Consider the following 69,608-nt stretch of genomic DNA (forward strand, 5'->3'; position numbering starts at 1 on the left):
CCCAGGACCACAGCTCCATCCGTCCCCAGTCCCCCCACCCCCAAGGCCACAGGCCCCTCTGTCCCAGTCCTTCCCCCTCTTCCCCCACCCAGGACCACAGCTCCGTCCGTCCCCAGTCCCCCCACCCCCAAGACCACAGGCCCCTCTGTCCCGGTCCCTCCCCCTCTCCCTCCGCCTAGGACCACAGCTCCATCCGTCCCCAGTCCCCCCACCCCCAAGGCCACAGGCCCCTCTGTCCCAGTCCTTCCCCCTCTTCCCCCGCCCAGGACCACAGCTCCGTCCGTCCCCAGTCCCCCCACCCCCAAGACCACAGGCCCCTCTGTCCCAGTCCCTCCCCCTCTCCCCCCCACCAGGATCACAGCTCCGTCTGTCCCCAGTCCCCCCACCCCCAAGACCACAGCCCCTCTGTCCCGAGTCCCTCCCCAGGACCACAGCTCCTTCCGTCCCCAGTCCCCCCACCCCCAAGACCACAGGCCCCTCTGTCCCCAGTCCCTCCCCCTCTCCCCCACCCCCCCCACCACAGCTTCGTCTGTCCCCAGTCCCCCCACCCCCAAGGCCACAGGCCCCTCTGTCCCAGTCCTTCCCCCTCTCCCCCCGCCCAGGACCACAGCTCCGTCTGTCCCCAGTCCCCCCACCCCCAAGACCACAGGCCCCTCTGTCCCAGTCCCTCCCCCTCTCCCCCCCACCAGGATCACAGCTTCGTCTGTCCCCAGTCCCCCCACCCCCAAGACCACAGGCCCCTCTGCCCCAGTCCCTCCCCCTCTCCCCCACCCCCCCCACCACAGCTTCGTCTGTCCCCAGTCCCCCCACCCCCAAGACCACAGGCCCCTCTGCCCCAGTCCCTCCCCCTCTCCCCCACCCCCCCCACCACAGCTCCGTCTGTCCCCAGTCCCCCCACCCCCAAGACCACAGGCCCCTCTGCCCCAGTCCCTCCCCCTCTCCCCCACCCCCCCCACCACAGCTCCGTCTGTCCCCAGTCCCCCCACCCCCAAGACCACAGGCCCCTCTGTCCCCAGTCCCTCCCCAGGACCACAGCTCCTTCCGTCCCCAGGTCCCCCCACCAGGAAGCCACGGCCGCACGCTTTCTAACAATTCAGAGTCTCCTTTTTTATTTCTGAGGAATGTACAACGTGAGTCACTGTTACCGAGGGACACATAAGAGCAGAACCGCAGCCACGGCCACACCAAGCCTGAGCTTGGGCTCTTCCCACCCAGCGCCTGGGGTCACACCAGGACCCAAACCCACAGAGCCTCTCCACGTGAGTACAGGAAATAGCTTCAGCGGTGACACGTTTCACAAGCGATAACCGGAGGGGGCACGACAGCCATGGTCCGGACGAACCAACTACAAAGATCATTTAAAAAAAAAAGGAAGAGGGCGTCCTGGTTACTAAAAACAAACACCGGACAAGAAAGTAGAGCAGGGCAGGAGGGAGCTCTGCCCCGTCCAGCCCTGCGGGGGTGGCGGGGGTGCAGGGGCACGTGTGTGTGTGTGTGGGGGGGGGGGGCATGTCCCCGCACAGCAGCATCTCCGGCAGACATCTCTTCCTACAGCAGAAACCGAAGGCGACAAGTTTACGACGGCTCCTCTGACCTCAGGGCGCGGGGCTGGGGTTCTGAGGGCCGCGGGCTGCCAGCTAAAGAGGAGGCAGCCGGGTCGAGCTGGGGTGCTAGCACCCAAGGTGGAGCGGGGCCCGCAGGTCCCGAGGCGCCTCCGCCCGGCGACGGGCACCGGTTCCCTGCCGGTTCCTCGGGACGCTTGGCTGTTCCGCAAAGACATCTTCGGTATGCTTTAAAACCTTGGGTTTTTTTTTTATCTTGGTCAGTTTTTGGTCAAAAGCACGGAAGAAACAGGAGCCACGAGAACAGGAGTGTGAAGGGGGGCGTATCTACCGCTGAAGCGGTGGGGGCGGACGGGGCCGCCTCGGCAGTAGTGCGGGGGTGCGGGGGGCGGGGGACAGGCTCCTCGGGGCGCTGGCGTGGAGCACTCTCGGACACACACGGCCACCACCCGGAGGCGGGCTCGGGTCTGGAGGGGCGGGTCTGGAGCGCGTCCGGCCGACTCGGGCCCAGGGCTGGGCTCCGGGGAGACGGAAGGCTGGGACCACGGGAGTCAACGCCGGCCGGAGGTGCGGACGGGGTCCCGCCTCACGGGGCTTTAGGACGAGCTGCTGTTTCATCTACAACCGCTGCCGGGTGTCAGCCTCTAAAGGTTCCCTGACGGGCAAGGAGACCTCAGGCCTGTGACCGGCCCTCCTGAAGCGACCTCGCAGACAAAAGCACTTGGATAAATGGAAAATTAAGTCTGACTTTTACATCTGTGCGATCACAGGTTATCTGTGGCAGTTAAGAATCGACATTTATGACATTTTTAAAAACTCTTGATTTACCCACGACTTCGTCAAGTCCCACTGGCGTCACGGTCACGAGAAACACGCGGGCGGTACAGTGATCCGACCCAAGGCGACACCGTGCCCTTGTTCTAAGTCCTGATTATCTGAGCGGGGAGGACCTGTTTCGGAGGACTTCTCCCACCAGGGGGTTGGGGTCTGTGGCCGTGCCGTCCCCTGCCGGCAGGACAAATCCCTAGGAATGCTCCAGGAGGGCAGCTGTGGCCTGGCGGCTGGGCGAGGCGGGTCTGTGCCCCCTGGGCGGTCGGCGTCACCCCACAGGGCCCTCTGCTATCGCCGGGGGACCCCCAGGCCGCGCCAGCCCTCCCGGCCGCCCCGCCCCCTGTGCCGGCTAAAGTGCGAGGCCCGAAGGTCGCTGACCCCACGGCCCCGGGACTGACGGACTCCTAGATGTCTCGCCCGCTTAAGTTCGCCTCTCGCCCTCTGGGAGGAAAAGGAGAGACTCCGTGATCAGAAGGAGGGGATCGCAAAAGGGCCGCGGGGAGCCGGCGGGGAGGGGGTGGGAGGGGCGGACGGAGTCCGCCGCTGAAGCCCCCAGCCCCGCCAGGACTCAGAGCTGACGGGGCCCCGGCCGAGATGGCAAGAGGTCGATGGCAAACACAGGGAGGGGCAGCGGGAGCCAAGTGGGGCTGGGCGGGTCGTGGGCGAGGACCCTCGTGCTTGCGTGGCGGGAAGAGAAGGCGCGCCTCCCCCCGCCCCCGCAGGCAGGGCGGGGGTGAGCACCCCCCCAGAGGCCGGGCACGCAGGAACCCAGTTCCCGGTGTCCCCAGCATGCCCCCGCCCCCCGCCCCCACCCCCACAGGACAGCACAGCCCGCCTCGCGCCCACCCTGCGGCGGCCGGCCCGCTACACGGGGCAGAGGTAAAAGTTCTTCTCCTCCTGGGGCTTGCTGACCCAGTTCCCGTAACCCATGTCCCTCAGACCCTTCTTGAAGTAGTTCTTGGCCACCTCATAGTCGCGGGCCGCCTTCTTGGCCTCCCCGTAGGAGAGTCTGAGCAGGTCCCTGCGGTACCGGAAGGAGCACAGCTTCTTAAACAGGAGGAAAATGTTCTTTTTGGAGACCCGGGACAGCTCGTTCCGCGGCCTGGAGGAACAAGAGAGCTCAGCACTGCCCGGGGACAGAGAGGGAGGGGAGCCCGGCGGGGGAGGTACAGGGGGCAGCCGCTAAGCAGCCGCTAAGCTCTGGGGAACGCAGACGGGGCGGCCCCGCGGCTCCTCACCCGTCCACGGTGCCTCTGGTCCCATCCAGGATCTCCAGGTCGTAGCCGTCAGCCAGGCACCAGTTGACGCTGGTCTCCTTCGTCTTCCCGGATTGCCTCTTGGAGTCGTACACGCTGACGCGGCCAACCTGGGATAGATCCCGGGAGCGACGGGAAAGATGGAGACTTCCAGGAGAAGGTCCTGTGGCAGGGACTGGGGACTCCCAAGACACGGGGCTGGGGGGGGGGGGGGCTCGGGATCCCTCCCCGTATCTAGGGTTCTGTCTGAAGACTAGACTCACTGAGCCCTGCTCGACTCAAACGGGCTGCAGACAAAAGCAAGCCCTCAGCATCCAAGGGGACAGAGGGACTAGCCCCCGGGACATCCCCTGCCCACAGCGGACACAGGGGTGCCACGGGCAGGCTCACGTGGACGGGAGAAAACATCAAGAGGAAGTGGATGGGGCCACACACCTTGGGGTGGTTGACGATAAAGGGGGGCCGCAGTCCGTCCTCGAAGGCACTCCCGTCCCTGGTCACACGGCAGCAGATGGCCCGAGTCAGATGCCCTTGGCTGAACAGGTAACCTGGGTGCAAAGAGGAAACCATGCCCGTCTGTGCAGGGAGCGTGAAGAAGGTCCCGGTGGGGCCGTGAGGACAGAGGTGGCGCCCCGCACCCGCAGGCACTTCGGGCTCCGGGCGATCCTGTGGCTGGAGCCTGCTTTCCGTGAGCCACTGTGAGACCCGCCCGGTGAGCGCCTGCGCTGAGCCCGCCCCCCCCCCGCCCGCCCCTGCAGCCGGGTGGCCACCGGACACGGCATAGCGCAGATGCCACGTCAGCACCCAGCCACGATGCGTGCGGCCCGACGGGACCCTTACCCAGGGTGACAGACTTGAGGTACACAGGCTGCAGGAAGTGCGTCAGCAGCGCCCCCTGCAGGCCCAACACGTTCCAGCGCAGGATCTTGTCACTGCAGGACATGGTTCGGAGTCGCTCCCCCAGCCGAATGCCGTCCCACGTAGGCACGATGTCACTGGATTCCACTGGGATGGTGCCTTCCCCTGTGGAGGGACTTGGGTCAGAGCCACGGGGGCCCCTGGGCCAGGCCACTCCTGCCGTGGGGCTTCTACGCCTCACGCTTGGGCCAAGGCACTGGTGGGCTCATTCTGGCCGCACCAACACCGTGCTCGGTGCTGGGAACAACGGCGAGCGAACCCAGAAGACCTCTGTGCCCCTGGAGCGTGTGCGCGGGTGAGGGGGCAGGAGGGGGCAGACAGACAGCAAGCGAGCAAATGCTCCACACACACACAAACTCTGAACGGCGACAGGGCCCGGAGACTGGGAGGGTGGCGCGGCCGCCCGGGACGGACGTGCAGGCAAAGCAAGAGACGTGGAGAAGCCACGGCTGAATAACGGTTTCAGACACAGAGAACAGCACAAGCAAAGGCCCTGAGGCAGCAAGAGGTTTGGTTGTCCAGGTTGCCGACGAAGAGCCAGTGGGCCCGAGCCCTCGGCAGGTGCGCAGGTTTGGCTTTTATGTGCGGTGCACTGGGAAGCCGCCACGGGGCGCTGCTGCTGTGTTTACACCCAACGTGGGGCTCGAACTCGTGACCCCGAGATTATGAGTCACGTGCTCTCCCGACTGAGTCTGCCAGGCGCCCCTTGCTTTCGTCGTAACAGCTTTGCTGAGATAGAACTCACCCACATAAAGCACACGGTTCTGTGGCTTTTACTGCGTTCGCAGAGGCGTGCGACCCTCACCCCAGTCAGAACTTTCACGGCCCTCGGGAGAAACCCTGTGGGCCGGCCCCTCCCACCCCAGGCCCCAGGCGACGCTGGTCCACCCTCTGTCTCCACAGAGTCGCCCCCTTTGTACTCCGGACGCGTTGTATAAACGGAGCCACGGGGCATGTGACCCTTCCACTTCGTGTGTCCTCAGGGTCCAGCGAGGTGCCAGCACCGCCCCCTTTCGCGGCACCACGTGGACAGAGCCACTTTGTTCACCAGTGGGCAGACCCTGGGGCGGCTCCCACCTTCTGGGGACACAGCCAGGGGCCAGCTGCTGGGTCCCGGTCCCGGGCAGGGAGGTGACCCGGCCCGAGGGCGTGGGGGCAGCCGTGAGTGGACAGCCCAGGGCGCGTGCGCTTCGTTTCCCGTCTCTCCTGTTTTCCCCGCCCTCCCCGTGGCGGCAAGATCACCTCCCGGGAACCTGTGTTTCTGGCCAGGCTGTCCCCTCAGCTCCGGGTGGGCCCTAGGGCTCCCACATGACCCGCAGACTCAGAGCGGAGCCCCGCCCCCCCCGCGGTCCACGCCTGTCCCCGGGCCCCCCGCCCGGCAAAGCAGCCCTTGAGCTCTGGCAACAGACGCCGAGAGCGTGGCAGCCGTGCCTTGTCCTGGCGGTGGACCCGGGCTCGGCAGTCTTCCTGTCCCCACAGGGGGACAGGTGCCACTCACCGTTCTCCACCTTGGTGCGCAGCTTGCCCTGTTTGGGGTTCTCGAAGACGGGGTAGTGGCGGGACTCGGTGCTCTCCACGGCACGGTCGCTGCAGGACTTGTCGAAGAGGGCGCCGTCCCCACACGGGGCCGTGCTGCGGGGCGGGAGCGGCCGTCAGGGCCTGTGCCGTGGCCCCGTCCAGAGCCCAGGGGCTCGGGAAGCGCGGGACGTGGAGGCGGCGAGGGGCTTCCCCTGCAGCCCCCGGGAGGGGGCGGCCGGGCACGTGGGCCACGCTGCGTCCACACGCCCCCAAGCGCAGGCCTCACCTCCGGGCCAGGACGCCCCCGGGAACCGACCGTGGAGCCTGGCGGGGCTTTGGGCGGGGACCGCGCGCGCCTGGCATCCAGGTGGATACGGGGACCACACACCTGATGTACAGGTGGAAGGACACAGTCTTCTTGATCTGGAGCTTCTCGCCTCCCTTCGCGGGCTCGAAGATGCTGTCCTTCGCGGTCTGCGGGTTGTACTTCATCAGCTCGCTGTAGAGGAACCTGCGGGGACGGCGCCGTGAGGACGGCCGCCCTGGTGCAAAGGGCGGGGGCCCGAGTCGCGGAGGGACGGGCGGAGGCTCACCTGATGAAGCCTCGCCGGGAGATGATCTCCGCGTGGCAGTCGTTGACCGTCTCCCCCTTCAGGCTGAGAGAGTCGCCCTTCACGCAGCGGTTCCCTGCAAGCAGGGGCGGGGGGAGAAGGTGACCTCTCCGCAGGGCACGGCCGGCCTCCCGCGCTCGTCCAGGTGGACCGCAGCCGCTAAGAACCGCACGGCAGTCCGCTCCCGCCGCCGGGGGGGCCCCACCGACCTGTCCCCAAGCTGACCACGACCCCCAGGTCGTCCGAGGCCTTCTTCATGATGACGGCGGCCAGGATCTTACGTCCGAGCAGGGAGGGCTGGAAGCTGTTAGTGAGGGCGTTGAAACAGCGGTGGCTGAGCATGGCTATCTGGTCGTGGAAGGTGCTGCCCGTCAGGGGGAGCTGTGGGCACAAGGCTGCGTCAGGCCCGCGGCGCGCCCACCCCCCCGCCCGCCCGTGCTGTCCCCGCTGTGCGTGCTACTGAGGCGCGGAGTAAAAGCCCAGGAGTGCGTCACAGGACAGCAAGGTAAGACCCCAAGAGAAGACGGCAGAAAGAGTAGACGTCTTAACTGTCTTTGGCTGTGCTTCTGGGGACCTCGAGAGGAGGAGCATAGTTCTTCTGAGAGTGGCCCCTGTCACTGGGGTTACCTCTGTGAAACCCATGCGCTCGGCCTTCTCGTCCTCCCCAATCAGGACGCGGAGCGCCGCATCGGCCGCCTCCTGCTTGCCTTGCTTCTTGCTGTGGGCGCACACGGCCGGGAACCAGCGACCCCCGACTTTGGCCTGGTACACGAACCTTCGGGACGAGAAGCAGGATAAAGACACGCGCCCGGCTGCGACCGCGTCGCCGCGAGGGGCCCGCGTGAGGCGCGGGGCACCGGGGACTCACAACGTCACGTCCACCAGATCCAGAGGTCGCCTGGACTGTTACTTACTGGTTTTGTCTACGCCGACTCTTCTTCAGTGTAGACGCGTTTATAAGGGAGACTTCGTATACACGGAAAACCGGGCTCACTTGTCACGAACTGAAAGTGGCCCCAGAACTGGATGACAACATCGTGTCACCAAATCTGAGGGGATGCGGCTGCCCGCGAGGACTCTGGGCCCGCATCACGAAGTTCAGCAGGTCGGGGATGGGGCGTAAGGAAACACGGCAGGGGTACTTTTGTCCAGAACTTAGGCAGAAACGGCAGCGGCGCTCTCCCTCGAGGTTCAGCACTCTACTTCGGAGCACCTGATTGCGTTTCCTAATTTCCCGGTTGGCCCAAGAGGACCCTGAGCTTGGCGTGGCCGGACGTGGAGACGTGCCTTAGGCAAGGGGCTCAGCTCTCACGAGGGGGCCCTGGGAGGGGCGCGCCTGGGCACGTGAGCCGGTCGGCCGGCCGTCCAGGCAGGGGCGGGAGAGCGTGACGGGGCGTCTCCCGCCAGGGTGTCAAGAATCCTAGCTTCAGCCCCGTCCCAAACTGCTCAGGCGGGAAACAGAGCCGGTCCCCCTACGCTCAGTCACGCCGAGCAGCCTGTCCGGTGCAGGGGACGCCCTGACTCCCTCCTCCACCACCCGGGGCGTGCGGGCCGGGGGGGGGGGGGGGGAACAGGAGGAGGACAGGGACATGGCGTGACAGATGCCAGAAAGCAGCGGGGGCCAAACCGGGCCTCTGAGAGACTCCGCAGAATCTCACGCCTGTTCCGCGTGCTTGAAAAGTATGAATTCTTAGCACGAAGACAGATACGCGTGCAGGACCTCAGACAGCTGCAGACCACAGCCGTCAAGTGAGCATCGCGGTAAAGCGAGTCAGAATACATTTTCTGGTTTCCCAGTGCACGTGGAAATACGTTGGCGCCATACTGCAGTCTCTTAGCGTGCCAGCGCTGGGTCTAAAAACCCCACACGTACCTTAACTAAAACATTCTTTATTCCGAAAGAACGCTAACCATCACCTGAGCTGCCAGCGACTTGCGATCACGGGTCACAGATCACCAAACGTAGTGACGCAAAGGCTTAGATACCGTGACCATCACCACAACGTGGCGCAGAGACAGGAAGTGAGCGGAACAGCTGGAAAAACGGCGCCGACAGACGCGCTCGACGCAGGTTCCCGCAAACCTTCCGTGTGCAGCACCCGGTCCGTGGGAGCGCCAACGGGGTGTGCCTGTCCCGTCAGGGCCTGTATGTGTGGGACACGGGGACCTGTCGCTTGAAAGCTACACACAGAAGCCACCAGCCACGGTCCAAGCGCTCCGTAAGCACGGGTCTGGGGGGAGGGGGGCGGCGGGCAGGGGGGATGCGTGCAGCCGGGGGGCCTGCTGGGAGGCTGGTGAGACGCAGGGCCGAGGGTGGGAGGTGGTGAGCGGCACAGGGAGGGCGGAGGGGCGTCCTGCACAGTGCAATGCGGGTAGGGGGGTGCCCGTCACAGGACTGCGGCTAGTACCAAACGCAGCGAGCTCCCCTCCCAGCGCCGACCTGGGCCGAGTTCGCTCCCTCCCGAAGCGCCGTCCTCCTCTTAAGCAGCCTGAGGCCACCGCGTGGGCGCCTCTCCCTACTGAGTCGGGCCGCCGAGCAGACCCGCAACCCAGCACACAACCTGAGCTCTTGGTGACACGCACGAGATAGGAGACCTCACACTTGTCCCTATCAAGGATCCCTGATCCGTATCTGGCGCCCGTCCACACAAATACAAATGTGGCCCCTCAACATTCCTGAATGAACGAACAAAGCTGGGAGAGCAGGAGGCCACCGACTGGTTTCGGCGCTGGAGGCGGGTGGAGGTTTGCGCCGAACCATATGCACAACACACGGGCCGGGGGACGGTCTGCTTGAAGGACGTGCAGGGGAGGGAAGCTGGCCCGCCCCTACGGCTGTGGCTGTGGAGCAGAGGGCGGGCGGTGGGGTCACCGACTGACACGGGAAGGACCAGGGGAAACGGCCACGGGGCGACACCCAAGAGCTCTCTGGGCAGGTGGGACCAGAGGGTCAGGCGGAAGCGACAGGAGACGGGACACGGCGGTCCAGAGCTCTGGGAAGGTCTGTGTTTGGCGGGCACATTCGGTGGTTTCCAAGGAGGCCAGAGAGGAGGCAAAACACAGGGCACAATGTGTCACCCCGACAGCAGGGCAGGTACTGCGGCCCCAGCCCCTCCCCAAGTGCGTGGGCGCTGCCGTGGCCAGGGGTCTGCCGCGCGCTCCGTGTGGGTCACAGTAATTTCTGAAATTCTGCGTGAGTCACTCAAAGTCCTAGGGGGGGTTCTGTGCAAGGAGAAGACGAGAGGCCAGAACGCAGGCACGAAGAACAAGGCTGAAGCCAGGGAGGGCGGCTGGGCGCAAAGGGCAGGCGGAGGCCAGGAGCGCAACGGCCTCTCCCCGTTCCTCCCGCCCTGTTCTTACCTAGTCAAGTAAAAAAGGATGGACTAGGGCAAGAGCTACAAGGAGTTCACGTAACAGGAAACACAAGTAACACATAGATATGAAGACATCAACAACGTTACTTATTATTAAAAGAAAACTTAAAGTAAGATGCCATTTTTGTGAGCTCTTCTCCTTTAAGGACCTTTTAAAATTGAATAGTTGGGTACCCCACAAAAATTCAAACAGTTAAGAATATATCATGAAAGTCGGGGCGCCTGGGTGGCTCAGTCGACTGGGCGTCCGACTTCAGCTCAGGTCGTGATCTCACAGCTTGTGAGTTCGAGCCCCATGTCGGGCTCTGTGCTGTGACAGCCCGGAGCCCGGAGCCTGCTTCGGATTCTGTGTCCCCCCCTCTCTCTGCCCCTCCCCTGCGCGAGCTCTGTCTCTCTCTGTCTCTGTGTCTCTCTCTCTCAGAAATAAGACATTAAAAAATTAAAGAAAGAAAAGAACATACAGCGAGAGTCAGGTATCTCTCATTCCGCAGAAGCAAACGCCGCCAGTATCTCATCCCGCGAGAAGGGACCCTAGGTGGCCGTCCGCAAGCTCGCGCTCACATCCCTCCCTCCTGCACCCCAGACGGCCCACCCGCACGGGCGGACTCTGGCTCAGGGCTGCGAGGTGCTCCGTGGTGCGGGTACACCTCAGTTTCCTTCACCGGCCTGCGGAGGACACGGGCACAGACCGCCTGTCCCCGTCCCTCGTGGGTGTGGACTCCCAGGGGCGGCCCCACCTCGCCGTAACTACCGCACGCTGAGATGCACCACGGACGCCACGGGGTCGCCAACCGTGTGTATGTGTATTTACAGAGGGAGTCGAGCACCTTCTATTGGTACTTCCTGATGCTCTTCTGGGGACAGTTCACCGTCTTTGTTTTCCTATTAGACTGGAAAAGAATCCCTCATTTTAAAAATTTTTTTTACATTGATTTCTTTTTGAGAAACAGAGTGAGACCAAGCGTGAGCGGGGGAGGGGCAGAGAGAGGAGGAGACAGAGAATCTGAAGCAGGTTCCAGGCTCTGAGCAAGCGGTCAGCGCAGAGCCTGACGTGGGGCTCGAACTCACAAAGCCTGAGATCACGACCTGAGGAGCCGAAGTCGGACGCTCAACCGACTGAGCCGCCCAGGCGTCCCAAGAATCCCTCATTTTTAAAGAAACTGGCCCTGAGTGTTTTTCCCTCAGGTGATCCTTTTAAGAAACACCACTTGTCCTGATAACCCGTCTCCATCTTTTCCCTCTGGGACTTCATCTGCTGTGTCTTGTTGGAGGCTTTGCCAGTCCAAGATGCTCGAACAGAAATCCACACTTTCATCTAGTGCTTTTGGGATTTTACCTATTTCTCTGTGAATACACGTTATACACGTATACGTATTATGGACGTTTTAAGATTTTATCTTTAAGCCCTCTCTACACCCAACGTGGGGCCCCAACTCACAACCCCAATATCAAGAGTCACATGCTCCAGCGACTGAGCCGGCCGGGCGCCCCGATTTCCTATTTCAGTCCCGGACACGGCGATTCGATGCGACCGAGGACACGGACACCGGGGGTGAGACGTGGTGGGCAGCCTTCTCCCTGCCGCCCAGTCACTCCCGTCCCCCCGACCTGCAGCCCTGTGTCCACCACAGAGCCCGTCTGCGTCCACCTGCCGTGCGACCTGCCTTCCCCGCTCACAGGCCAATGCGCCACCGGGCACGGGGGGTTCCTCCCGCTCTCCATCTCCTAGCTCTTCCCCCACGTGGGTTTTTCATATAAAACGGGAATCACGTTTTCCAGGTGGAAAATCAATTCTACCAGTGTTCTATTGGGATCGCGCTAAATGTAAGTAATCTGGGGGCAGCTGCTCTCATCACGTGGGACTTTTCTACCTAATCAGAGTCTCGGAGCCCGTGTGTTTCCCGCTCAGAACGCGCCAAGGTCTTTTACGCGTTTAGCACCTGCTGCAGACAGGCTTTCTTCCACTATGACTTCGAACTGCCTGTTGCTGCAGAGAAGCTCTTGATGTTTCCAGGTGATTTTCCGCTGTCCTGCTCTCCTGAATTCCCGTTTCTGTCCCGAATACTTCAGCGATGCGATCACATCACCTGCGAACCCTCACCTCCTACCTCCCTCTCTTCATCCTTCTCCGTCTTAACGGATGGCATTAGCTTGTGATGCTGGAGCACCACGGAGTAATGAGGACGCGACGCCCACGTGTCCCCTGACTTTACTGGGAGCAGCTCCAGGTTCGACGTGAAGGAGGCTGCGGGCTGCTGACTTCACACTTACTCTGTCACGCTAAGGAAGCACTCGACAGTTCGTGCTTTATCAACAGCTTGGCTTTTTAAATGGAACGGACGCTGAATTTTAACTAAATGCCCTTTTGGAATCTCTGGAGATGACCTGTGGGTTTTCTCCTTCCGTCTATTGGTAACGGTAACGATAACAATAAATATCTTAACACAGGCTGATCTTTGTGCCGCATTGAGTTCACTGCTCGCGTTTTACAACAGCAAAGAGAAGCATTTTGATACACGTTTCCAAAGTCCGTGTCAAGCCACTTCCCCTCTAGGACAGACCCACACGAGTGACTGTGCCCATTAACCAAAAGAAATCCCAAGAGGACTTTTGCTTTTATGCAAAAAGGCAGAGCGGCGTTCCGCGTGGCAGGGGCAGCGTGCCCGCGCCCCCGCCCTCGCGGCTCAGATCCAGCCTCGGTAGCTCCAAAGCGGGTCTGAGCGCCCGGGCTTTATCTGGATGTATTCTGTGCATCTGTTAGCAAGACGCGTCCTAAGGAATCAGAAATGCCTGAGAGAGGGGACTTTTTGGGGTCTGGGAATGCTAAAAAAATCTGCATTTACTTAAACGAATGGCAAATGCTTTTTGCCTTACGCCACTTGGCTCTGGAAAGACTTCTGAGGAACGGTTTACTCCCGGGGAAGCCCGTGATTCTGTACTGGTCACGGCAAAGAGGGAAGGACTGTTCTGTACTTACTGGTGCCAGAGCATAAGCATCGTCTCCTTGGAGGAAAACACAGCGATACTTATCAAAATTTTGAGCGCACGGAAGTTATTCACTGCAGCGCTCTCTATAGCGGCAAAGTTTGGAGACAATCTGCCTACTGGTGCCCAGGGGGCTGGCGAGACGGGGGGTGAGCCCGAGCCCTGGGCACCGCAGGGACGCCTCTGGACACAGAACGGGACGGGAGACGCAAAACTCCACGGTTACACTGTCGTGTGGAAGCAGCAGGCTAGACGCCAAAGCGCGTCTGCGCTTCTGCGTGACACAAGGGACACGCGGCAGCTCGGCTCGCGTCGTCACGCAGAGGCTCTGGAAGGACGCGTGGTATAAAGTGATGACACGCCGGGGTGAGGTGTGTGGGGAGGCGGGCACGGGGCCAAGGGGAGCAGTCAGGACGAGGCTGTTGGGTCTCATTGTGAGTCGTCTATCACCTACACGGAAACCCAAACCCTTCGAAACCGTGTGTGACTTCTAGCCCAGAAACCCCCTCCTGAAAACGGACGGCACAGACACACGGCACCAAGACTGCCTCTAGGAGCAAGAGCGAGTCCGACCCCGTCGTCACTGAAGTCGGTGAGCTCAGTGACGCAAAGTGAGGGCTTCAACATCGACAGCAACGTTCTCTTTCTTAAGCCAGGTGCTAGGTGTCCCCTACCAGGTGTCCCCCAGGTTGGGGGGTGTCCATTTTCGGAAAAGACCTTTTATATCTCTTGCCCGATAAAACAACTGTGAAACCATAAGCATCTATTCGAGGAAGCTGTGGGTGGCGCCAGTCGATGGAGCACGTGGCTCTTGATCTCAGGGTCGTGAGTTCGAGCCCCACACTGGGTTCAGAGATTATGTTAAAAAAAAAAGATTGGGGCGCCTGGGTGGCTCAGTCAGTTAAGCGTCCGACTTCAGCCTAGGTCACGATCTCACGATTCATGAGTTTGAGCCCCGCGCTGGGCTCTGTGCTGACAGCTTGGAGCCTGGAGATTGCTTCCAGATTCTGTGTCTCCCTCTCTCTCTCTCTGCCCCTCCCCTGCTCATACCCCGTCTCTGTCTCTCAAAAATAAATAAATGTTTAAAAAAAAAAAAAAAAAGATTTAAGGGCTCCTGGGTGGCTCAGCCAGTTAAGCACCTGATCTTTGGTTCTGGATCAGGTCATGATCTCATGGTTTGTGGAACTGAGCCCTGCATGGGGCTCCAAGGATTCTCTGTCCCTCTCTCTCTGCCCCTCTCCCGACAAATAAATAAATTTTTAAAAGATGTAGAAAAACTACAGAAATATGTGGAAAAGAGTCTGATAGATGTGTGTACCTGAGTTATATATGACCTCTAAGACACGCTGCTAAGCAGCCAGCGTAGAGCAGAAGATATAACTTACGCCTATTTTTGTTCAAAAAGCAGAATGAGGGGCACCTGGGGGGCTCAGCTGGTTAAGCGTCCAACTCTTGCTATCGGCTCCGGTCGTGATCTCACGGTTCTGAGATTGAGTCCCGTGTAGGGTTCTGCATTGAGCCTGGAGCCTGCTTGGGATTCTTCCCCTCTCTCTGCACCTCCCCCTGACCTCTCTCTCTCTCTCCTCACCCTCTCTCAAAATAAGTAAATAAACTTACCAAAAAAAAAGCAAAATGGAAAGAAGACGCACTAATACAAGCATGGAAGTTTCTAGAAGTATTGTGGAAACTGGTAACGAGTCAGAAGGAAACCAGCAGAGAAAGGAGCCTTTCCCCCGCATACTCCTTCAACTGCCGGAATGATTTTTTGCACGTTCCTTTAAAATTTGAAACCAGGGGCGCCTGGCTGGCTCGGTCGGTTAAGGGTCCAACTTCGGTTCAGGTCACGATCCCGTGGTTTATGGGTTCGAGCCCTGCACTGGGTTCTGTGCTGACAGCTCGGAGCCTGGAGCCTGTTTCATATCCAGTGTCCCCCTCTCTCTCTGACCCTCCCCGGCTCACACTCTGTCTCTCTCTCTCAAAAATAAATAGACGTTAAAAAAAAATTAAAACTTGAAATCAGTTAAAAGCAAGAGGAGCCTGCTCACGCGAACCCTCTGGGTGGCCCCTGAGCGTCCTGCAGGTGACAACACAGCCAGGACGGACCCCCCCCCCCCCCCCCCCCCCCCCCCCCCCCGCCCACTGCAGCCTGCACGGCCCTCCTCCCCGAGGCCACGGCGGGGCCGGCACACTCACTTGGGCTCGTGCGGGGGGCCGGACTGGTCGACCAGCTTGAACTCGGCCGCGAAGCCGTGGGAGCGGGCGTACTCCAGCAGGCCGCCCACGGGGTTGGTGTTCAGGTATCTGACGAGCTCGCCCACCCTCCTGACCTTGCTGGGCATCCCGGACTCCAGGTTCTCAAACGATTCCACGCTGGCGCCTCCGGGCTGAAGGAGAAGCGGCCACGCAAAGAGGAGCCGTAAGCGCCTGTGGAAAGCTGAGGGGCGACCCCGAGCCCCTGGGCGGCGATGGCGGCCCACCTGTGTGTCGCAAGGCGCCGAGCTGGTGGCCTCCCCGTGCAGGGCCTTCATGGCCTCCTCTGCGGCCATCTGCTTCGCCGCCTTCTTGCTGGGGGCACTCGCGGTGGGGAAGGTGTGGGCTCCCATAGCGACGCAGTACTGGAACCTGGCGGGAGGGGTGGAAACGGCGCTGACGGGACGCGGCCCGGCCCCCGCCGGGGCGACCTCTCGGGGCCGGCGAGCCCTCACACACGTCGCCTCTGTGCCTCGGCCCCCGCGGCCCCGCCCCCGGCCCCCTCAGCCTGGCTGACCCCCGTGCCACGCATGGGCCTCAAGCCAGGTACACCTCCTCCAGGGACCCTCCTCTCGAGCGTGTCGTGCGGGGCCGCGGGCACGCGGGTGGCACCTCTCGGAGACGCACCGCCAGTACCCTCCGAGCCGAGGGTCTCCCTACCGCCCGGTCCCCGCTTTGCCCCGAGTCCCCCCCATCCCAGACTGTCTGCTCCACAGCTGCAACCCTGCCCTCGAGGCCCCCGTCTTGCACAGCGAGGACAGGTGTGCCCGCTCAGTGAGACAGTCTGCCGTCCCTCAGGAGGCCAGCAGGGGGCTCCCTTTGGAGGAAGCCTCGGCAGAGACACAGGACACAGCGATGTACTTGGGGTCGTGGGCAGGGCCTTCTCTGGACAGGAGGCGGAATTCACAGGAGCTCCCCAGCTTGTGCACGCACTCTAGCAAGGTCGTGACGGGGTTCTTCCCGGAGAAGAAGGGCGTTGCCGACGTGGTGCTGGGCTGGGACTCCGTGGTCTGGAGAGAACGAGACAAGAAAACACCTGAGAAACCACTGGCTTGTCCATCGTGGTGCAGGGAACGGGTCGGCCACAGGGTGGGGGGCTGACCTCCAAAGGAAGGGGGTTCGGGGGTTCTGGGCCTGTGCCACAGGGAAGGGGGAGTTCTTTAAACGTCCCGGGTCTCAGGGGCGCCTGGGTGGCTCAGTAGGGTAACCGTCTGACTTCGGCTCAGGTCATGATCTCACGGTTCGTGAGTTCGGGCCCCGCGTCGGGCTCTGTGCTGACAGCTCAGGGTCTGGAACCTGCTTCGAATTCTGTGTCTCCCTCCCCTCAGCTCCTCCCCTGCTCACACTCGGTCTCTCTCTCAAAAATAAATAAAGATTAAACGTTCCAGGTCTCATTTCTTATCTGCCAAGAACGGGGCTTGGCCTCGGTCATCTTTAAGGTCCCTTTCCAGTCTGGAGGTCTGTAACTCCAGGTAGGCCGGGGACGTGGGCAGGCAGGGGGGTTGGGCCTGAGGGGAGGAGGCACGGGGAGGTATAGTGGGGGCAGGAGAGGGCACGGACCCATTATTTGCGTTGAGGCGGCGTGCAGAGGCGGGTTAAGATGTGGGTATGCTGGTGATGTGGGGACAGGACGCCTACCTTCTCCGACCCCTTCTCTACGGAGCAGTCGTAGGGCTCTTCTGCCCGCCCGCTGTCCCGGGCTTTAGCCTCCTCCAGCAGGATGGTCATGGCTTTGAGGGCTGCGTCCTGCTTGGCCACCTTCTTGCTGCCAGCTTCTGCTGGGGGAAACTCTCGGCCACCAATGATGACTTGGAATTTAAATCTTGATGGAAAGTGAGACGTGTGAGTGCTGGCCCGGCCGTCCCTGCCACCCTCTCCACAGGGCCCAGGACCCTGAAGCCTCTGCCCCACCAAGGCGGAAGGGCCCTGCCTTGCGGAAACAAAGCGGCCAGGGCCTGCGTCCCCAGAGCTCGTTAGAGTGAGCACTTGGGGGACGCCTGTGGCCTGCTGACACTAAGTTAAGACAGAGCCTGTGCAAACAATGACGAGCCACAGCCACCACCACCGCCACGTCTGTGGTCGGCCGGCCGCCTCTGGGGGGCTCCTCACTGCCCAGCCTCACGCGCCCTGACACCCACGGGGTCAGGTACCTGCCACTTCTGGGGCCTGCCTCTGTCCCCAGCCTCCCTCAGAGACACAGAGCTCTCTGCTTTTGAGTCCTTCTACAGCTCTGTGTGTGAAGCTGGAGAAGAAAGGACTCCCCCTTGTTATGCAGAAAACCAAAAAGCCTTTGTTCTAGGCCTCAGGACTTCGCTTGGACCTCCTGCATTCAAGTTTTCAAATTTGTTCCGCTCTTTGCTCAACCTGGGATTTCATTTAGGAAAGTAGGTCAAGTTTCTGGTTCCCCAGGTCTTCTGATGTACCTGATGCTGTCTTACAGCTGGAGTTACAGGCAGGCTGGCCACAGAACCCGCTGCCCCCCAGTGTGGGGGGAGGGGAGAGCCTGCCAGCCACCGGCCTCCAGCCCAGAGAGAAACAGGTCCTGGCCTCGCAGCTTTAGGACATGCCCCCCCCCCCCCGCCCGCCCACACCCACCCTGCAAGGGACAGGGTCAGCCGCGGCTGGGAAGGCAGCCCGTGGCGAACGCAGAGGTCAGTGGAACCCTCTCCCACCCCAGCTCTCCACCAGGCCCTTCGGCAGCCCCTCTGGGCCCACCCGCCTCCCTCAGTCTGTCCAGGGGCCTGCAGGGACCTTTGGGGCCGGGCCCGGCCGGCTGCCTGAGTGAGGAAGTTTCTGAGTTCACAGCTCAGGAGCCACAGCCGGGGCTCGCCCATCCACGTGTGCAGAGGCGGCGGGTGAGATTAGAACCGCCACCTTCAATGGGCAGGTAGCCGTGAACTCGGAAGCCACCCTCTCCCGGCAGGAGCGGGGGTGGGGGGGTGGGGGGGGTCGGGACCTGAAGCTACTGCCTGGCCCAGCTCACCCGTCCCGTGCCTCTCTGGAAAGGGGGGGAAGGCACACGGAAGGGGCGGGGAGTCGTCTCCATCACCTGTAGCCCGCGGGGATGCGGGCACCACACTGAGGCACGAGAGCCGGCCCTGTCCCGAGAGGCTGCGTCCCAGCCAAAGGCCCAGCCCGCCCCTCGCTCGGCCGGGACTCTGGCTGACTCCCTGCTCTACATCTGCAGGAGGGGCCGACGCGGGCGGTTTAGCCCAAAGGCAGAGACACCGAGGGGGGAGGGGGGGCCAGGCGAGGCAGGCGGCGCGGCCGCGGGCGGGCTCTTACCGGGGCTCGTGGGGCGGCCCGCTCTGCTCCAGCAGGTGGAACTCGCAGGGCTGAGCGGCGAACTGGGCGTACTCCAGCAGCCCGCTGACGGGGTTCTTCAGCTGGCACTCCGCCAGCTTCTTGTAGGGCGAGCACCGCGGCCAGCCGTGACTGTAGAAGGAGGGCATCTCCATGATGGCTCGAAACTCACCTGGGGCTGCGTGGATGCTGTTCAAGTCATCTGGGATGTCGTCCGTGGCCCACTGGCCGTTTTCAAAGTCCACGTACCCTGTCTTCGAGGGGCCGTTGTCCTGAGCGGGCGGCTTTGGCTTCGCCGGCTCCGGCGCGGCCTCCCGCCTGCCCTCCAGCTTTGCGGCAGGTTCCCGGCCATTCTCCGCGTCTTCTATGGCCACCGCGTCGTCCGCGGCGTGGGGCACGGCCGCGTCGCGGGGCGGGAGCGCCACGTCTCCCTTGGCCTCAGGGACGGCAGCCGGACCGGCCTCGGGCGCGCCGTCCGGGTCTCTCTTTATCTGCATCCGCTCGCGCTTCCTGTCAGTCAGGTACCACACCGGGGGGGTCGTCCCCTGCCGGCACACGTCCCCCTGCCGTTCCAAGTCGATCAGCACGGCACTGACGTCTCGGGCCTTGCTGAGGCCGATGTTTTTGGCCAAGTTCAGGGCAGAGGCGTTGCACACGTTGAACAGGTAGCTGCAGATCTTCTCTTTGATCTCAGCCATGTCCGAAGGCTCAGGAGCGGCTTCCGACTCAGACTCGGAGCTCCGGTCTTCAGGGTCCAAACCCGGGTCCGGGTTCCCAGCGTCCTGGCGAGCACGGTCTGCGTCGGCTACTTGGCTACGCGGGTTCCAGGCCTGAACCGCGGGGGCGATTCTCCACAAGGGGGGCGTTCCCGCCTCCTGATGGAGCTTACCCTTCTTTGCCAGGGAATATAAGACTCGATTGACTTCCTTCTTTGGGACTCCGAGCTTCCCAGCCAGATCATGTGCTGTGGCCGCCTTCCCTTCCCCCAGCTCCCGCAAAAGCTCTAAGACCGTCCGTTCCTGGCCCTGGCTGATACCCAGGTCCTGGAAACGTGAGGAAAGCCTGTCGACGCCTCTCCTCGGCAAAGCCCTGCCACGTGGGGCAGGACACCAGGACCCTCTCTGGAGCACCTGACTTCTGGGAGGCACGCCCCTGGGGAGACCCCAGGCCTCCAGTCCCCTGCTTCTGGCAGGTGGCCCTGGAAGCCGCGGCCAGAGCGCAGGGGCGAACGGTGGCAGCGAAGGGGTCTGCTTTCCAGTGAGGGGCACGGCAGGGAGCCGCCCCCTGAGAAACTCTATTTGCTGGAGCTGGAAACTATTCGGGTAAGATCTCGGCCCTGGCTGCTGGTGTCTAAGCTTGCCGGGCTCACAGCCTTGAACTGGGTGGGAGTGGTGCCTGTGGAGGGAGAACCCCTGCAGAAGAAGACGGAGAAGAAAGCGCGTTAGCAGGGCATTGGTGAGCCCGCCCCCCAGGTCGGTACTGCCTGGGGCGCTGCCCCTGACTCTGGAGGGGCGGGGTGAGGGACGAGTGGGCATGTGACCCAGCAAGGGCGGCCCCCCCCCCCCAGCACTGCCTGGGGACCGCCAGAGGGAAGCATGAGGGAGCACGCGAGGGCTCTCGGGCCGCAGCTGAGCCTCTCCAGCAACCTAGCGCCCTCCTTCCCCTTTGGCAGGATTATGGGGAGTCGAGAGGGAATCCTTCCACCTTCTGAAATCACTACCCTTCTGAGATTAAAACAAACACACAAACAAATGTTACTTTGTTTTAAAAACAAAAGCAGAACAATAACCTCAAAACGCCCAGGGAGTCAAGGGACCAGGAAGCAGCCTCGGCAGGGCCCCAGCGTCTCTCCGCGGGGTCCCGTTTGGACCGGGGAAGAGAGGGAAACGCGCACGGGGACTGATGAGTCGGAGGCCCTCACGGGCGCCCAGGATCTGGTTTTGGGGGGCTGGACGGTTTCCTTGGGAAAAAAAGGCCACTCCGTCCTCACACTTCAGCGTGGTGCCCACGTACGGAAGAGATGCCGGGCACTTTGACCCAAAGCCTCCGAGGCTGGACGTGTACAGCTGGCAGAATCCTGTTCCCCGGCACGGCGGCCCCGGGCTCCCTCAGGCTGCCACACCTTTACCAGAACACCGGCACCCGCGAGCCCGTCCCGCCCCGGCACGGACCAGGCTCACCCCCTGCCCCGCCCCGGCTCCCCGGAGGACAGCGGTGGCCAGAGGTGCTCAGGGACCCGGGGGTCAACATACACCCACAGTGCTCCTCGCGTTCGTCCCCTTGTCTGAACTTCCGGGAGGCTCCAGGGACCTGCTGGCAGCTGTGCCTTCAGTGACCCTCACCCTCTGCCCCCCGCGTCTCTGGTCACAACGAGGGGACTCTGGCACTTGGCTGGCCACGCTCCGGCACCCTCACGTGGGCTCCTCAACGGCTGCCACACGAGGGGCCCGTCCACTCCTCACTCACTCCCCCGTTACTCTAGCCGAGGCTGCCACACCTCAGACCTGCACCTCGCCCCAGGGTCGGGAAGCTTCCGAACGGGACCAGACGGGTCTTCGACCGAGCGGCCAAGGCAACCACACACAGCACGGAGAACAAAAACACGCGGTCTGAGGGCTGCAGTTTGCAGATTCCTGCCCCTGCCCGAGGGCGACCCCCACCCCCGGTCTGTACACCTCCCACCGTGCTCCCGCGGGGCTCCCGTGGGTCCACGGCTCCTGAGGCTTCCTGCCCTCCACTCGGGGCCTCGGGGCTGGTCCCTCTTCTGCCCGAGGCCCCTGCCCCTCCTCCTGCTCCAAGGCTTCCACGGACACGCAGAACCCCTGCTCCTGAACTTGGGTCAGGTGTCCCCCTGCGGTTGGCTTTGGTGGCCGTGCACTGGCAGCTCTTCACCATCGGTCCTCCTGCCGCCTCCCGGGGAGGACGGCACCAAAGGGCTCCTGCCACCTGTCCGTCCGCGTCCCTTTCTCCCACCCTTACGTATAACCAGTCCCAAGATTTTGTCCAAGGGCCGCTCTGCCTTCCCCTTGATCTCCTCCACGCCACCCCCCCTCTTTCAGAAACAGTGTTCAAATCTAGTCTCCGCAGCCACCGCCTCGTGCTGAAGCTCAGACGACCCGCCCGCTCACGTTCCGCCACAACCTCAGACGCCACACACTCTGGACCAAACTAACCTCCTCCCCCCGCCCCCCGAGCCCCTCTGCCGTTCTTGCCCCTGTGGACTGTGGACAGCCGCGTTCTCCCTGTGGTTATGAAAGGTAGAAACCCGAGCCAGCCCGGCTGCCTGCCTCCCTCCCTCGTCCCCATCTGCTGGCTGGTTGCAGAGTGCTATCCCCCCCCCCCCGCCCCCACCCCGCTTCTCACAAAGGTGGCTTTTTCCAGCACCAGCCTATTACCTCTCGCCCGGGCTGCCACAAAGCCTGCACTCGATCCCCTGTCCCTGCGCTCTCTGCCGCCCCCATCACAACCCTGACCCAGTCCCTGGACAGCTCCTTAATGCCACCTTCCCTGGAGACCTCGGACTCCCAGCCCTCTGGAGTTTCCTCTGCTTGAACCCCTCCCTCTCAGCTTTACCTTTCAGCATACTACTGCTTTTCTTGTTAATGGCACAGACTGGTAGGTGCTCTAGAAATTACTCAAGCCTCCGCTCCCGATATTCCGCTCCCAATATTCCGCAGGTAGTACCGATGGAGGAGGGGCACAGTCCACTTCACAGGGAGCTCCGGAGGGAGGAGGACCTCCCTCGTCCGTTATCGCTGCACTCCTAGCGCTAAGACAGCTCCAGCCACAAAGCCGATCCTGAGCCAACGCTGGTTGAAGTGTCTGCCGAACAAGACGACCCCAGGAGCGCGAGCCCATCTCTGTTCCTCCTGCTGCACCACCCCCCCCCCCCCCCCCCCCGCAACATAGTGCTGTGCCCAAGCGAACGAGGGCACAGAGGGAGCTGCGCCCCCACAGGGCTGTTATAGGGACTTTAGGGATTTTCCCGTTAGCTGTCGCAGTGACGCGGGTAAAAGAATTTTTTTTTGCAGAGCGGCTGAAGTCAGTTTCTAGCTAGCTGCTTTCTAGATTTGAACTGCTACTACTTGGCAACACTTGCAAAATATCTGAATGTCCCCCTACAGATGAGGGGCTGAGCTAGTGAGGCTATGGGACAGCAGGGCTTTGTGGATTTTTTTTAAACAGTGTGTTGTAATCTACCTGTATTCACCTGGAAAATTTTAGGAATGACAAAATTACAGTTAATTAAATTAAATTAAAAGTTAAGTCAAATTACAAAAAGGCAACTTGAAGAACATTATGATCTATAATCTCATTTTGGAAACAGAAAACCCCCCAAGGATATACGCATGCACATATATACGTGTGCAGACAGTGAACACGGAGAAAAGGGAAGGTATACCGTGTTTGTTCATAGCGCTTATTTTGAGGAAATCTACAGGGAGGTTATTTTGTCTTTACGCCCCCTTAAGTCTCCTGAAAGCCAAGCCCAGCCAAAGCGTGGCTTGGGGACAGCCCTTGGGAGCCACTGAACGGGAACGAGAGCAGGACAGCGGCAGCCAGCTGACGGGGACCCTTCCAATGTCTCAACATCTCCCAGCCGGTCCGCATTCACCGGCCTGTAAATTCGCTTTCGTGTAGTTGCAGGAATCTCGGCTCAAGAGCTGAGCCCCCACCTTTACCACACGGGCTCCACCGGGCAATAGACTGCTCTGGGAGAAGGGATGCTTTCCTTTCAGACCGGGAATCCCTAGCCCTTTGACAGAGGGGAACGAAAAGCACGCGTCTTTGAAAAACGGAGGCATAATTTACACAAAGCGCATCCTCTGGCGTACATCCTATGCGTTCTGATCGCACAGAGTCCGAGCACGCGCGGCCCTATACTGTGGCCACAACCACGACCCGAGCGCCGCCTGTCCCCACACCCCGCCCCCACAGCCGCTCCTCGGCCCATCTGTTTCCTGTCCCCCCAGCGCAGGGCGTCCCAAAGTGTCATGTAAATGGACTCGTGGCGTGTAGTCCTTTGAGGCTCGCTTCCGCTTAGCAAAGTGAGCCTGAGGTTCGCCCGTTGTACCAGGGCTGTACCAGGCTCCGTCCTCTGGCTGTTGCCTAGCGGTACAGCACTGTCCCGATCCCCCGGGGCGCTGGGCCAACCACCTGTTGAGGGACGTGTGGGTTTTCCAGTTTGGGGCAGCGATGAATAAAGCTGCTGTGTACAAACTTTCTCCCACAGGTGGTAAGGGCTGGTTTTCATTCCCCAGGAGCCTCAGGGAAGTGGAAGGCGTGCAGAGAGGGTACGCCTATCAGTGAGGCACACTGCCCAAGAGGCGCCAGCGCTGGGCGGCTTCAGAAAGGCAGGGGGCCGCCCGCACCGGGGCTCAGGCCGGGCGCCCTTGCCCGCTGCTCGGCTCTGCGCAATCGAGGGGCACGACGCAGACGCCCAGAATGCGGCGCGCGCACGCCCACCCACGCTCACACCAGCGCGCACACGCCCACCCACACGCACACACGCAAACGTGCGGGCCGAGGCCCGTCCGGGCGCGACCGGCTCACCTGCCTGGGGTCCATGGCGCCCCCGACGCATGACCTGGAGCGGTGCTGGCGACCCTCCCCCTCCGGGCGCTCCCCTCCCCAGGTGGGCCGCCCCCCCCCTCCTCCGGGCGGACGCACTCGCCCCCGGGGACAGCGAAGTAGGCAGCCTGGGCGCGCGGCCGGCCTGGCTGCGGCGAAGTGGCCCGGCTCAATTTCACTTTCGTTTCCTCCGAAGGACCGCCTCTTTGGGAAGTTTAGCGGGAGGAGGGGTTTGAGCGGAGCCAACAGACGCCGATCTAACCGATCTAACCCTCGGCTTGCAGGACCACTGGAGTCACTCCTTCAGGAAGGCGGCTACGCCCCACATGCCCTGCCCCGCCCGGGACCCCCGGGGCACAACTCCCGCCCCCCCCCAGCCCAGTTCTGTGGAAACAGCCCGAGGCTGGGCCTCTGCCTCAGCCGCCGTCCCCCCGCCCCCCACCACTTACCCTCCCAGCAGGTTGTGAGCGATTTAAACCCACCACCGCTGGGGCACCATTTAGGGTCTAATGGTGACGCCATCCCAGCACGCCTTCACAGCTCTGCCAGGTAGGCAGGCTTGACTCCCAAATTACGTGCAAACTGAGGCCTGAGGCGGGCTGCTGATAAACCCAGGCCTCACTCTGCACCCCCACTGTGCGCTCACTGCAGTTATGACTCCCCCAAAGATAACTTCTGTTGTCTGCTGGGGGAAATTCAACTGATCTCACGTAGGCTTGTCCAAGAGGTCAATCCTATGGTCAGCAGTCCACATTCCTCCCCAGTGAGAAACTGATTTCCTGTTTCATCGCCATTTCGTCCCCACGGCCTGTGAGGTCAGGATGCCCGGCTGGTGCCCTTTCCCTCCGGTCTCCCTGGAGCACCCAACCTCCAACTCCCCATGGGCAGTGGGCTGGGCTCCCCCTCCTGTGCGTCTGTGCGTGTCCTCCGAGGCTTAGAATGTACCTGTGGCGCTGCTTCTGACCAAAGGCTCTCAGGGGCTGCCTCAAATATCCTCTCCCCAGGAAGCGTCACCCAGCTCTGGGTTGGGGAGTGGGTGCCTCTGCAGCCCCTCATTTTGTGCTTCTCCGTTACTCCGCGCTTACCCTACAGAGCACTTTATCTGTGCTCTGAAAATGCCTGCCTGGGTCCTTGAACGCAGCTTCCCACACGCCTCCCACGTGCCTCCCACTTGCCAGGGAAGGGCAGGTGTCCTTGGGGAAGGGCAGGTGCCCTTAGCCAACAGTCTGCTGGGGAGGACCAGCACTCCCGACAAGGATCACAGTGCCGTGCCTCCTGACATTCCGCACTTAGTGACTGACCCATAATCCACTGTGTGGAAAGAATAATCGATGGGTAGAATGTAGCACAGAACTCGATGAAGCTGGAAAGATCAACAAACCTATGAAACCGCGCTCGATGTCCTCACATTGGGGAAATGCACGGGAAGGCCACAGAGTTACTGCCCACCCCCAGACCGGCCGCTCGACCACGTGGGCAGCAGCTCCCACTCCCTACTGGAAACCAGTTCACGATACGCGGGACAGGCGGGAATATACACGCCCTACAAGTGCGCAGTCCCACTTCTACACCTGGACGCACGTACACAGAGTGGCCTTACTGGGAACAGACAACCCGGAAACAGCCCAAACGTCCAGGAAAAGTACAACGGATAGATGGCGGCACATACTGGCGACAGAACGTTCCACGGCGTCAAACACCACAGAGCTGGAACCACACGCAGCACAGTGGGTCATCATCTAAACAGGACACCGAGCAAAGACACACTACCTGTCCACTTACATCATGTCCCAAACCAGGCAAAACTACAGCGGGCACCTCACAGAAGCCGGGACGGGGTCACCTTTAGGGAGGAAGAAGGGTGTTCCGACTGGGAAGCAACGTTCTGGGTGCTGGGCTGCAGCTCATGAAGTCACATACTTGGGCTTTATGTACATTTCTGCGTGGATGTGCTACACTTCACAATGGTAAAAGGTTAAAAACGAGAAACTCTCCGTACCTGACCCCGGCCAGTCTTCCTATGTTCTGTTTTCCATTTAAGTAAAATGCGTTAGGTCTTACCTCTGTTTTCCTGCCTTCGGGCTAAACAATCCCATGGCCTTTGACCCTTCTACCAGAATGTTCCGGAAGAGCCTCAGTCACAGCTACAGGGAAGGTGCCTCTTCCGTCCCTTTAACCTCACATGGGAGGCGGTGCTGAAGCAGAAGGCTTCACTCCCCAACAGAGCGTCAGCTCTCTCCCGGAAACAGTGCCAACTGCTCGTCACCGTCCCAGCAGCTCCCTTACTCGCAAGCATCTCACGGCCCCGGGTGCTTGGCTCCCACAGGGCAGTGACGCTGCCGGCCATCTGTGCGCTGTGCTATCGTGGGGACTCCACACATTGGATGAAACACTTTCTAAAAACTAACCAAAAGTAACATGTCACTTGCAGAACGTTGCAGAAAATACCAAAGAGCAAACAGTCCAAATGCTCCCCCCCACCCCCACTGTCTACCCTTAATTCACCAGGCCCTCCCCTCCCCGTGTTTCCTCTGTGCACAGTGGCACCGTGAGCACACAGGTGCCCCCCGCCCCCCCGGGGCCAGGAGTCCGGCTGAGAAATGACCCCAGATGCAAGTCGTCCTGACTACATAACATCCAGGGTTACCAGCTACGACCAGCCACCGGCGGAGAGCTACCCGCTAAGACGAGGTACAGAGCCCCTCACTCCTCGCTCGGTGTTCTCAAAGTTGGCCTTCCGCGTCATGGCTGCAGAGCACTGGCTGCACCTGCCTTCAGGGGCCTGGATCCCCCCAAGCCCCGGGGAGGATCCGTTGTCACCTGGGCTGCAGAGTGGCTTTTAGTTTCCAATCTCTGCTATCTTTGCTTTTTAATTATGAATGGTGGTCTGGCTTTGTAGCGATTAATTTGGCTTGTTGTGTATAACCTGGCTGCTGCAGGGTGCATATTTACAAGTCCTCCTAGTCCCTGATGTCCTACAGCCAGACGGGGCTGTGCACAGGGGCTACATCGAATCCTCTCTCCCTTCTGTAAGGCAGATGTCTGCAAACTCCTTCCGTATTTGCTCGCATAGTCCCGCGGCAAGAGGCACGTACTGCGTGTGAATGCAAGCTACTTAACTTGCAACACGCTATCAAAAAAAGTAACAAATTACTAAGCTATTTTTAACTATTAGGGCATCTTTTCAGAACAGGATATGCACATAAATAAACTCCCTTTCTTAACTCCTAGGAAACACATAATAAGCCCATTAAGCCCACGTTTATTGCCCTTTTTGGTCGCTGTTTCCCTTTTGGTCTTTATCACTGGGTTTTTTATTGCACCACACCAACGTAACTTTCAACACCCTCAGGGCCTTCCCACATCGACCCCACCAGCTTTCTGCAGACAGACCGGTGACCGGCCGGCCCTGCCGACCAGTGCCCCTCAGCCGCGTTCGCCCTAACGCCTGTTCTGATGTTAATCACTAGACTGGCTTTTGAAATCGCAGCAGAGCAAAAGGGCTGCCTCAGGAGCCCCAGGAGACCGTGAGGTCTCCCTCAGCAGCAGGCAGGCGCCTATACCCAAAGTCAGCCAGTAGAGGAGCGAAAAGTGGTATTTATCAACTATCTATAGGCACCAGGCATTGTGATAGCAAGCGTTATCGTATGTCAAAGACCTAATATTAGGAAGAATAGCAAAACCATACTAATAGTAATGGCTAACAGGCTGTGCTACCTAGTTCACATGAAAGTTTATTTACTTAATGTTTATTTCATTTTTGAGAGAGCGTGAGCAGGGGAGGGGCAGAGAGAGAGGGAGACACAGAATCCGAAGCAGGTTCCAGGCTCCCAGCCGAGCCCTCAGCACAGAGCCCGACGCGGGGCTCGAACTCACGGACGTGAGATCATGACCTGAGCCAAAGTCGGATGCTTAACCGACTGAGCCACCCAGGCACCCCAAATGTCCTTTTTTTAAAAAGAATTTTTAAATATTTATTTTTGAGAAAGAGCGCACACGCGCGCGCAAGTGGGGGAGGGGCAGAGACAGGGAGACACAGAATCCAAATCGGGCTCCAGGCTCCGAGCCGTCAGCACAGAGCCCGACGCGGGGCTCAAACCCACGAACTGTGAGATCATGACCGGAGCTGAAGTGAACCCTTAACCCATCGAGACACCAGGCGCCCCTCACGTGCAAGTTTAACCCGTGCGTGTGCATTTCGTCTTCTAAAACCCCACACGATGGCCCTCTCGTGACTCGATGCGTCAAGCCCCGCCCCCGAAACTGCCTCTCCTACGGCGGCCGGCCTGGCACACAGCACACGGCTCACTTCCGGTGTGGCGCCGGCCAGCGGAGAGCGTCGGCGACCGGCCCACATTTGGGCTCCTCTGAGCCAGGGTCCAAAGGGGGGGGGCCCTCCCACTCACTCTCGCCTTCTCGTCCTCCCTAGGGCCCGGCCCGTGGGTGGATGGGCTCAGCCCCAGCTCCTGGCAAGGGTCATGTCCCTATCTCCAAGGCTCGTAGGAGGCAGAGGGGACAAGCGCAGTCCTGTGGTGGGCGGGCTCGAAGGCGGCCTCTGCCCCTCGGTCCGCGCTGTGTCCCGGGTGAGCGGGCGGGTTTCACCAACAGCCGGTTGCTGCACAGCCACGTGCCAAGTGGCCGCTTCCCGGCACGACCCATTTACTACCGAACCGACATGCTGACGTCGTTTTTCTCTCCGCGCTCTAGTCTGCACTGACCAGCTTGTAATTCTGTCTTCATAATAGTCTTAGAAGGAGTGTACTCGGCCCGCGTCTCGGTTGCCCTAGAGCTGGAGACTGGGGACGGCGGAAGGGGCCGAGGTGGAGGGGCTCTTGGCGCACTTCCGGTGGACGGACTTTCTGTGAACGAAAGCGGAGCCATGTCCAGGCATCTGCAGTGTTCTTTCCAGAGGGAACGAGTAACACATATCTTTAAAAGCCTTCCTTGGGGCGCCTGGGTGGCGCAGTCGGTTAAGCGTCCGACTTCAGCCAGGTCACGATCTCGCGGTCCGTGAGTTCGAGCCCGGCGTCGGGCTCTGGGCTGATGGCTCGGAGCCTGGAGCCTGTTTCCGATTCTGTGTCTCCCTCTCTCTCTGCCCCTCCCCCGTTCATGCTCTGTCTCTCTCTGTCCCAAAAAAATAAATAAACGTTGAAAAAAAATAAAAATAAAAGCCTTCTTTCAGCACCGACGAGTTCACAGACGTTCCCGACTACACACACCAGCTCTGTGTATAGAAGGTGTGTGAAGACAGAGAGGCGAGGTTTGAAGAAGGTGGCCTCGAGGACAGGAGTGACGTGGCCACGGGCCAAGCGATGCAGGCGGCCACCCGACACTGGCAGGGGATGCTCACCTAGAGCCCCTGGAGGGAGCATGGCTCTGCGACACCCCGATGTTGGCCCAGTGATGCGGATTTCAGATTTCTGGCCTCCGGACCTTTGACAACGATTTTCTCTTGTTTTGAGTCACCAAATTCATGGCAATCTGTACTACAGCTCTAGGGAGCTGACACGCCATCCTGATGGCCGGGGCAAACGGAGCTCCGAGTGCGAAACTAGCACAGACCTTGCTCGGGTTCCTGCCATCTGAGGCTATCAGAGGAAAAAGCTGAAACAGACCGGCTGTCAGAGACGACATGTGCACAGCCACAATTTCCATGTTTTACTTAAACCAAACAGTACGCCTTTCCCATTACTGTCTGGCAGAATTAGAACCTTTTGTTTTATTTGAAAAAATATTACAGACACGGTCCAGCACAAATCAACAGCCAATATCATATTTAAAATGGGTCAGGCATTCCCAATAAAATGAGGAATAAAGTAAGGATGGCCACCACTACTGTTATCTTATTTCAATTCTGAGATGCACCTCTAACATTTCTGATATTGTGATGTGATTACAAGGTGTGTATGTATTTCATATGATAGCCCCCCCGGGCTATTATTGAATCAGTAGCATGCTTTATGCTCAAAAGTCTTAGAATGAAAAAAATATGGTACTTAACATTGTTTCGGAAATTCTAGCATATCCTAAAGCAGAAAAAAAGATACGCTAAAAGTAAAGAAAAAACAGATTATTTGCAGATAATATCAGAACTGCAGTTGACCCCAGAATGAAAAATTCTTAGAACCGATAGGCAGTCAAGGAATCTGGCTGGATATAAGAAAAATATACAAAACACAACTTCTTTCTTATGTGTAGGGTAAAAATACTGTACTCTTAACAGCAACTAAACCATTAAAAAAATAAACATCTAGGAATAATCTTAAGAAATGTGAAAGCCTACATGTGGAAAAGTATACAACTCTGCTGAGGAGTGTATTCTTAAGTACAAGGATACACCAACCCCAAATGAGATGGCGGGACAATTTACGAACTGAGCCAGAGTAAGTAACTGGTCACTGCAAGTTCTAATGAGGTCAGGGCAGAAAGGACTGAGCAGCCGACAAAGGATTACTTACACTGTCTTCGTTCTCAGCAGTCTGGTACGACACAAGGATGGAGCTCCAGGCTGACAGGGCAGGACCACGTTCCCTAAAGCGTGTATACTGGTCTGACATGTGACAGGGAGCCAAAAGCAGCAGGGAGGGAGGAAAGGTATGTCAACACAGGGAGCTCGGCCAACTCATCGGCTTCTGGGGGGGGGGGGGAACGTATTTGGAGCCTTGTCTTACAGTAATAAGCCAAAATAGGTTACAAATGGATTAAAAGGCTATTTGTAAAGTATTCTAAAAAACTAAGTCAGAATGTCTGACTTGTTTCACAGCAATGGAAGACATCTGTTCACTGCAGATAAAGTTCTGTGGTTCAAAAAACAGGACAGTGTTTAAGAATCAGTTTAAAAATATATTAATAAAAACATGAACGCAGAGAGGGAACCCGTTACAACACACGTGGGACCCAGAGCTGTGTGCGCGTGTGCGCGTCAGACACTTACACACAGCGGTGAGCTCTGCTCTGCAGCCGGCACACCGGCCTACCCTTCAGCCCCATCACCCGAGAGGCACACAATCACGGTCCCCATGTTGCAGAAGAGGAAACTGAGGCAGACCAAAGCCACGGAGGTTGCTGGAAGTCCCAGAGCCAGCACTCTGGCTCACAGCAGGTAGCCTTGGCCTTAAGCCATCCCCACGTTGTACTTTTATCAACAGTACGGTTGATAAAAAGGGAATTCGCACACACAAACAAGAAGTATAAATGCCTGTCAAACGTTCGGGGAAACAATCGCACTAACAACTAAAGACGCGAAAATGTAATAAATCGGTCAAAAAAAATAAGACTACCCAGTGGTAGCTGGGGACTCTACGTCTGCCTTCACAGTCTCACCTTGGACTCTAGGAACCCACACTGGCCCTACCCAAAATGTTCTCAAATAGGATTAGGTCACCGCCATCTCCGTCCTTTAAACCCTTTATGGCTACCCACTGCTCTTTGGATAAAGGCCCAAGGTCACGACAAGGTCTGCAGCATGCCCCGCTTCCTGGCTAAACGTCCCCTAAGCAGGCTTCACAAAAGGCACCTTCCGCTCTGTCTGTCCAACAGCCACAGAGCACTCTTGCAGGCACACACTGTTTTCTCCTCGTCTTGTCCCTGTGCCGGGAGCAGAAGGCATATAAAATTTATAGTACCCATGACCCTAGGAAGCTTTCTTCACGGTCTTTAGCACTAGCTGCGGCTAAGCATTTGCAGGCTATCTGATCACGCGTTACGTCCATCTCTCCTGAGCAGTACAAGTCTTACAGCCGTGACCCAGCACGGTGCTTTGGTGATAGAAGGTACGAGAAATTACCCGTCAGAGAAGTATGCGTTAATGACTGGATGAAAGGAAGAGGTGGGAGGGAGAAGACCAAGAAGGGAGGGGGAGAAACAGCTACTTAGACGACGGGTCCAAGTGTTGTACGAAAGTAATCGGACACTGGGCGTCAGAGGTCTCAAGTATGTCTGTGACTTCAGCTAACAGCCAACAGCCATTACCACTAATGACAATGTAATCCTAGGACTACATAGTTATTATTAGTGAACATAATAATAAAGATCCATCTTGAGGAGGAAAACCCAAAATCTAGTATGAAAACTTACGTTTGCGACAGCATTGTTTACAATAGGGAAAAACTGAAAACAGCCGTCAAGTCCAAAGTTGAACACATGGTCACATAAATTCTGGAAGAGCCGTGAATTAGTTACATGACACATAAGAGTGGTATTTACAGAGTTAACGCCACGGGAAATGTTTAAATCATAACAAGTGAACGGAACACAAAACCGTAAACACAGAAGAGCTTCAGCTTTTGGAAAACAACGCGCCCAAGTGGCAGGTACCGACCAACCCCACAAGAAAGGCTTCCTTTCTGAGGCGGCCCGACTCTGCCCACCTTCCTCTGAGAAGGCCAGGCTTCCTCCCCAGACCCGGAGGGAGGATTGTAGGGCATCTAATAACCTCCTCTTGGCGATTCTGTTTCTCCCACCAGTGATACGTGTGACAATTCTGGCCAAGAAAACACAAAAAGCTGTCAGGGCTTCCCGTGACAAAGGATTCCTGCTGCCAACAGGTGATGTCCTGCGGTGGCAGAGTGGAGGCCGGGACAGGGCCGAGCTGCTCAATCAAGCAACCCCAGCACCGGCCTGTGTGCGGGATAAGCCACACGGCGCTGTGTGAAGCACGCCAACACGTACGGATGTCTGACAGGCGTAGTTACCAGTGATTTTATTCAATTTAATAGTTTTCTGCAATTTTCAAGTTTCCTGTTATAAAGCATTACCACCCCTCAGATGGGGGGGGGGGTCCAGTAAGAATAGGAAAACAAATACAAACGGCATAAAACTTGCCCTTAGGATGCGCGAAGCCTAGGGGCGCCGGGGGCTCCGTCGGTTAAATGATTGGCTCTGGACTTCAGCTCAGGTCATGATCTCACGGTCCGTGGGTTCGAGCCCCGCATCGGGCTCTGTGCTGACGGCTCAGAGCCTGGAGCCTGCTTGGGATTCTGTGTCTCCCTCCCTCTCTGCCCCTCCCCTGCTCGCACTGTCTCTCTCCCTCTCAAAAATAAACATTAAAAAGGACAGCTCAAAGTGTAGTAGTGGAAACAGTGTAAGACTCCACTTCGCAGCTACCAGAACGGCTCAAATAAAAACACCTGAACAGTATCTGAACCTGGGGAGGCTACGGAGCGACTAGAACTCTCATACGCTGCTGGCGGGAACACGAACCGGTGCCACACCGTGGAAACTGTTTGGCCGCTCCTTCTAAGGCTAAGCGTCCCACCACCGACACCCAGCAACTATACTCCCAGGCACTTACTTACCAGGAAGATACAAAGAAGCGGCCACAAAAAGGCGTCATGTAAGAAGACTAACAGAGACCGGCGCAAGAGCAGGAAGGGGGAGTTGCCACCTAATGGAGACAGAGTTTCGGATTTGCAAGAGAAAAGGTTCTGGACGGTTGGCGATGTGAACGTACGTAAGATGATTGTACCATATGCTTGAAAATGCTACACTTCGTGTAGCAATGTGTTTTGTACCTCAACAAAAAAAGATGAAAAAAATGGTCATAGAGCTTTATTCTTAAGAGCCCCAAACTGGAAACAAACCAAATGTCCATCATGTGACGAACGCACAAACACCCGATGTCCGTTCACACACAGGGTAACGACACGCGCGACCCGCTTGATCCCGACCGGAAGAACCACGCACAGAAGTACACGTTCTAGAACTCCATTTGTGTGAAATTTTACAGCGGCTCAGCTAATGTATGGAGATAACAGACATCACAACAGTGGTGGCTCTGGGGAGAGTGGTTTCTGGCAGTGGTATGAGGGAACTTTCTGGGGTGATAGAAAGGTTTTAATTTCTTGATTTGGATGGTGACTAGCGGGCATATATATTTATCAATATTCACTGAAATATTTGCCGTCTATTGCACGTAATTGTATCTTAATAAAAAAGGGTCTTAGGGAAACAGCACATAAGGGCTGGAGGGGCTCCACCTGTCCTTTGGCTACACATGGACGAGTTCTTACCCCACATGGACAGCCACAGAGAAACACTATGCCGTGCGGCGATTCGTGGATATGCTAAGCACGTTAAAATTAAAAGAATTATACATACATATGTTTCAATCTCAGTTTTGTGGAACAAGCTTTGATATTCTGATAAATTATTTTAAAAAGGAAAAATATATATGCACTAATGTAATGTAAAATAAAATATAGACCATCTAATTCAAACTGATTTTATTTAAAACACGATGCAGCATTTTCATAAAATATTTGTTAAAATCTAAAATAAAATGGAGTATTAGCTGTTTAAAATAATAAAAAAAAGCAAAACATAAAATACTGGAATACAGAATGAGAAAAAAACACTTTAAAGCTTGCAAGCAAAGGAAGAAATCAAAAAGCACAAAATTCGTCTACAGAATAACGAAAAGCAGGTTTTGTATGTTTAATGAAAAAGCCAAAATTAGATGGCAAACAACAAATCAGAAAAATATCCACGGCAGATAAAGTTTTTATAAGGAGCGCATATTCAGGTTTTTTAAGGGAATTTGTATAATTTGTAAAAAGTAACTTAAATGCAATTAAGTGAATAGACAAAATATTGACTGAGAATTTAAAAAAATGGAAATAAACATGGTAACCGTCTGTAAAGAGCTCAAACTTAATCGTAAGAAAAGATACACATTAAAACCAGACAGTAATTTTCAATGTAACAAAGATTTTCCGGTTTTCGTTAAAACGCCCGGTCCCGGAGCGGACAGGGCGCTGGGCAGGGTGCTGGGCACGCGGTCTTCGGGAAGCGCGTGGGGACCGAGCCCAGCACCGCAGGCCACAGCAGATGCAGGCGGGGCCTGGTGCTTGGAGGGGAGCGTGGGGTTACACAGCGGCCCTCACCCCAAGCGTCTATTTCTAGGAGAACTACTCTGTGCTAAAGAAGAAACAAAAGGGCACCCGCTCCCTTTTTCGTTGGGAGTGGGCATGGCACAGGTAGGCTTCTGGAAGGTAAGGCCCCTCTGCGGGAAAGACGGATGTGCTCTGTATGTAGGGCAGACGTGGGCCTTCCTGGGGACAGGGCGGAAGACCAACACCGCACAGCCCCGGGGCCGAAGCGCCACTGGCCCCCCATCTGGCCGCCACAACCCCCGAGCCAGCGCGGGGCCGGGAACAGAAGCGCCAGGACGAGCGCACGGGGGAGGCGAGGTGCAGATGGCCACGCAGAGCTGCACGGGGGCGAAACGCAGTAAGAGCCTGAGAGAGACCCGTGCACCTCTACGTCTGCAGCCCAGAGACGCACACAGAACTTCATTTACTTAACAGCTGCGACTAAAACCCCAGAAAGGTCAGGGGGGCACGCACCACAGGCCGGCCTCTGCAGGGTGAGGTGAGCTGCAGGTCTCATCTCTTTTAGAATTTTCTAATTGGGATTTTTTTAGCCTTTCTTGAGTGTTTGGTATTCAAAAGAAAAAAATGTTAAAGTTCACAACTCTTGATCCCAAAACTCCAATCAAAGAATGAGTTATTTATAAAAGGCTTAGAACAATGCCTGGCACATTGTAAGTGCTCAAATAAATGTTTTAAAAATAAATACCCTAAGGAAAAGCCTCAAACTATGGAAAAAGCCTCCGTATACACCATATCATCGTTGAGAAAGGTTTGAGTGGGGAGCGAAACATTTCACGGGGTGGAATTTCCACGTGGCTTCTCCGTGGGGCCCGACCTTGGCCTGTGCAGGCACACGGGGAGAGGCTCTGCGTTTGCAGGGTGGGCCCGGGGTCCTGGAGTCTGCAGACATTTACAGTGAGAACTGTATCTATCAGGCAGACTGGAGTCCTCATCAACACGATGCCAGCATTTTCTCCCTGTGGGCAGATTTTCATTCATGCATTTAATAAACACTTATCAAGCACGTGCTACGTGTCAGGCACTGTCCTAGGTCCTAGAAACACAGCAGTTAATGAAACAAAAATGCTTTCACTCATTATTCTCATGAAGCTGATGTTCTAACGAGGAGAGACAGGCAACAAACAACCATGCAACACCGATGGGTTATAAGTGTTAAGAGAAATAACGCCAATTAAGGACGAGGGTCCTCAAATCTACAATAGGGCCGTGTTCCGGTGTTGATCCATAAGCAGAGAGAAGGGGGCCTAACCCATCGACGGAGGCCCAGGGAGGCTTCTGGGAGAATCGTGACCTGAACCCCGACAGCAGATCGTCTGAGGGCATGGGGAAGGGCGGATGTGGCGGGAGCACGGGTGTGGAAAGGTCAGAGGGCACAGGAGCAGGGCCACACAGCAACAACTTGACGGACAAGCAAAACCAGGGCGGGCGTCCCAGTCGGAAGGCTCCGGAAGGGCCTCGAAGTAGGATCCGAGCAGGGGTGCGCGCACACGCACACGGGGCAGTCATTCCACGTGGTTACGGACAAGCGGTTTACTCTGGCATCCCAGGAGTGGGCCCATGACACACCTGTCCAATTATGGTGTCCCTGTCCCCTTGTCCACAGTGACCAGCTTACAATGCAGAAGAGCACTGCAAAGTCATCAGCTTGGGGCTGCCGGTGCGTACAGAGAAAACAGCAGAAAATGAGGCCAATAAGCAAAAAAAGGACCAGAGAAAGGCAGGGCCAAGAGTCTGTGACACTATTTCAGCCACACCTGAGGCTCATCCTTGGACTTCCAGTTAAATTGTCAAAGGCGGAGGGGCTCTTTTTTGCTTGAGTTCACACTGGGCTTCTGCCATCTACGACTGGGTTAACGCACCCTCTTTTTGGGAAAGAGCTTTTACTCTGTGTGTGGTGGTGACGGGGTTCGGGGGGATGAGAGCATACACCCTGGTAGAGTTTCTCCGATTAGGGTTGATGAAGACGGTGAACTGGGTGCTTTAGGGCACCTGGGAGGGTACAGAGGCAGTAACAGCTTCTCAGGTGGAGGAACTTGGGGGGCGTGTTAGTCTATATGGGTGAGGAACATAAACCTGTGAGTTGGTATAATCCACTCTACAGCCCTAAGACATCGTCAAATAGAACCCAGAACGACAGCTGACGGAAACCACCAACATCAACCGTTTGAAACCAGTTTACTATTCCCACATTAATGCCCATTAGTCACAGGTCTTTCCTAAGTATTTCATATTGCCACAAAGCTAGTACCTTGAGCTCTTTACCTCTATACCAAACAATCATCCGGTGTTCTCCAGAAAACTTAACTCAGGCAGCTGGACCCAATATGGTCCAAACCTAAGATGTTAAAGCAAAATAAACTGCTATATCTCAAGAGATCACTACAGATGCCCAGAGCTCAGATTCTCTTGTTCACATATTTGAAAACTCTCATCATGGGGCGCCTGGGTGGCTCAGTCGGTTGGGCGTCTGACTTCGGCTCAGGTCATGATCTCACAGTCCATGAGTTCAAGCCCCGCGTCGGGCTCTGTGCTGACAGCTCAGAGCCTGGAGCCTGCTTCCGATTCTGTGTCTCCCTCTCTCTCTGCCCCTCCCCCGTTCATGCTCTGTCTCTCTCTGTCTCAAAAATAAATAAACATTAAAAAAAACAAAACAAAAAAACAAACTCTCATCAGTTGGTCACAGATCAGAATTCCAATCTTGGTCTGAGACACAGCTTTAAATCTTTAGGTCCTGGGGAGCACCTGGGTGGGTCAGTCAGTTAAGTGTCTGACTTCAGCTCAGGTCATGACCTCCGGATTTGTGAGCATGAGCCCTGCATCGGGCTGACTGCTGTCAGCACAGGGCCTGATTTGGATTCTCCGTCCTTTGCTCTCTGACCCTCCCCCACTGGCGTGTGCACGCTCTCTCTCAAAAATAAACAAACATTAAAAAAAAAAAAAAACACCAAATCTTTAAGTCCATGAATAGGAAAGATGCTCATATTATACTGTTACTGTGTAACAGTGGCTTAAGGCAGCCTTTGTGTATTGAGCAATGGGTCTCAGTCTGGCAGAAATAACAATACCTCAAGATTTTTTCTTCTTTCCGCAGGCATTTCCCAAATACCTACTGTGTGCCCACGATCTCAGCACTGTGTGCCCATGAGCCTTTCCTTTTTCTCTGGGTGAAAAGGCCAAATCTCGGTTCACATCTGGACCATGCTGGGTAAAATGTAAAATAAAAGATAATTTATCACTGAACAATTTGAAATATTATTCTTGCAGCAAATACTGGCCCTCTAAGCTCTGCTTATGCCTCCCTTATCCCCCTACACAGGTTCACACTGCCAGGGCGCGCTCTCCCTCTCTCTCTCTCATCACTGAGAAATAACAAGGCTCAAGCTCCATACAGCCTGAGAAGCCTGGGTTCTGGGTTCAAGTTCCAGTTCTGCCATTAACTAGTCTCAGGATTGTGGCTGAGACTCCTATTCTGCATCTGTAAAATGGGGATATGCTTACTTTCTGCACTGGGTTGCCGGACGAATGAAAGAAGTTAGTGTATGTAAAGCGCTTGGGACAGTGTCGGGCACACAGCAAGTGCTCAATAAGAAGCAATTATTAATTAATACTTAATAAGTGAAGCCCTAACCTCTTTCCAGTTCTACAATTTTATGAGGTCTTTAGTAGAGAGATTGTGGGTTTTGACATCCCCTCCCCCCAAGTCTGCTTCATCGTATCTGGCGGAATAGCAAACATCCAAAATAGCAAAAAGTTCCCCGCTCTCAATCCGCCGAAGCAACGGGGCACCTTCAGCAAGGGAGCAAGTTCAAGCGCCTGGGTGCCGTGCCCTTACTCATAACAGCTTGACACTTCGAATTCTGACAATTACCGTGCAAAGTAGACATCATTACCTTCGTTTTGCAGATAAGCCCGAGTAGGAGCAGAGAAGTTAAATAACTCAGTGTCGCACAGATGGCAGACGGCACACCTGACTCCAAAGCTCACGCCCCTTTCCACTCTTACCTCTCTGCGGCCCGTGCAGCAAGCACGCAAGTGTTTGTTAAATAAAGAAAAAGACATTCGGAGGCTTCGACGCGAGGGGGACAAGCCTTGCTTGGTAAAGATGGAGTTGGCACCTTCGCCCACATCCGCTCGACAATCTGACGCTCCCCGTGACCTACTCGGCCTGCCCCTCCGACAGCAGCCACCGTAGGGACCTCTGTGTGCCAGTGCCCTGCCCTCCCGGCTAGGCGCCTGCTGAGCCTGGCCCCCGCTGCCCGGAAAACCCAAGGACAGGTATCCCTTCTGGAAAGGCAAGTTTCCCAAACTCTGACATCACACGGAACACCTGCGGCAGGCTTACCCGCTAGCGGGGCCCAAGAATCACGCCGAGCGGATGGAGGACGGAGGACGGGGAGGTGACGCAACTAGGCCTCCCGCAGCAGGGCCAGGCCGAGGCTCGGCGCGGTGGCCGCGACCCGCAGCGGGCTGTCCACGGCGGACGCCCACGCCTTCCCCGCGGGAGGCGCGCAGGGCCGGCGCGGGCCAGCCGGGGGGCCGCGGGGCGCAGGCAGTCCGGGCGGGGAGGCGGCCCGGGAGCCCCACGAGCCCCGCGTCCAGCCGCTCTCGCGCCCAGGGCGGCGGCGCCCCCGGTCCCCAAGCTGCTGGGCTCCGGCCGGCACGCGCGCCAGAGCATCCGCGCGCCCCGGGCGCACACGCGCGCGCGCACGGGAGGGCGCACACGCGCGCACGCACGCACCCTCCCCCCCGCCCCCGCCCCGCGCCCCCTTCCTCAGCCGCTCCAGCCGGGAAGGGGATGCAGAGAAGGAAACAGCCTCTTACCCGGTGCGGTGATCCTCCGGGCCGCGGCCCGACCCCACAGCCTGCCACGGCCGCGGACCCTCCCCGCCCGCCCCCACCACGTAGCCGCGCCGCCGCCGCCGCCGCCGCCGCCGCCGCCGCCGGGAATCAATGGCCCGGTCGCCGAGTGGTGACGTCACGGCGCGCCGGGCGTGGGCGGCAGCACCACGTGACCGTCGCCTCTTTTGTCTGCGTCGCGGTGGCGGGGGTTCCGCCGTCCCGGGCTCCCGGGGGCTCGCCGGGGTGCTGGTGCGGGGGGCGGCCCGCGGGTGCGCTCCCGGCCTGGCGCGGCACGAGGTGCCTCGGGGGGTTCGGTGGCGGTCAAGTGCACGGGGTCGGTTACGACGCCGCCGCAACCGCTGGTCCTCGGATGGCCCGTTTATTTATTTATTTGTTTTCGGATGGCCCGTTTAATTTCGAAGGTCATTCGGTGTTCGCCCTCTCACCGCCCGACCCACTGACTTCAGTGTGGGGATGAGTCTCCATCCTTCACCACTGCCGCCCCTCGGAATTCGTCTCCATCCTGATTTGTGTTTACAGCAACTCTTCCATCGCTGCAACGGACTTTCACGTTTATATTCATTATTAAGCGATATAACACTACTTTCGTTTTTTAACTTTTGTCTAGCGTTCTGGACTTTTCGCAAAGATGTTGCTAAATGTCTTGGCTAAATGTCAAGCTGCTTTAGCAAGCCACCACGGGTTTAGAAACAACAGGTTCTCAAGGCTGGAAGCAGGGTGCCAGCCTGGTCCCCTTACTGGGGGTAGGCTTCTGATGTGGCCGAAGGCCTAGGGGTCTCCGTGGGGGCTCTTTCCTGCACCCCCAATCCCAGTCACGAGTGCTAGCGCTTCCCAGTACGAGGGCTTCAGCGTGCTTATCCTGGGGGGACACCAGCATTCATTGTCACTGCCACATAATAGTCCATTATGTGAGTGTATCATTGTCCATTCTCCAGCTGCTGAGCGTTTATGCAATCTCTACGTCTGTTTGCTTAGATTTGCTTTTGTTGTTTGTTAGTTTTTGCGATTTCCAACAGTGTGGTTACGAGCAGTGCCTTTTGGTGTTTCTGTACAAAAATTTCTCTTGGGTACGTTTACCTACGGGTGGAATTGATGGGCTTTGGGTGTGTCACGTTCGACTTTATATGATGGTGCCATATCTTTACCCAGAGTGGTTATGCCCCAGTTCCACTTGTACCAGCACCGTATCTCCCCTCACACTGCAGACTTCTTGATTTCGGGCCATGAAAGGGGAGTTATATAATGTCCTGTCCTGGCTTTATTGGCATATCCCCGAGGTTCGACATCTCATATAGTGTGTTGGCCATCTGTAGTTCTTGACTGTGAAATACAAGTGTCTGAGGCTGGAGGGATTTCAAGGCAGAGCGAGGAAAAAGATAAGACCACGAGGTGGCAGTAACACACACACAGGCTTTCTTTGGGTCACCTTTGACAGATTTGTAGGTGGGGAAGGCCCTCAGAACTAGACAATCCAGAGACTCTGGAGCATTTAGATGGCGAGGAGACCAGATGTTAGGTGTCCGTTGCTCTGCAGCCCAGCAGGAAGTCGCTGGGTCAGAAAGCTCTGAAGGGCAGCCGCAGGTTGGGGTCATTATAGCCACAGGGTTTATCTTCTCTGTGACCAGCAGATGTTGGGTGCAGTTTCATGAAGTATGCAAAACAGGCACGTGGCTCTAAGTGGCTAACAGCTTGTTGGAACAGTGTTTAAAACAACTGGATGTGTAAACACTTGAGGTTGGTACTTACTGGCAGGCTTTGAGTTTATAGGTCCCAGCCTGCTGTACAGAAATAAACAACCTAGGGGGGGCCATCCTTGACTCACTTTTATGATACCCAGTTCGTGTCTTTTCCTCACTGTTTTGTTTTTTTCTAGTGGATTGTACTGAACACCACTCCTTTGCCACTTATGTGTTGCAAATTTCTTCTCATGTCGTGTTGCTTGTCTTTTCACTTCCTATTTTGATAAAAATGTTCTTTTTAAAAAAATTTTACTTAAGAATTTTACTTTTTAATGTTTAAATATTTACTTATTTTGAGAGAGAAAATGAGCAGGAGAGGGGCAGAGAGAGAGAGAGAAAGAAAGAATCCCAAGCAGTCTCGGCACTGTCAGCACAAAGCCTAACGCGGGTTTCCACCTCACAAACTGTGAGATCATGACTGGAACCAAAATCAAGAATTGGATGCTTAACCAACTGAGCCATCCAGGCACTCCGATAAATACATGTTCTTAACTTTGAGTTTATAAATGTTTATTCTGTTTTTTTTCCGCACGCCAATAGACATTAACTTATACTTCCAAACATACTTAGTTTTGTTTTTGATGTGTGAATTCTTATGCTCTCTGGAATTTACTTTGGTTTATGGTTTTACTTTTTACATGCACATGAGTTTTCCACCCCCCAGGTCTGTTTTTTTACTAGCCCCTCCTTTCCCAACTGGTTGTCATGCCAACTTGGTCATATATTATGATTCCGTTTGTGCATGGCCGTATTTCTAAACTGTCTATTCTCTTCTACTGGACAATTCGTCTTGGTGTCCACACCACACTGTTTAATTACCATAGTTAAATAAAAAGTCTTGGTTATTTAGGAGGGAAAATCTTCCTTATTTTTCTTCTTCATCTTCCATCTTGGCTATTCTTGGCCCTATGTTTTTCCAGACATATTTTAGAACGAGCTTCTCAAGTTGCGTGGGCACACACACCCACACACATACACAAAACCTGTTGGGATTTTAATTGACATTGCATTGAATATACACATAAGTTTGGACAGAATTCACATCTTTATGATTCTGAGTCTTCCAATTCATAAACAAGGAATAGCCATCTTTTTACTAGGTCTTCATTAATGTCTTTTCAGTAAAGCCTTATTATTTTCTGAATCCAGATCTTGCACATTTTTTGTTGGGTTTATTCTTACTTTGTAGCTTTTGATGCTATTGTAAGGGATATTCTTTAAATTTACACTTTGTGATGGTCTGTTGCTGGAGTAGAAATAAATTTGAGTTTTGTATATTGATGTTGTATCCAGCCACCATGCTGGATACAACACTTAGTCTTTGATTTTAATAATTTGTTCTTTCTAATAATTTGTAAACAATATGTAGACAATCATTATATGAAAATAATGTCAGTTCCAGTCATTTTTGCTTTTTATTTTTCTGAAAGTATAACACTAGCTAGTTAACAGAAATGGTGATATTCTCCTGACATTCTTGACTTGGGCAGTCTGGACTTGATTTTGAGTTTTGAAAAGTACATTTTGAATTATTTTGTAGAATTATTTTTGGTAAATAAATTTAGAATGATATTTTGGTAGGCTTTTTGTAAACCCCCTTTGTCAAAGAAGGTTCCTCTTGTTCCTAATTTACTGAAAAGTTTTTATTTTGAATGGATATTGAATTTAATCAAAAAATTTCTACAGCGAATGATATGATCATATTTTTCTCTGCCTTTAATATATTGATAAAGGACATTTATAGACTTTTTTTTTTTAATTTTTTTTTTTCAACGTTTATTTATTTTTGGGACAGAGAGAGACAGAGCATGAACGGGGGAGGGGCAGAGAGAGAGGGAGACACAGAATCGGAAACAGGCTCCAGGCTCTGAGCCATCAGCCCAGAGCCTGACGCGGGGCTCGAACTCACGGACCGCGAGATCGTGACCTGGCTGAAGTCGGACGCCTAACCGACTGCGCCACCCAGGCGCCCCTAGACTTTTTAATATTAAATTGTCCTTACACTCTTACGATAAAGTACTTGACCATAAATTATGATCAATTTTCTATGCTGTTTTACTCAGCTTCTATGCTATGTAGGGTTTTTACTTTTGTATTAATGAACATCATGGGCTTGTGATTTTCCTTTCTCATTCTGCCTTCATCTGTGTTTTAAGGCTCATAGAATGATACAATGAGTATTCCTTCTGTTTAGATGTCCTCTGGAATATCTTTCCCTTCTAGTTTTGGTAGAATTCACCTATAAAACTATCTGGGCTGGGTATTTTCTTTGTGGAAAGAGATTGATTGATTGATTGATTGATTGATTGATTGATTTATCTTTTTTTGAGTAAACTCTACACCCAGGGTGGGGCCCAAAACTCATCACCTCAAGACCAAGAGTTACCAGGTCTACTGACTGAGCCAGCCAGGCCCCCCTGTGGGAAGATTTTAAAATACTGCTTTCATTTCATTAATAGTCATGAGACTGTGAGACTGTTTAGGTATCTTATTTCTCCTTGAAGCGGTTTAAAGAACTTCTCCACTTCCTCTAAGATTTAAAGTTTATTGGCGCAAAGCTGTTGGTAGCGTTGTCAGTCCCTGCCGTGTTTGCAGTTACCTCTCCTTTCACATCTATAATATTGCTTGTGGTAGACTGTGTTACTGTTCCTCCAATATTTGCCCCCCTTCCTGTAAGAGGACTGCACATCCACACCTGTTACCTGATTTGAAGTGCCTCTTGTGGGAGGAATACGGACACCCACTCGTCTGGCAATGGCTTTGGTCACGGCGACATCATATCTGAGCAGAAATTTTCGAGGCTGTCGTATGTGTCTGCCCTAGCTCTCTTGCTCTTTCTTCTCTGCCATGAGAGTGGCACGGCTGTCCCTGGGGGTTCCCAGATGGAGAGGACACGTGGAGGAAAGTCTGATGGTGATTCCGTAGTTGGCCTCTGCAGCAGGCAAAAAATAAACGAAATTTGGAATTTTGTCAGCTACCACGGCATATTATGGTCAAAAAATTTATTTACATCCAAGCTGGTTAACATTTAGTGTAATGATGATTTCAAGAGTAGAAATTAGTGATTCAGCACTCACATAACACCCAGTGCTCATCCCAACAAGTGCCCTCCTTAGTACTCATCACCCATTTAGCCCATCCCCCACCCAATACCTCTCCAGCAACCCTCAGTTCTCTGTATTTAAGAGTCTCTCATGGTTCGCCTCACTTTCTCTTTTTATCTTATTCTTCCTTCCTTTCCCCTATGTTCATCTGTTTTGTTTCTTAAATTCTACGTGTGAGTTAAATCGTATAATATTTCTCTTTCTCTGACTGATTTCACTTAGCATAATACCCTCTAGTTCCATCCACATAGTTGCAAATGGCAAGATTTCATTCTTTTTGATTGCCCAGCAATACTCCATTGTATATATATCTCACATCTTCTTTACCCGCTCATCTGTCCATGGATATTTGGGCTCTTTCTATACTTTGGCTATTGTCGATAGTGCTGCTATAAACATTGGGGTGATGTGCCCCTTTGAAACAGCACACCTGTATCCCTTGGATAAATACCTAGTAGTGCAATTGCTGGATTGAAGGATAATTCTATTTTTAACTTTTTAAGAAACCTCCATACTGTTTTCCAGAGTGGCTGCACTAGTCAGGTGTGAGGTGGTATCTCATTGTGGTTTTGATTTGTGTTTCCCTGATGATGAGTGATGTTGAGCATCTTTTCATGTGTCTGTTCACCACCTAGATGTCTTCTTTGCAGAAGTGTCTATTCATGTCTTTTGCCCATTTCTTCACTGGATTATTTGTTTTTTGGGTGTTGAATTTGATAAGTTCTATGGAGATTTTGGATACTGACCCTTTATCTGCTATGTCGTTTGCAGATATCTTCTCCCATTCTGTCGGTTGCCTTTTAGTTTTGCTGATTGTTTCCTTTGCTGTGCAGAAGCTTTTGATCCTCATGAGGTCCCAATAGTTCATGTTTGCTTCTGTTTCCCTTGCCTCTGGAGACATGTTGAGTAAGGAGTTACTGTGGCCAAGGTCAAAGAGGTTGCTGCCCGTTTTCTCCTCTGGGATCTTGATGGTTTCCCGTCTTATGTTTAGGCATTTCACCCATTTTGAGTTTCTTTTTGTGTCTGGTGTGAGAAAGTGGTCCAGGTTCATTCTTCTGCATGTCGCTGTCCAGTTTTCCCAGCACCATTTGTCGAAGAGATTGTCCTTTTCTCATTGGCTATTCTTTCCTGCTTTGTCGAAGATTAGTTGGCCATCCGTTTGTGGGTCCATTTCTGGGTTCTCTCTTCTGTTCCGTTGATCTGTGTCTGTTTTTGTGCCGGTACCGTACTGTCTTGATGATGACAGCTTCGTAACACAGCTTCAAGTCTGGTTATAGTCAAAACTGACTGATGAATTACTTATGTTATTTTTTCTCTGTGATAAATCACTGCAGAGGCTATTTTGTTGGCCTTTTCACAGAACCAGCTCGTGGATTTTCTCTGTGTCTTGGCTTCCTGTTTCATTGTCTATTTCTGTTTCTGCTCTTATAATTATCATCTCTTTCCTTCTACTTTCTTTGGGTTTATTTTGTTTTCTGCTTCTTAAGTTTTGTGCTTACTTTATTAACGTTTAACCTGTCCCCCCTTATATAAAAAGCATCTAAAGCAATAATTTTCTCATGAAGGACTACTTTTCATATCCCACTTTCTTTCCCACTTTCCCACTTTATATCCCTTTTTCTTTCTTTCTTTCTTTCTTTCTTTCTTTCTTTCTTTCTTTCTTTCTTTCTTTCTTTCTCCTTCTTTCCTTCTTTCTTTCTTCTTTCTTTTTTAAAGTAGGCTCGGGGCGCCTGGGTGGCGCAGTCGGTTAAGCGTCCGACTTCAGCCAGGTCACGATCTCGCGGTCCGTGAGTTCGAGCCCCGTGTCAGGCTCTGGGCTGATGGCTCGGAGCCTGGAGCCTGTTTCCGATTCTGTGTCTCCCTCTCTCTCTGCCCCTCCCCCGTTCATGCTCTGTCTCTCTCTGTCCCCAAAATAAATAAAAAACGTTGAAAAAAAATTAAAAAAAAAAATAAAGTAGGCTCCATGCCCAATGTAGGGCTTGAGCTCATGACCCTGAAATCAAGAATCGCATGCTCCTTCGACTGAGCCAGCCAGATGTCCCTCCCACAAGTTTTGATAGATACTGTTTTCATTATCATTAAGTTGTAAAATGTATCTAAGTTTTTATTATGGTTTCTTCTTTGACTCATGAGTTATTTAAAAAACATGTTCTTAAATTTCAAAATCTATCACAATTTTAAATTCTAAATACTTGCATTGCGATCGGAACATAGTTTTTGTGATACTTTTCTCTGAAATTTGTGGATAGTTGCTTTTTGGCCTCGTATATGCTCTAATCTTATAAATGTTCCATGTGTGCTTGAAGAAAGTTTGTTTTCTTTCACTATTGGGTATAGAATCAATATATTGCTGCAAGCTTGTTACTCTTGTTGTTCAAATATCCTGTATCTTTGCTGATCTTTTTTTTCCCTTTTCTGTCTGCTTGAATCAGTAGTCATAGATGAAGTCATGCTGAAAACACAGTTTTCATGACATGACTACCACCGGCGGTAGCTTTGTCAATTTTTCCTTGTGGTTTTTACCAGTTTATATTCTCTATATTTTAAACGTGTTTCATTAGGTGCTTATATGTTTAGAATTGCGTTAGTATAATTTTTGGTTAACTAAATCTTATGTCATTACACAGTTATCCCTTTCTATTTCTGTGCTGCTCTTTATCTTAAGGCTTATTTTTTGTCTGATATTAACATAGTCAAATCAGCTTTCTTGTAGTGAGCATTTGCTTAGAATGTCATTTTGATCCTTTTATTTTCAACCTAAGTTCTTTTGCTTTAGATGTACTCATATACATAGCCGGGTTTTGAAAATTCTTAGCTGGCAATCTCTGTTTTGTAACTGTCAATTTTTGGTCACATGTATTTGTTGTAATTGTTTTTATATATATATATTTTATTAAAATATTTTTACTTATTTTTACTTATTTTGACAGAGAGAGAGAGAAAGAGAGAATAAGTGGGGGAGGGGCAGAGAAAGAGGGAGAGAGAGGGTCCCAAGCAGGCTCCACACTGTCAGGCTAGAGCTGGACATGGGGCTCGAACTCACAAACTGTGAGATCATGGCCTGAGCCGAAATCAAGAGTCGGTTGTTTAACCGACTGAGCCGGTCAGGCGTCCTGCAATTCCTAATATATTTAGACTTTGAGTCTATTTTACTTGTTGATTTCTTCTTGTTCTATGTATTTTGTTTCTGATCTTTTTCTTTCTTGTGTTCCTGTTCTTGGATTAACTGAGTTCTTTCTGAAACTTTTTTTTCCCCCATTCCACATTTTTCTTTTGAAAGATTTGGGATTATACTTTCTCTTTTTGTAGTATTTTGTTTTTTTTTTTTTTTTAATTTGTCACGCATTCTAATTGAACAAGGTCCAGGGTTTAAGCAGTGTTGACACTCCTCTAGACAGCACAGGAGCTCTGAAAGCTTTGGCTCTTTGCGCTCTCCTTCTGACTTGCGCAGAGCTGTTGTCTCCGTTCTTGTTTCTGTCTTTCTAACTGCGCGCGGATCAGGCATTGTCGTATGTTTGTTTGGGTTCACACACAGCGAAAGGAGAGCCGATGCGAGGATGTGTTTACCAAGTAGCTGCCACTTAGTACAACTGGGACAGCTCAGCCTTGGGGGACTGTCCTTCCAGAAGCCGTAGAAAGCGTGTCTCAGGGAAGTGGGCCTGCAGGAGTATCTTAAAGGTGTCTTCAATCGCTCAATAAACTCTCCTGGGGAGAGAAGAGAGGAATCTCCCTACCGACCCGTTTCCTTCTGTCGTGAACGTCGACTCCCCTGCCCTTCTGTGTTGTGCCGCGTGTCCCCCCCCCGCTGTCTGACCGCGGGCGTCAGCGGGGCAGGGCAGCCGCGGGGCGGGGCGGGCAGGGCGGCATGGGGCGGGGCCGTCGGCGCACCTGCTTGGCGTCCGTGCACAGGGGGCCCCGGCAGCGGCGGCTGGCGCTGAAATTCAGCATTCTGCAGACGGGTGAGGCCGAGGGAGGGACTGAGCACGTGACGACCGGCAGGGAGGGAGAGGGGACGGCACGTTAGAGGCACAGGTGTGGGGGCGCGCTCGACCTTGAAGGCGTCCTTGGAGACGAGCAGGGATAGTCCAAGTGCGGACTCCCTTTGTTGAAGCCTCGTGCGCGCCGTTTTGCCGTCGCGTCCTTCCCGTAAGCTCCGGTGGGACGCACGCGAGTGTGGACCCCTAGCGTCGGGAGTAACTAGAAAGGGAGGGACAGGCCGCCGGGCGGAAGGGAGGTGTGTGGGTGCAGAGGCTTTGGCTGTGGGGTTTGGGAGAGAGAGAAAACTGAGGCAAAGGAAGTCTTTGAAATGGCCCGTCTCCGTGTCCCTCCAGGAGTGTTACTAAATATGGCAGGTCATGTACGAGAGCCAGATCACGGTGTTCTGTTATCTTCTGATGGGCTCTCGAAGTTATTATTGGCAGAATTTTTCATTTGAGAGAAAGTTTGAAAGATACCTCTGGGCGCTGTTAAGCACTTCCTTCTTCAGACTCGCTGAAGTAGGTAGAATAAATAAAAATCACACAAAGATGTTTCAAACCAGATTGTGTCAGATCAAGCCTCCCATCAAGAACAATTAGAAAGGTGTGGGGCGCCTGGGTGGCTCAGTCAGTTAAGCGTCAGACTTCCGCTCAGGTCATGATCTCGCGGTTGATGAGTTCGAGTTCCAGGTCAGGCTCTGTGCTGACAGCTCGGAGCCCGGAGCCTGCTTTGGATTCTGGGTCTCCCTCTCTCTCTGCCCGTCCCCTGCTCACACTCTGTCTCAAAAACAAATAAACGTTAAAAGAAAAAAAATGTTTTAAAGAACAATTAGAAAGGCTGGGCAAGGTATTCCTAGAATGTCTGAGAGCACAGAAAACGGGTCAAGACACTGCAAGAGAGCCCCATGGGGTGAGGCCAGAACTTGGCCCCACTTGAGCTCTTTGCCGATTCTATTGTTTCTAATTTTAAAAAAATGTTTATTTATTTTGAGAGAGAGAGAGCAAGCGAGCACAAGTGGGGGAGGGGCAGAGACACAGGGAGAGAGAGAATCCCAAGCAAGTTTGTGCTGTGAGCACAGAGCCCGATGCGGGGCTCGAACCCACGAACTGTGAGACCCCGACCTGAGCCAAAATGGAGAGTCAGACGCTCAGCTGACTGAGCCCCCTCCTGCCCGCCCCCCCTGGGCGCCCCTCTTTACCAATTCTGGAGTTGAGTCTGATAGGACAAGGTGAGCAGAGCTTCTGGAAGTTTCCCAGGGAGATGATACTCGGAGTTGAGGGCTCATCGGTGAGGGGGGTCCTGGCAAACATCCCAGGCCTTCCCGTTGGGTCCCCGGGAGTAAGGATGAGCCGAAACAGGCTAGCGCTCCCAGAGGTTGGAATCCAGCTTGAATCGACTCAGTGGTGGGTTTATTCGCGTGGTTTGCCCTGTCCTAATCTGTCCTGTAAACAAGAACAAATCCTCTCTGGGTGAAGATAATATTATCCACTACTTGAAATTATCTCTATATTGTTTCCCACATTAGGTCTAGCTCCTGATGACGAGGCATGGAAAACAGGGAAGCCTTTACCAAAACCTTGGCGAGAGGGACAACGGAAGAGGCCCCCAGGAGATACAGATATTGGAGTCCTCATACCCAGACTTTAAGACAACTGTGATTCACATGTTCTAGAAATTAAAGTGTAAGATGGACAATTTCAGGAGAGAATCGAAGACTATAGCAAGAGTACCAAAGGGAAACTCTAGAACTGAAAAATGCTGTAACCGATACTAATAATAGACGGGTTTAACAGTTGATTAGCAAACACAAAACAAAAGAAAGCAGATATAATGATACTAATATTACATAAAGGAGATTTTAATGTTTTAATGTATTTGTTTTCTATATTCTGATGTTTGATATCAGGTATTTACTAATTTTATATTGCTATCTCTTCTTAGTGAACTGACTTCACTATCATTATGAGATATTCTTCTTCATGTCCTTCGATCTTGCTACTGACTCTAAAATCTCAGTTCCATTGACTTCCGTAGATTCCTGTGCCAATACCACACTGTGTTTGTTTGTTTGTTTAAATTTTTTTTTTTTTAAATTTTTTTTTTCAACGTTTTATTTATTTTTGGGACAGAGAGAGACAGAGCATGAACGGGGGAGGAGCAGAGAGAGAGGGAGACACAGAATCGGAAACAGGCTCCAGGCTCTGAGCCATCAGCCCAGAGCCCGACGCGGGGCTCGAACTCACGGATTGCGAGATCGCGACTGGCTGAAGTCGGACGCTTAACCGACTGCGCCACCCAGGCGCCCCTGTTTAAATTTTTTAATTTGAGGGGCGCCCGGGTGGCTCAGTCGGTTAAGCGTCTGACTTCGGCTCAGGTCACGATCTCACGGTTCGTGAGTTCGAGCCCCACGTCGGGCTCTGTGCTGACAGCTCAGAGCCTGGAACCTGCTTTGGATTCCCTTTTTCTCTGCTCCTTCCCTGCTCTCGCTCTGTCTCTGTCTCTCTCAAATATAAACATTACACAAAATTTTTTTTTGTTTGAAAGAGAGAGAGCACACGCATGAATGGGGAAGGGGCAGAGGGAGAGAGAGAAAGAGAGAGAGAGAGAGAGAGAATCCCAAGCAGGCTCCAGGCCCAGTGCAGAACCCGACACGGGGCTGGATCTCATGGACGGTGAGATCATGACCTGAGCCTAAATCCAGAGTTAGACACTCAACCGACTGAGCCGCCCAGGCGCCCCTGGACCACATTGTTTTTATTCCTATGCATTTAACTTGTTCCTGCCTCCCCTCCAGGGTAAACGTTCCCAACCAGTTTTTTATTATCCCTCAGAGGCGCTTACCACAAATGGGGTCACGGTATAGACATCGTCTTACCACTTACCTTTCATTCCCTCAACATCCAGATTTCCATACAGCTCTACACCACCTTTAGAAATGCGCTTTTTGGGGCGCCTGGGTGGCTCAGTCGGTTGGGCGTCCGGCTTCGGCTCAGGTCACCATCTCGCGGTCCGTGAGTTCGAGCCCCGCGTCGGGCTCTGGGCTGATGGCTCAGAGCCTGGAGCCTGCTTCCGGTTCTGTGTCTCCCTCTCTCTCTGCCCCTCCCCCGTTCATGCTCTGTCTCTCTCTGTCTCAAAAATAAATAAAAAACGTTAAAAAAAATTTAAAAAAATAAAAAAAAGAAACGCGCTTTTTGTTATTCATGAAAATAATGCTCTTACCTGAAAATTCGACAAACACAAACAACAAACCCTTAATTTGCTTCTACCGGAGAGGCCGTTTGTTCAGCGTGTCTGTTTCAGCGTGTCCCAGGGGCCTCCGGGCCTCCTCCTGCAGCAGACCCTCCCAAAACAAGACCCCCTCATCTGATGAGGTCAGCCTGGCCGCCACCCTCTGCAGGCTGGTCCTGGCTGGAGTCTCCCCACACTTTGCAGGGGGCTCGGGGGTCGGTCAGTGGGTGGTTTGAGGGCTGTGGGGAGGGCAGGGAGGGACGCGGCGAGCCCGGACAGCCCTGGAGGTGCTCGCTGGGGGAGAAGCCGCACCGTCCGCCTGGTCCTGCGGGCTCCTGACCTTCATAGGAATCGAACAAAAACAGCAAGGTTGGAAGTGGAAGAAAGGCTGACCTTGAGGTAAAGCTCTCTTTGAAGTAGTTTCTAAAAGGTCCTTTAAAGTTAAACAGAACATTTGATGAAAACATTTCCAGGCCAAGGTAAGCGCGCTCTGTAGTTTGATGCGAGGATTCTTGATGAACAGAAGGTTATGTTTCCAGAAGTTTCCAGAACAATTTACTCAATTGTCTCAAAAACTAAAGGCCACCTCTGAGGTCTAACCAGTCAACCAACCAACCAACCAACCAACCTACCATGTCCCCTCACTTTTTTTTTTTTTTTTTAAAGCAGAGAAAATGTCTTTTAAAATGTAAGCCCTGGGGTGCCTGGGTGGCTCAGTCAGATTCTTGACTTCGGCTCAGGTCATGATCTCACGGTTCGTGGGATGGAGCCCTGAGTCAGGTTTTGTGCCAGGCTCTCTCTCTCTCTCTCTCTCTCTGTCCTCCCTGCCCCCCTCCCACACTCATGCACTCTCTCTATATAAAATAAAAATTAAAAAAATAAAATATAAGCCCTAAGTCTACATTTAGGGTCACTCTTTAACTTGTTAGGGGGAGAAATTCAAAAAGAGGAGACTAATCTATAAGCAGAACAGTCTCGCGTGTAAAAAAAAAAGTCACTCTTCAGAAAAAATAAAAGCCTCAAACAGGAGACGTAATGATAGAGATTTGGGGTGAACTCACTCCACCAGAATGATCCCTATCTGTCATTGAGAGGGTTCCCTCCCACTCTCCTGTCTCGGCCAGTGTAGACTAAAGCCGCTTCTTATTGTGTTCCTCGTATCCGATTTCTTGTAATGTCCCAATGGTTAAAAAACACAATTCTTCGTAGAGAATCTTCAGGAGTTTTGGGTGAAGATTTAAGCGAATTTGGCTGCTGGCACCAGATGTTCTCCCGTGCATTTTATTCCAGGAAGAGCCATTTGGTCGGCGTTCTGCTGGCAGTAATGTAGTTACTGCGGGGAGAACCCATCTTATGTCTGATGACGTCTTTAATAAAGATAAAACGCGCTCTGTGTCGCTGTTTCCCCGGCCTGAGAATGAAGGACGCAGGGCAGCGGCAATGCGACCTGTTCGTGGCTCCCCCAGCCGAGACAGGAGCCCCCCCCCCCCCCCCCCCCCCCCCCCCGACCGAGCAGTCGTTTGTGTGGCTCTAGGGAGGCTGGCCGGAGGTCCCCGCTCAGGGCGCGACCGGCCGACGACGCCGGGCGGGCGAGTCTCGGGCCAGTCAGCTCTCCTGCGATGGCCCCGTAATAAGCGGGGTAACGCTTCGCTGGGCTAGCGCAAAATGTGCAGCTGTGGCTGCCTTTGGCTTACTTACGGTTCTCCGCCACCGCTGCGCGCACACGTCCCCTCGTCTGCTGGCCCCTCTCCCACCCGCCGTCTCGCTGGTTATTTCAGGCCCCCGCGTCTCTCCCGAACCCCTGTGGCCCGTCTGCAGTCTTCCCACCGTGCGGCCGTTCAAGTTCCCGGGGCCGGTACCCGCGGACCCGAGCCGGTGGTTGGGCATCACCCTCGGGAGGGAGCCCGGGCCTTGTAGCCAGGCCGCTCCCCCCCCCCCCCCCCCCCGCCCCGCCCGCCTGCCCCGACAGAGGGTGTTTGTCGTTCCTTTCTTCCTCCCTCCCTCTGTCACCTGATGAGCTCCTGCTGAATGTCCACCACCACCTGGACTCTGATCCCCTCTGGGAAGCTGTCCTCCGTCTGCCAAGGCTCAATGAGCTGTCCTTCCCAAGGGCCGCAAGCCTGAGTTTCCTCCTCTGCCAATGGGGATAATAACCCCTGTACCGTATGGATTCGGTATCTGTCTGGTGGTCGGTAAGGTTTCCATATATCCTGGTTTATGACTGTTGTCCCAGGTCGTGTCTGGTGAGGGGTCAGCAAGGATGGAGACCAGCTACAGGCCACAGTTTAACAAGATTGAGAGCCAAGACTGCATAAACGTGACCTGAACTCCAAGAAAGTCGTGCCCAGGAGGATGAGATGGCGAACGGCACTGTTTGTTTCAGGAGCTTCTAGAAAGTTCATTGACCTCAATCTACACGGCCGGCCCTCGTGGGGGTAAGAGCCCCTTTCCAAGGGCTGCAGTTCACTCAACTGGCTCATCTGGTGCCTGTTTAGCTCCTGAGGCCCCGTTCAAAACCCCAGCCTCCCTCTGTTCACCGACTCTGAACCGTCACGATTTTGGTCAAGCCCAATCATTCTGCTGGAAATGAGGTCTTCAAACCTTCCGAATGTGCACCCACGACCGCCCTCTTCTGAGACACTCCCAAGGAGGTGGCCCACCTTCCCTCATTAAGCAACGAACTTAACCCTGCTCCTTAACAGGTCATTTTGATGATCTCTTTGAGGAATCGGCCGCCAGCACCCCTATTACTCTGAAAAGAATCCCAGTGTGGATGATAAGTTAAATGATTCCTATTATGAATTGTGTTGCCCTGTTAATATGTAACATTGACTGTCCTCACTCAATCCTTCTGATAACCTCACGAAGTAGGTTAGTGAGTTAGCCTTGAACAGACATAACAATGAAGGCACAGGTCAGTCATCTATCCAAGGTCCCACAGCTACTGTAACACACGGATTACAACCCAAGGCACAGGACTCCAGAACTGACATTCTTTCTTAAAACGTTAGTTTTCCTTTTACAGAAAAGTTACAATATAGCACAAGCACTCCCGCCCTTCCCAGACGTTGGGGAATGAGTCGTCAGTGGGATGTCCTGTCACCTCCCAAACTTTAGCATTTGTCCTACGCACAAGGACCTTCTGCACGACAGCCACACAGCTGTCGAGATCAGGAGGGTGCCACCAGCACCGTCTCCCCTCAGATCGCGTGAGGTTTGCCAGCGGCCTCCGTGAAGATCAGTATTGCAGAAGATTCTGGGTCGGAACTGCCCCTTGCATTCAGTCCTTCCATCTCCTGATTTTCCTTCCGTCTGAAACACTTCTTCAGGGGCGCTTGGGTGGCTCGGTTGGTTGAGCACCCAGCATCGGCTCAGGTCACGATCTCGATGTTCGTGGGTTCGAGCCCCGCGTCGGGCTCTGTGCCGACATCTCGGAGCCCGGAGCCTGCTTCGGATTCTGTGTTTCCCTCTCCCTCTCTGCCCCTCTCCTGTTCGTGTGGCTTCTTTCTCTCAAAAATAAATAAAACATTAAAAACATTTTTTTAAGTAAGCATTAAAAAAAGTTAGAAAGACATGGAAATACTTCAGGCTTTCCTTGACTGTCCTGACCTTGACGCGGGTGAAGATTACTGGTTACTCTGTGAAACGCACACTTTGAGTTTGCTGTTTCCTCAGGGTCGGGTTCAGGTTCCGCGTGGCGGACGTGGCGCCGGGCACCCGGGGCACCCCGTCAACCGGGCCACGATGCTGATTTGCCCCGTGATGGTGGCACAGGCTTCCATCACTTGATCGACGTGCTGTCTGCCAGGCGTTTTCACTATAAAGTTTGCTTTTCCTGTTTGTAGTATTTTGGGGGGCAGTGTTTTCTTTTATTTCGGATTACTGCTGTTTTTCTAACTTTCTTCTTGCCCTGCCCCGAGCTTTATTGAGGTATGACTGACAAATAAAAACCGTAGGAATCTCAGGTGTACAATGCGATCTACTTTGATACAGGAATACGTCGTGAAACGATGACCACGGCCTTCATCTCACGCAGTTACCGTTGTGTGTGTGTGTGCGAGTGTGTGCGCGTGACAGTTCAGAGCTACTCTCTCAATGCACAGAACTGTCGAGTCACTCTGTTACGCGCCTGAAACACACCACACTGTGCAGTAATTCTACTGGAAGTCCAACAAGTGAAAGAAAAACCCCGAGCCGCTCTCGCGTTTCAAGCACGCACAGTACGAAGTACGGTGGCTGGTGTACTTCCGTCTCCGGCCCCCATCCCGCCCGCGGAACTGAGGCTCCAGCGCTCTGACCGACATCTCGTCTCCCCTCCGTCCCTGCCCCGGTGACCACCGGTCCGCTCTCCGCTTCTGCGGGTTCCGTTGCAGGCCCCACGTCTACTGAGAGCACGCACTATTTGACCTTCTCCGCCCGGCTTATTAGGCTCGTGTGATGTCCCCTGGGCCCACCCGCGTTGGCACGACCGACCGACTTGGGGGCTGAACGGCAGCCCCTGCACGTGTAGGCACCACGTCGTCCCTACCCGCTCGTCCGTCAGGGACGCGCTCTTGGCCGTCGCAAGTAAAGCTGCAGTGAGCACGGGGTGCGCGGAGCTCTCCGAGGCACAGATTGTCCCCTTTGGCCGCGTGCTCAGAAGCGGGATTGCTAATCCTGTGCTATCTCTAGTTTTAGATGTTTTGAGGAGCCTCCACACTGTTTTCTGTACTATAGCAACGTACGTTCTGTGGAGCGGATATTTATGTATTTGCTTATTTATTTATTTAGAGACAGAGAGTGGGGGAAGGGCGGAGAGAGGGGGAGGGAGAATCCCAAGCAGGCCCCGCACTGTCGGCGCAGACCCGACGCGGGGCTCGACCCCACACGCTTTGAGGTCGTGACCCGAGCTGAAATCAAGAGTCGGAGGCACAATGGACGGAGCCCCATCCGCCACTCATCTCGATGCCCTGAGTTTTCTAGATTTGCCCCCGGGAGCGTTCAAGATGCCTTCTAAATACCGTTGACACGCTCCGCTCCGTCATTCTTTCCAGCAACTTCTTGTTTTGGTGGATGGATAAGTGTCTTTTACTTATCTGAAAGCGTGGACTAGGTATGTATAGAATTTCAGTCAGTTGCATTTGCTCGGAGGGTGGGATTTTGTGTTCAAATGAAACATCCTCCCAGAATTCGAGCAGAAAGAAACGAGAGCACCAGCTCGTCGGTGGGAAGGCTCACAGGGCGCCTGGGGCGTCGGGAGAGACAGCAGGTTCCTTGGTCTCTCCGTTAGGAGACTGGAAACTGAGGCTTTGAGTAGCAGCTTTTGTCCCTCTTAATTTTTAGTTTCTTTTTAAAAGTCGCTGTATCTGTTGTTCTGCGGAGCTCCGTCGGTGCTTCTGCCCTTAGGGGACAGGCTGTGTACTGAGGTCGCTTCCGCGGGCCGGACGGTGAATCCGCCCTCCCCTGGGCTCCTGCACCGTCGCCGAAGTGACCGCTGACAGGCTCATGGCGGCCGCCAGCCGTTTGCGAGGGCAGGGGCTTCGACGTCTGCCCCTCGAACCCGCCCGGACCCGTCTGGGGCCTGGGGCGCGGGGAGGCCCACGACGCCCGCGATGGCCGGGTGGTCATGGTTCCGTCTCGCTTCCCCCACAGGATGGCAGCATCTAGTCAAGGCCTCGCCCCACCAGTGGCCTGGCTGTTCGCGAATTTGCAAATACCTGGTTTGTGCCTGAAATGATAACAGCCCTCAAGTACCACCCCTCCCCCAGGATACCCCCCCATAGTCAAGTACTTCCCCGTGAGGAACCCCCCGTACTCAAGTCCCACCCCCAGGAGACCCCCATACTCGGGTACCTCTCGTGAGGAGACCCCCCCATAGTCAGATACCCCCCCCCATGAGCAGGCCCTCATATTCAAGTACTTCCCCGTGAGGACCCCCCCCCCCCGCCCCATACTCAAGTCCCCCCCAGGAGACCCCCATACTCGAGTACCTCTCGTGAGGAGACCCCCCCATAGTCACATACCCCCCATGAGACCCTCATATTCAAGTACTTCCCCGTGAGGCCCCTCCCCCCGCACTCAAGTCCCCCCCAGGAGACCCCCATACTCGAGTACTTCTCGTGAGGAGACACCCCCCATAGTCAAATACTCCCCCATGAGGAGACCCTCATATTCAAGTACTTCCCCGTGAGGACCCCCCCCCCGTACTCAAGTCCCCCCCCAGGAGACCCCCATACTCGGGTACCTCTCGTGAGGAGACCCCCCCATAGTCAAATACCCCCCATGAGACCGTCATATTCAAATACTTCCCCGTGAGGACCCCCCCCCGCCCCGTACTCAAGTCCCCCCCAGGAGACCCCCATACTCGAGTACCTCTCGTGAGGAGACCCCCCCATAGTCACATACCCCCCATGAGACCCTCATATTCAAGTACTTCCCCGTGAGGACCCCCCCCCGTACTCAAGTCCCCCCCCAGGAGACCCCCATACTCGGGTACCTCTCGTGAGGAGACCCCCCCATAGTCAAATACCCCCCATGAGACCGTCATATTCAAATACTTCCCCGTGAGGACCCCCCCCCGCACTCAAGTCCCCCCCCAGGAGACCCCCATACTCGAGTACCTCTCGTGAGGAGACCCCCCCATAGTCAGATACCCCCCCCATGAGCAGGCCCTCATATTCAAGTACTTCCCCGTGAGGACCCCCCCCGTACTCAAGTCCCCCCCCCCAGGAGACCCCCATACTCGAGTACCTCTCGTGAGGAGACCCCCCCATAGTCAAATACCCCCCCATGAGGAGACCCCCATAGTCAAGTATCCCCGTGAGGAACCCTGCATACTCAGTGCCCCCCCCCCCCCGGGACTCCCCCCCCATAAAGTAACGCCCTCTGTCGTCCGTCCACGCTTCCTCCACGTGCTTCCAGGACGCTGACCTCTTTCCGGTGAAGTACAAGCCGGTCGGGGGCTGGAGTTCGCAGCGGCGAAAACCGAGCGGGCGGCCTGAAATCCCGGCTCGTTTCGCGCCCAAGGCGTTCGTGCGAAGGGCTGTTATTTCAGGACGAAGGAGGGAACCGCAACCATTGGGCTCCTGCTGTGTGCCCGCTGCTCCAAGCCAGGGGCTCCCACGTGCGAGTGGGCGGAGCCGCAGGCCCGTCGCGTCCGCGGGGCTTCGGACTCGGTAGGTCCGGGACGGGGCCTGAGGATTTGCGCGGCGACAAGTTCCCGGGGCCGCGGCAGCCGGCCGCCCTCGCACGTCGCGCGGGAAGGAGCGGGGGCTCGGGGGCCTGGGTGGCCCGCGACGCGCCCCGGTAACGGGAGGGCTGGCGCGGACGGCCCCGGGCCGTGGGGCCGCAAACGCTGCGGCCGCTGCGCCGTTCTGAGCGACAAAGGCGACGAACCTGTGCTGGGGGCGTTTCTGAACCGTGTGCCCCCCAAACAGGAGACGGCGCCCGGTTCCCGTGCGACGCTCGTCACGCCTAAGAGCCCGAAACCGGCGGTCCGTTTCGCGGTTCCTCCGGTGCGCGAGCAGCGGGGGCCGCGCGGAAGCGGCCGGGCAGGTGCACCTGAGCGTGAAGGGACGCGACGCCTTGCGCCGCCCGCTGAAAATTAAAACGTCTTTGGAAATGAAATATCGATGTTACGGGTGTTTTAATCACCACACCCCACCTCCGAAACTAGAACAGGACGTGAAAATAAGGCAGAAGTAAGTAATTATAAAATCCATTAACCTGTCATAGAGAAGACACAGTCTATGGAAATAAACGAGAAAATAAAAGCTGGTGGGCTCCCGCGAGCAGTGAATCCGCAGATGAACGCGGGCTCCAGGCTCCACAGTCGAGTCCCTGGTGAATGAGAACCTGTTCTGCGTTTATGACTCAGGCACAACTTGCCTCCGACCCCCCAGCTCCCCATTGCATACAACGAATTAAACCTGATGTGAGGCAGGGTGGGTTTTATTCTAAGTATCGGGGAAGGGCTGGGACGTGGACGGGGAGTTGGAGGGAGGCGACCGTGGCTGCAGCCGAGGTTTCCAGTCTGACGGAGGAGATCGGCCTCCTCCCTTTGGCGGGGCTGCTGCTCGGCTCCCCTTTCTCGTCTGCGGTCAGGCGCCACTCGTGTTGTCCAAATCAGACAGGCTTGCTCACCCTGGGCTTTAAGGTGCAGTCGGAGAGAGGGCGCCCGGGGGGCTCCGTCCGTTAGGCGTCTGACTTCTGCTGGAGTCAGGACCTCACGGTTCGTGAGTTCGAGTCCCACAACGGGTGAGCCGGAGCCCCGCATCAGGTGAGCCCCGCTTCTCTCCGTCTCCCCCTCCCTCTGCGCCTCCCTCACTTGCGCCCTCTCTCTCAAGAAATAAAATAAAATAAAATAAAATAAAATGCCATCGAAGAGGCCTTATTAATAGTTCATGGCCGGCAGAGGAGGGCCAGCTGGGTCTCTTACATTCGGAGGACACTGCCCTGCTGCCCCCTTCCGGTCCCAGGTGAGTCTCGGCTGCCACCTGGGACCTGGGTCATTATAACCTGTTTGTTCTGAACTTCGGAGCCTGCCCCAGACCCGAGGGGTTCTGACTGCTTCCCCTTCCCCCTTTCCTTAAAAAGTTACAACCAAGCACTCGGAAACGAGCGCCTCTGTCTGGGGACAGAGTGGCCCCCTGAGCAGCACAGTCACCTGGGCAGGCATCACCCACTGCCTGCCCCCCTCCCCCAGCCTGCCCTGCCCCCCCCCCCCCCCCCAGCTCACCAGGACGGCCTCAGGTCACTGGCTGACCCTTCCACACGGCGCCTGCCAGGGCCCGTGAGCTCACTGGGCAACATGGAGACTTTGGAGGAACAGAATGCTGGAAAGGAAGATCGCAAACTGAAAAGCTTATACGAGACAAAGTGAAAGTGACACGTGAGAATATTCCTGGGTCTGGGGGTTGGGAGCCATGACTTTCATCAGCTGTGGCAGCAGGGTGTGGTCTCCACTCCCAGTCCTTCTTCCTACCGGCTGAGCTCTCCCGTGGCCTGAGCCCCCGCTCAGGGCTCAGCTGTGCTGCAGGGCTAGGGCCGGGGTCCCGGGCTCGTCCCAGGTCCGGGTGGACCCAGGCGACGGAGCTGCGGCCACGGGGCTCCCCGCACCGGCGGCTGGTTCCTCCTCACACGCTCCTCCAGGCTCCCCCGGGTGACTCACCCACCCGCCTCCTCCGTCGGGCACGTCCGCCTTCCAACAAACCCGAGCAACCGTATCCCCCAAGCCTTCCCAGAGGTGGACCCCACGATGGATGCATCACGGGTGTTTGCATTTCTGCTCATTAGAAGACATCGGCATGGGGCGCCTGGGTGGCGCAGTCGGTTGAGCGTCCGACTTCAGCCGGGTCACGATCTCGCGGTCCGGGAGTTCGAGCCCCGCGTCGGGCTCTGGGCTGATGGCTCGGAGCCTGGAGCCTGTTTCCGATTCTGTGTCTCCCTCTCTCTCTGTCCCTCCCCCGTTCATGCTCTGTCTCTCTCTGTCCCAAAAATAAATAAACGTTGAAAAAAAAATTTAAAAAAAAAGAAAAAAAAAAGGAAGACATCGGCAGATAAGAATTTCTGATTTCCACCCCGTTTCTCAAGGAGGTCAAGCTGCGTAAAAACAACATCAGTAGCAAACCTTTGTTGGTCGATTTACCTACTGTTCTCATAGATGATTTGGAAGAGGCTTGCTGTATTAAAATGCACATAATCACGACGAGATACCGCCTCACGCCTGCCGGAATGGCTGTTATCACAAAGACGAGAAGTGACAAGTGTTGGCGGGAACGGGAGTTGGTGCAGCCCCTGTGGAGAACAGCGTGTAGAATTACCTTGTGACCCAGTCATTCCGCTTCTGGGTATTTACCCAAAGGGGATGAAGTGTTACCTTGAAGAGACGTCTGCGCCCCATGCTCCCGCGGCATTGTTTAGAATCGCCAAGACGTAGACGCAACCTGAGTGTCCGCCGATGGATGACTGGATGAAGAGAATTCAAGAGACGCGGTGGAATTTTGTTCAGACATAAAAAAGAAGGAAGTCCTACCGTTCGCGACAACGTGGAAGGACGCGGGGGGCATCGTGCTTAGGGAAGGAAGCCGGAGAGGGACCAATATGGTGGGATCTCACGTCTCCGTGGAGTGTAAACACGGGACCAACCCGCCGACCACCAAGCTCATGGGCACGGGCAACAGGCCGGGGGCAGCAGCCCGGGGGTGTGGGGCACGGGCGAGGTGGGAGAGAGACGCAAGGAATACGAAATAAACACGCCCCGAGGACGTGGCGCTCGGCGCAGTGGCCACGGCCGGCAACAGCGCCTGGCGCGTGTCAAGGTTGCCGAGAGTGGGTCCTGGAAGTTCTCGTCACAAGAGACAAAGTTGTAACTGTGCGCGGTGGGGGTGTTGGGGAGACCGGTGTCTACTTCACGCTGTGTACGAACGGCCAACTGCTATGTTGAACACCTCAGACTAATACGTTGTATGTCAATTATACCTTAACAAAAATTGATGTAAACACACACACGCAGGGGCGCCCGGGCGGTTCAGTCGGTTGAGCAGCCAAGCCTTGACTCTGGCTCAGGTCACGACCTCACGAACCGTGTCCGGCTCCGCGCCGGGCCTGGGGCCCGCTTGTGACTCTCTCTGCCCCTCTCCCGCTCCCGCTCTCTCTTTCTCTCTCTCTCAAAACAAATAACTTAAAAAAAATACCCGTAAATATATAAAATACAGATAGGAAACCAAATGATTCGGGAACCGCAGCCACCCTGCGCCTCCGTCATCCCTAAGAGCAGGGCGACGGTATCCTGGTCGCGGGACTCCAGTGACCCGGAGGAGGTCACGTTCGGGAAGCTCTTCTCCGGAAGGCGGTTCGCGGCAGGACCCCAGCATCGGGGGCAGCTCGGGGACCGCCACCTCCCAGCCGCCCCTCCCCCACCCTCGTTTCCTTCTTTCCTTTACCGACGTCATGCTTCAGCCATTATTTGTTGAGGGCCTGCCGCGTGGCGTTTATTGCACTAGGTGCTGGGATACGGAGACGCCCCAAACACGGACCCCACTTGCTGGCATCTGGCACCCAGCGTCAGGCGGCCGCCCAAGGCCGCCTCATTGTGACCCGCCCGCCACAAAAATAAAGCGCAGCGTGGTTTACGGGAACAGACGCGGGCGCTGAGGGCAGGCAGATCCGGGTGCCGACCCCGCTCGCTTTATCTGTCGGGGCCTCAGATCCCTCGCCCCGAACGGTGATCGGTAGTAACTGCCTTTCAGGGCGATTGTGAAAATGACCTGAAACGGGTGCCAGGGAGACACGACAGCGGTTAACGTCACTGAGCACTTGCTCTGTGCCGGGCACATTTGCCCCGCTGACTCACGACAACCCTACAAGGCAGGTGCCGGTTTTTTAGAGGCCCAGAGGCGCCGAGCCGCCCGCACCGGGTCAGCCAGCCGGTCTGCGGCACAGCCCGGCTTCAAACCATGTATTTGGCTCCAGCGCCCGTGGTCTCTGGGGCTGCCCCCCACGGCTTCTCAGCCCTGGCCGCGCATCAGGATCCTCTGTGGGGCTTTGGAAATGGTGAGCGCTTGGCTGTCACCCTAGCAGATTCTGACTCGGTAGGTCTGGGATGAGGTCCGGGAACGTGTAGTTTGGGGGAGCTCCCCGGGGGATCCCGACGTGCCGAGAACCGGTGGGCGTTGAAGTAAACGATGGTTGTTATCAGCAGAGGGAGGGCGATGCGGAGGGCTTGGCACAAGTGGGTCTTGAGGGATGCGGCAGAATTTTCTTGGCAGAATATAGGTAAGGGCTCTCCAGGCAGAGGGAACATGCAAACCCCCGGGACTACAAGTACGTGAGACTGTGGCCCCAGTTGTGTGTGTGTGTGTGTGTGTGTGTGTGTGTGTCTGTGTGAGCCAGAGAGCCGCAGAGGCGGAGGGATGAGGAAAGGGGGGCAGGATGTGGGGAGGCTGGCAAGTGGGCTGGGGTCCCCCTGGGACAGAATTAGGAATCACGGGGAAGCACGTGGACTTCATCCCGGAGAGCACGTGAGGAGCTGTCCTGTGGGCGCGAGGGAATCTGATCTGTAGATGGTCTTTATTTGGAAGCCTGTCTTTGATTCCAAGAATTGTGGCATATTGAGGGAAAAGGAAGAGAGCAATTTACAATTAATTTAGCCAGAAGCATCAGAGCACTTTCGGTGGAGAAGAGAGGAGATTGCTGAAAATTGAATGCGCCGTGAAGTGGCTATTACTTCACTGGCTTCAGTTCGGAAGAAAAGGGAGGAAGAAAGGGTATTTCCCCAGCACGGGGTACGGAGGCATGATGGGGGGGGGAGGGGACACTGGTCTCCGGGCCGGGCCTCACCCTGTGGATGGTGGCAAGAAGGCCCTAAGTCGCTGCCTGGCACTCCATGTGCTACTGCGCACCATCGATCTGCTTCTGGTCTCGTTTGGGTCACTTCCGGCGTTTGACTCGTTTGCTTTACAAATAATACTAGGTCACTGGATGTGCACACACTCAGCTTCACTAATGGCAGATCGGGTCCCGAGTAGCTGTGCCCGTTGCATCCCCACTGGCCGTACTCCTAACGCTGGGCGTTCTCTGATTTTCAGATCTTCTCTGTCCCTCTCGTGGCTGCGAAATAGCAGGTCGTCATTTCCGGTGGCATCTCCTCGATCGCTAGTGAAGTGGACCATCTGCCATGTTTCTGGCCATTTGTGATTCCTTCTCGGTGAAATTCCTGTTCCTTCTTGTGCCTGTTTTTCCCAGATTGGCTTCCTGGATTTTGTAAGTTGTACAAGTTGTAAACATCTCCCAGTCTGTGGTCCACCCTCTCACTTAACAGCAAGGGAACAGAAGGTTTTAATCTTGCGATATTCAGATTTGTCCATTATCCCCCTGTGGCCTGAGCTCTTGGAGTTTTGCGTCAGAAAAGATTTCCATTGTCTTCCGAAAGTGTCCCAGGTTTTCTTTACGTTTGTGTTTTTAACCCAACCAGAATTAATGTTTGTGTAGAGATGTAAATAATCATTGTTTCAGTGCCGTTGACTGAAAAGTCCATTTCTCCCCCAACTGATTTGCAAGGCCCGTCCTCAAATAAATCAAGTTTCCGTAAATGGACGAGTCTGTCAGCTGTCTGCTGTTTTCCACTGCTCGGTCTGTGAACCTTCCCCTGTTCAAAGACCACATCTCCTCGATTACTAGAGCTTTCTGACGAGCCTTCCTGATGCGCGGTGAGTCCTCCTACCTTGTTCTCCTTCAGAAATGTCGGGCTTTTTTTTTTTTTTTTTGTATCAGTTTTACAATCGGCCTGTCAGGGTTCACACGTGTCATGGATTTCGACTGGCATTACGTTAAATTTGTAGATTAATTTTGGGGAAGGTAAGCATCTATACAAATCTGAACACGGATATTTTCCTGTTTCTTTCAGCTTTCTCTATTGTCCTTTAATAATGTTCCATAATTTTCCCTGTGAAACTCCAGTACGTCTTTTGTTAGTTTGTTGCTACATTTTTAAGATTTTTGGTTCCATTTTTAGATTTTTGGTTTCACTTCCTAGCTTCTTATTAATAGGGTATAGAAATGTAATTAATTTTTATCTGTTGAATTCGTATCTAGCAACTATACGAACTCTGTTTATAGAAATAGTATAAACATTATTTTATTGTGGTATTATATAATATAATAATAATATATTATTATTGTTAATTCTAATGATTTTTCTCTACACGCTTTTGGGTAGACAGATGATTTTCTTCCTTTCTGATCCTTTCCCATGATTGTTCTAGCCATATTGCAATGCCGGGGCCCTCCTGCAGAAGTGGTAAGAGCAGGTGTCTTGATTTCATGGTGTCATGACATATGATGTGTGTTGTAGGAAGATAACCTTTTGTAGATATCATTCATTGGGTTAAGAAAGCTGTCTTTTGTATTAATTTTCTGCTGCTGCGTAACAAGTTACCATATGTCCATGGTGCCCAACACACCTCTGTTAGCTCCATTTGCATGGGTCAGCCTAGCTGTGGGGTTTGCTCCGAGCCCTACGGGAATGCAACCAGTGTACTGGCCAGGCTCCCGTCCCACCTGGAGCTTCGACGAGTATTTTCCCCAAGCCCAATGAGGTGGTCGACAGAATTCATCCCCCCCGCAGCTGTCTGGCTGAGGGCCCTAGCTTCCTACCGGCCGTGGGCGGCCCTGTGGCTTCCTGCCACGCAACCTTCTCCATGGGCGGCTCACAGCATGTCTGCTTACGTGAATCTCTTGTGTCTGCTAAGGTGGAGTCCTTCTAATCACAGGATTGACAGCCCCTCACCTTTGCCATATTCCTGCCCACACTCAACAGGAGGGGTTATTCTAGAGTGTGAGCCACTGGGTGATTGTACCACATGTTGGGTGCCCAGTTTGCTCAGTGTTTTTTTAATTAACCAATATTGAACTTGATTCATCTTTAAAAACCTATGATTACTAAATGATTTTTCTCTCTTGATGTGTTAATATGGTGGATTTTATTATTTTTCAAATATTAAGCAATCATATTTGGGAGCTAAACCTACACCCAGCATGAGGCTTGACTCACAACCCCGAGGTCAAGAGTCACATGCTCTTCTGGCTGAACCAGTCAGGCACCCTGAACTTTATTTCAATATAAACTCTATTTCTATTTCTTTTTTTTTAATGTTTATTTATTTTTGAGAGAGAGAGAGAGAGAGAGAGCAGGGAAGGGTCAGAGAGAGGGAGACAGGTTCTCGCTGATAGCAGAGAGCCCAGAGATCACCAACCACGAGATCACGACCTGAGCTGAAGTCGGATGCATAACCGACGGAGTCACCCAGGTGCCCCTCTATTTCTATTTCTCTTACTTTGTTATTTTTCTTATCAAATCCTAAAGTTACCAATATTTACCTTCCTTTCAAATAATACCAAGATGACTCTTACTGCACTCATCACTGCGGTTATAACATGACGCACGACACGACGTGATATGGAGTGACACGACACGACACGGACGACATGATGTGATGTGACCCGACAGGACACAGGACACAAAATGACAGGGCATGGCATGACGTGATATCACACTCCATGACATCATATGACATGGCATGATGTGACGGGTTGTTGCCTGCTTTGGTCTCTTCTTGTAGAACCCGGCTGCTTCATTTAACACGCTCCTCCGTGGCTCCCCCTCCTCCACCCCTTCCACCTTGCCGGAAGAGGTGCACCCCAGAGTCCATTCTGACACCCTCACTTTCCTTGTTGTCTGATTTGATTTTTGTGTTTTAAACTTTTATTCCTCTTTCTTTCCTTCTTTCTTTCTTTCCTTCTTTCTTTCTTTCTTCTAGAGAGAGAGAGAGAGTGCATGAGTGGGGGAGGGGGCAGAGGGGCAGAGGGAGAGAGAGAATTAAGGCAGGCTCCATGCTGAGCGCAGAGCCTGATGTGGGGCTCAATCCCATGACTCTGAGATCGTGATCCGAGCCGAGTGGGACGCTCAACCGACTGAACCACCAGGTGCCCATGTTTTCCTTTGATTCTCATTCTGGTTACTCCTCTGGGAAATCAGACAAGTGCACAGAAGTTTGGTTCTTCTCCACCAGGACTCTTTATGTTGGATGTGGCCAAAAATCCACCTCTAAATGGCTTTGCTATAAAGCAAAGTTACTGGCTCAGGTGACTGGAAGATTCAGTCGGTGGCTCCGAGGATGTCACCAAGATCCCCGTTGCTCTCCACCTCTGCTTTCTGTGTGGTTTTAGCTCACCTTCATGCCCCACACATTGGCCCCCGACCCCACCTCCCCCCTCGCGACACAAATGGTTGTATCAGTTCCTGGGGAAGACCGTCTTCTCTGGAAGCCTGGCTCTGGGACCCATTTGCCCACGTTGGCCTGATTTGAGCCAGCTGCCCATCCCTGAACGAGGGCGGTAAGGTAAGATAGTTGGCTGGAGCCTGCCCAAGCCCACCATGTCTGGAAGTAGGACTCATCCCGCCCAAATGCATAGTGGAGGTGGGGGAGGGGTGAGTTCACATCCAAACCCGTGGCTATTGGCTGGAGCACCGGGGGAGTGGGTGCTCCACTCCCACCAGAGGCAATGAACGAGCATGTCCCTCACCGTGCTCCTGGAGAGAGGACTGAGGCTGTCAGCACCCCTTCCTGATGTTCAGACAACGCCAGAGGGTTATTGGCTCACTGGACCCGAACCCAAACCGAATAGGGTCCTGTGGTCCCAAATTTGAGAGTCAAGTAAACGTTGCATTGCCATTCTCAGAAAAAATTCCCTAAGACATCCGAAGTAGAACTACGTTTAGGACTTCTGAATTCTGAAACTCCGCAGAATTATGTATCCACCTTCTCCTTCCAAGAGGTCAGGAGGTAGAAGGTGGGGAGGGTGTTTGAGGAAAGGACAGAAGTCCTGGTATTTCCCCCGATGAGTGACGGCGCGTGGGTGCCCCTGCCGTTCACGTTCTCTCGCGAGGAACACCTGATTGTTGCCAAGCGATACCCAGTGTTGGAGAGTCGGAGGCGGGACAGGTTTGGAAAGAAGCCTCTCGGAGAGGACGCTGCCCGTAGGCAGAGGCAACGCTGTGTCCTCGTCTCCCACTTCCGTTTTCCAGGGAACAGGACAGCACTTCCAGAGAGGCTATTGGGTGTGACTCATCCCTGGGAAAAATGTGTACATTTCAAATTCATGCTACCGAAAGGAGATTAAGCTAGCCCTGGCCGATCTTCATGGACTCTGTGTAGCAGTGACTGAAACAAGGCTCAGTGGCCTGGACCACCGTGAGCGTAATCCACCGTAATGCTGGGCATAGAATCGCATTATTTTAATCATCTCATTTAATGTCTCCTAACCAGTGGGGGCCCTTGGAGATTTGCAAGTGTTAGCTCTAAATTCTTTACACGAAAGGCAGATGAATTTGAAAGTGATCGTTGCCCCTGGGATACGGATACCCTTGTTTGCAGGGGGTCGGTAATGCGGGCGCTGGGCGTCCCGTGTGGTGTGAACACGTGCTGGGGGGGAGCAGGGCCCCCTGGGTTCACGTGGCATTTGCGAGATGGATGGGGGCTCCGGAGGGTGAAGGCCGGACGGTGGAGAGGCGCCGGGCAGGCCTGGCTTTCCGCACCGGCACGGAAGGCGCCCGCGACGTGCCCGCGACGCGCCGGTCCCTGCGCTAAGGTTTGCCTTGGGGCAGGTCACTTCTCTGGGCCGCGAGGTGCGGGTGTGACGTGCCCCGAGGAGCTTTCTCCCAGAGGCGTCGGGGTCCCCTGTGCCCCAGGTCGCTGTGCTCCCGGATGGCCGGCAGGGGGCGCTGTCCCTCGAGGGCCCGGAATTCCGCCGAAGTGTCGGGATCCGAGAACCGGGCCCGCTTTCGGCTTCCAGCTTTCACAGCTGCGCATCCACCTTCCTTAAGACAGAGGACAGCGTTTTATCTAAGGGCGAGAGGTAGTTGGGAGGGGGTCAGTGTCACTTGGCGGGCTACCTGCCTTGTGTTGGGTTTACCGCGTCACCGGCTAGAGAGGACACGTTACTTCTCCTCGTGACCGTGTCCGGTAAGGAAGACGCGGCTGGACCCGCCCGGGTCCTTGCGCAGCGTGGCCCGGACGGAGCACCTGCCTGGAGGAGAGAGAGGGCGTGGCGGCCGGGCCCGGACCACTCCTGGCCGCCCCGAGAGCTTCG

General features: G+C 54.9%; 1 protein-coding gene and 2 long non-coding RNA genes across 7 annotated transcripts in view; 2 read left to right on the plus strand and 1 right to left on the minus strand.

The window, feature by feature from the left end:
• Positions 1 to 1,097: 1,097 nt before the first annotated feature.
• On the minus strand, positions 1,098 to 39,994 carry ADAR (adenosine deaminase RNA specific). 5 transcript variants are annotated; one of them, XM_086694065.1, is made up of 16 exons: positions 24,162 to 24,355; positions 18,858 to 20,020; positions 18,591 to 18,740; positions 16,944 to 17,127; positions 16,167 to 16,315; positions 15,533 to 15,677; positions 15,249 to 15,439; positions 7,246 to 7,471; positions 6,906 to 7,077; positions 6,679 to 6,772; positions 6,474 to 6,596; positions 6,066 to 6,199; positions 4,490 to 4,672; positions 4,085 to 4,197; positions 3,632 to 3,759; positions 1,098 to 3,495 (listed from the first exon to the last, which is right to left on the minus strand). In XM_086694065.1, exons 1-16 carry the CDS (start codon positions 24,174 to 24,176, stop codon positions 3,258 to 3,260), a joined length of 3,408 nt encoding a protein of 1,135 aa, XP_086550191.1. In that variant the 5' UTR covers positions 24,177 to 24,355; the 3' UTR covers positions 1,098 to 3,257. The 5 variants fall into 5 exon arrangements, with proteins under 5 accessions (XP_086550191.1, XP_086550193.1, XP_086550189.1 ...); XM_086694067.1 differs by lacking the exon at positions 24,162 to 24,355 and adding an exon at positions 39,893 to 39,994 and having other exon boundaries at positions 18,591 to 20,020; XM_086694063.1 differs by having other exon boundaries at positions 16,239 to 16,315; positions 18,591 to 20,020; positions 24,162 to 24,357.
• An 8,683-nt stretch (positions 39,995 to 48,677) lies between these two features.
• LOC147572172 (uncharacterized) lies at positions 48,678 to 51,925 on the plus strand. Its single transcript, XR_015246142.1, has 3 exons — positions 48,678 to 48,920; positions 50,278 to 50,810; positions 51,052 to 51,925. It is a non-coding gene; the product is annotated as an uncharacterized LOC147572172 (long non-coding RNA).
• Positions 51,926 to 68,485: 16,560 nt separating this feature from the next.
• Positions 68,486 to 69,608, plus strand: part of LOC147572173 (uncharacterized) — a 3,771-nt gene continuing 2,648 nt past the window's right edge. Inside the window, exon 1 of the long non-coding RNA XR_015246143.1 lies at positions 68,486 to 69,481. This is a non-coding gene — a long non-coding RNA (uncharacterized LOC147572173). The remainder of the gene's footprint in view (positions 69,482 to 69,608) is intronic.

This window comes from Puma concolor, chromosome E4 (genome assembly GCF_028749965.1).
Source record: "Puma concolor isolate L17-30 chromosome E4, mPumCon1.1.hap2, whole genome shotgun sequence".
Classification (NCBI taxonomy): domain Eukaryota; kingdom Metazoa; phylum Chordata; class Mammalia; order Carnivora; family Felidae; genus Puma; species Puma concolor.

Excerpts from the sequence above, each read along its gene's own strand:
- ADAR (XM_086694062.1), bottom strand. Across the intron at positions 15,678-16,166 it reads GGCCCTGCCCACGACCCCAA|GTTCCAGTACTGCGTCGCTA; the intron begins GTACATCGCTGT and ends CCCTCCCGCCAG. Across the intron at positions 3,496-3,631 it reads ACCAGAGGCACCGTGGACGG|GCCGCGGAACGAGCTGTCCC; the intron begins GTGAGGAGCCGC and ends TTGTTCCTCCAG.